Source organism: Meles meles, chromosome 1 (genome assembly GCF_922984935.1).
Source record: "Meles meles chromosome 1, mMelMel3.1 paternal haplotype, whole genome shotgun sequence".
NCBI lineage: Eukaryota > Metazoa > Chordata > Mammalia > Carnivora > Mustelidae > Meles > Meles meles.
The window spans coordinates 46447161-46519249 of NC_060066.1; the positions used below are offsets into that span (position 1 = coordinate 46447161).

At 38.0% G+C, this 72089-nt stretch overlaps 1 protein-coding gene across 2 annotated transcripts; it reads right to left on the bottom strand.

Annotated features, from left to right (window-relative positions):
- Nucleotides 1–19405: 19405 nt before the first annotated feature.
- Nucleotides 19406–45596, bottom strand: OSGIN2 (oxidative stress induced growth inhibitor family member 2). 2 transcript variants are annotated; one of them, XM_046019817.1, is made up of 6 exons: nt 44753–45596; nt 36792–36946; nt 30943–31079; nt 30160–30351; nt 23810–23901; nt 19406–21608 (listed from the first exon to the last, which is right to left on the bottom strand). In XM_046019817.1, the coding sequence occupies exons 2-6, from the start codon at nt 36856–36858 to the stop codon at nt 20576–20578; spliced, it is 1521 nt and encodes a 506-aa protein (XP_045875773.1). In that variant the 5' UTR covers nt 36859–36946; nt 44753–45596; the 3' UTR covers nt 19406–20575. The 2 variants fall into 2 exon arrangements, with proteins under 2 accessions (XP_045875773.1, XP_045875763.1); XM_046019807.1 differs by lacking the exon at nt 44753–45596 and adding an exon at nt 43955–44288.
- Between the last annotated feature and the right edge of the window lie 26493 nt (nt 45597–72089).

Genomic DNA, 72089 nt, shown 5'->3' on the forward strand with positions numbered 1-72089 from the left:
TTAAGCTGAAGTAACCCAAGTGAAATGGATTTCAGAGGTGTAGATGTCACCCACATATTCTAGTACTAGAAAAGACAGTATGGAAGACTTCATCAAGCTTGTGGTTAGATTTTACTAGAATGCAAAGACTTATTTGGTGGTCTTACTGAACTGGGTGTGTATCTCTTGAGCTAGTTCTGGTTTTCCTATCTGAAAAATAGAAATTAAGATTGTCGTCTTTGTTAAAGGAAGATGGTAAGAAAAAAATGTCTTTTTTCAAATTTTGTATGTAGACAACTTGGCTGTACATGAGAATTATAGTAGACTGGTTTTTTTTTGTTTGTTTGTTTATTTGTTTATTTACAGCATAACAGTGTTCATTGTTTTGGCATCACACCCAGTGCTCCATGCAGTACGTGCCCTCCCTATTACCCACCACCTGGTTCCTCAACTTCCCACCGCCCCCCCACCCCTTCAAAACCCTCTGGTTGTTTTTCAGAGTCCATAGTCTCTCATGGTTCATCTCCCCTTCCAGTTTCCCTCAACTCCCTCTCCTCTCCGTCTCCCCATGTCCTCCATGTTATTTGTTATGCTCCACAAATAAGTGAGACCATATGATACTTGACTCTCTCTGCTTGACTTATTTCGCTCAGCATAATTTCTTCCCAGTCCCGTCAATGTTGCTACAAAAGTTGGGTATTCATCCTTTCTGATGGAGGCATAATACTCCATCGTGTATATGTACCACATCTTCCTTATCCATTCATCCGTTGAAGGGCATCTTGGTTCTTTCCACAGTTTGGCGACCGTAGCCATTGCTGCAATAAACATTGGGGTACAGATGGCCCTTCTTTTCACTACATCTGTATCTTTGGGGTAAATACCCAGCAGTGCAATTGCAGGGTCATAGGGAAGCTCTATTCTTAATTTCTTCAGGAATCTTCACACTGTTCTCCAAAGTGGCTGCACTAACTTGCATTCCCACCAACAGTGTAAGAGGGTTCCCCTTTCTCCACATCCTCTCCAACACACGTTGTTTCCTGTCTTGCTAATTTTGGCCATTCTAACTGGTGTCAGGTGGTATCTCAATGAAGTTTTAATTTGAATCTCCCTGATGGCTAGTGATGATGAACATTTTTTCATGTGTCTGATAGCCATTTGTATGTCTTCGTTGGAGAAGTGTCTGTTCATATCTTCTGCGCATTTTTTGATATGATATCTGTTTTGTGTGTGTTGAGTTTGAGAAGTTCTTTATAGATCCTGGATATCAACCTTTTGTCTGTACTGTCATTTGCAAATATCTTCTCCCATTCCGTGGGTTGCCCTTTTGTTTTGTTGACTGTTTCCTTTGCTGTGCAGAAGCTTTTGATCTTGATGAAGTCCCAAAAGTTCATTTTTGCTTTTGTTTCCTTGGCCTTTGGAGACATATCTTGAAAGAAGTTGCTGTGGCTGATGTTGAAGAGGTTACTGCCTATGTTCTCCTCTAGGATTCTGATAGATTCCTGTCTCACGTTGAGGTCTTTTATCCATTTCGAGTTTATCTTTGTGTACGGTGTAAGAGAATGGTCGAGTTTCATTCTTCTACATATCGCTGTCCAGTTTTCCCAGCACCATTTATTGAAGAGACTGTCTTTTTTCCATTGAATATTTTTTCCTGTTTTGTCGAAGATTATTTCACCATAGTTGAGGGTCCATATCTGGGCTCTCCACTCTATTCCACTGGTCTATGTGTCTGTTTTTATGCCAGTACCATGCTGTCTTGGTGATCACAGCTTTGTAGTAAAGCTTGAAATCGGGGTAACGTGATGCCGCCAGTTTTGTTTTTGTTTTTCAACATTTCCTTAGCAATTCGGGGTCTCTTCTGATTCCATACAAATTTTAGGATTATTTGCTCCAGCTCTTTGAAAAATATCGGTGGAATTTTGATCGGAATGGCATTAAAAGTATAGATTGCTCTAGTCAGTATAGACATTTTAACAATGTTTATTCTTCCAATCCAAGAGCATGGAACAGTCTTCCATCTTTTTGTGTCTTCTTCAATTTCTTTCATGAGTGTTCTGTAGTTCCTCGAGTACAGGTCCTTTACCTCTTTGGTTAGGTTTATTCCCAGGTATCTTATGGTTCTTGGTGCTATAGTAAATGGAATCAATTCTCAAATTTCCCTTTCTGTATTTTCATTGTTAGTGTATAAGAAAGCCACTGATTTCTGTACATTGACTTTGTATCCTGCCACGTTACTGAATTGCTGTATGAGTTCTAGTAGTTTGGGGGTGGAGTCTTTGGGGTTTTCCATATAAAGAATCATGTCATCTGCGAAGAGAGAGAGTTTGACTTCTTCCTTGCCTATTTGGATACCTTTTATTTCTCTTTGTTGTCTGATTGCCGTTGCTAGAACATCTAATACTATGTTGAACAAGAGTGGTTAGAGTGGGCATCCTTGTCGTGTTCCTGATCTCAACGGGAAGGCTGCAAGCTTTTTCCCATTGAGGATGATATTTGCTGTGGGTCTTTCATAGATAGATTTTATGAAGTTCAGGAATGTTCCCTCTATCCCTATACTTTGAAGCGTTTTCATCAGGAACGGATGCTGGATTTTGTCAAATGCTTTTTCTGCGTCAATTGAGAGGACCATGTGGTTCTTCTCTCTTCTCTTATTGATTTGTTCTATCACATTGATTTGCGAATGTTGAACCAACCTTGCAACCCAGGGATGAATCCCACCTGGTCATGGTGGATAATCTTTTTAATGTGCTGCTGGATCCTGTTTGCTAGGATCTTGTTGAGAATCTTTGCATCCATATTCATCAGTGATATTGGTCTGAAATTCTCCTTTTTGATAGGGTCTTGGCCTGGTTTGGGGATCAGGGTAATGCTGGCTTCATAAAAAGAGTCTGGAAGTTTTCCTTCTGCTTCAATTTTTTGGAACAGCTTCAGGAGAATTGGTGTTATTTCTTCTTTGAAAGTTTGGTAGAATTCCCCAGGGAATCTGTCAGGTCCTGGGCTCTTGTTTTTTGGGAGGTTTTTGATCACTGCTTCAATCTCGTTACTAGATATCGGTCTATTCAGGTTGTCAGTTTCTTCCTGGTTCAATTTTGGGAGTTTGTATTTTTCCAGGAATGCATCCATTTCATCTAGGTTGCTTAGCTTATTGGCATATAACTGTTGGTAATAATTTCTGATGATTGTTTCTATTTCCTTGGTGTTAGTTGTGATCTCTCCCTTTTCATTCATAATTTTATTAATTTGGGCTTTCTCTCTTTTCCTTTGGATTAGTGTGGCCAATGGTTTATCGATCTTAGTGATTCTTTCAAAAAACCAGCTTCTAGTTTCATTGATACGTTCTACTGTATCTCTCATTTCTACCTCATTGATCTCTGCTCTAATCTTGATTATTTCCCTTCTTGCATGTGGAGTTGGTTTGATTTGTTGTTGATTCTCCAGTTCTTTAAGGTGTAGAGACAGCTGGTGTATTCTGGATTTTTCAATTTTTTTGAGGGAGGCTTGGATGGCTATGTATTTCCCCCTTAGAACCGCCTTTGCTGTATCCCATAGGTTTTGGACCAAAGTGTCTTCATTCTCATTGGTTTCCATGAATTGTTTAAGTTCATCTTTGATCTCCTGGTTGATCCAAGCATTCTTAAGCAAGGTGGTCTTTAGCTTCCAGGTGTTTGAGTTCCTTCTGAACTTTTCCTTGTGATTGAGTTCCAGTTTCAAAGCATTGTGATCTGAGAATATGCAGGGAATAATGTCAGTCTTTTGGTATCGGTTGAGTCCTGCTTTGTGACCCAGTACGTGGTCTATAGTAGACTTTTTATCAACTCTTAAGGACTGATGCATTAAGTTCTGGGAAGTAGAACAAGCTTTTTGTACTCAAATCTATACACGAAATATTCATGGTCTCATGTAGATTCTGCCACCCTAATGAGCTGAGCAGTTTAGGTTGTTAGAGATAGGCTAGCATGAAAAATTATATTGTAATTTAATATTTATTGTTGCTAGATCCTCACAGAAGATTATTGATGTTGAACACCTTTTCACGTGCTTTTGGCCATTTGTATCTTTGGGAAAAAGGTCTCTTCAGCTCCTCTGCCCTTTTTAAAATTAGATTGTTTTATTTTTTTGCTGTTGAATTATAGGAGTTCTTTATATATTTTGAATATTAACCCCTTATCAGATATATTTAATATGCATATATTTTCTCCCAATCCATAGGTTGTCTTTTTGTTTGGTTGATTGCTGCCTTTGATGTATGGAAGCTTTTTAGTTTGATGTAGTTCCACTTGTTTATTTTTTATTTCATTGATTTTGCTTTTGGTACCAAATTAAAAAAAAAAAAATCATTGTCATGACTGATGTCAAGAAGCTTATCTCCTCTGTTTTCTTCTAAGAATTTCATAGTTTTAGGTCTTACATTTAAGTCTTTAATCCATTTTTAGTTGGTTTTTTTGTGTATGGGATAAGATAGTGGTCCGGTTTCATTCTTCTGCATGTGGCTGTTCAGTTTTCCTGCAACCATTTTGAGGAGACTGTCTTTTCCCTGTTGTGTACTCATGTATCCTTTGTCAAAAATTAATTGACCATAAACATGACTTTTTTTCTGGGCTCTTTATCTGTTCAGTTCCTCTATGTGTCTTTTTATGCCAGTACCAAATAGTTTTGATTAATATAGCTGTGTGAAATCAAGAAGTATGATGCCTCCAGCTTTGTTCTTTCTCAACTCTGCTTTGGTCATTCAGAGTTTTCTTAATAGGTCCAGCTTTATTTTTTCCCACATGAATATCTAATTATTCCGGCACATTTCATTGAAGAGACTCCTCCATTGAGTATCCTTGGTAATTACTAGTTGACGATATACACTTGGTTTTATTTTGGGGCTCTCAATTATGTATTTGTCTTGGTGTACTTGTTTTTATGCCAGTACCAGTTTTGTGGACTATAGCTTTTTATTTATTATTTTTTATTTTATTTTTTCAGTGTTCCAAGATTCACTGTTTATGCACCACACCCAGTGTTCCATGCAATACATACCCTCCTTAATACCCATCATCAAGCTCACCCAACCCCCCACCCCTTCCTTCCAAAACCCTCAATTTGTTTCTCAGAGTCTACAGTCAGTCATGTTTCCTCTCCCCCTCCGATTTCCCTCAATTCACTTTTCCTTTCCTTCTTCTAATGTCTTCCATGTTATTCCTTATGCTTCACAAGTAAGTGAAACCATATCATAATTGACTTTCTCTGCTTATTTCACTCAGCATAATCTCCTCCAGTCCCATCCATGTTGATGGAGAAGTTGGATATTCATCCTTTCTTTCTGATAGCACAGTAATACTCCATTCTATATATGGACCGTATCTCCTTTATCCATTCATCTGTTGAAGGGCATTTTGGCTTTTTCCACAGTTCAGCGATTTTGGCCATTGCTGCTATGAACATTGGGGTACCTATGGCCCTTCTGTTCACTATGTCTGTATCTTTGGGGTAAATACTCAGTAGTACAATTGTAGGTAGGGTATAGCTCTATTTTTAAATTTCGTAAGGAATCTCCACACTGTTTTCCAAAGTGGCTGCACCTACTTGCATTCCCACCAACAGTGTAAGAGGGTTCCCCTTTCTCCACATCCTCTCCAACTCTTGTTATTTCTTGTTAATTTTGGCCGTTCTAACTGGTGTAAGGTAGTATCTCAATGTGGTTTTGATTTGAATCTCCCTGATGGCTAATGATGATGAACATTTTTTCATGTGTTTGTTAGCCATTTGTATGTCTTCTTTGGAGAATTGTCTGTTCATGTCTTCTGCCCATTTTTGACGTGATTATCTGTTTTTTGAGTGTTGAGTTTGAGGAGATGCTGGATATCAGCCCTTTGTCTGTAGCGTCATTTGGGAATATCTTCTTCCATTCTGTGGGTTGCCTCTTTGTTTTTTTTGACTATTTGTTTGCTGTGCAGAAGCTTTTGATCTTGATGAAGTCCCAAAAGTTCATTTTGGCTTTTGTTCTTTGCCTTGGAGACATGTCTTGAAAGAAGTTGCTGTGGCTAATGACGAAGAGGTTACTGTCTATGTTCTCCTCTAGGATTTTGATGGATTCCTGTCTTACGTTGAGGTCTTTCATCCATTTAGAGTTTATTTTTGTGTATGGTGTAAGAGAATGGTTGAGCTTCATTCTTCTATACATTGCTGTCCAATTTTCCTAGCACCATTTATTGAAGAGACTATCTTTTTTCCACTGGATATTTTTTCCGGATTTTTGAAGATTATTTGACCGTAGAGTTGAGGGTCCATATTTAGGCTCTCTATTCCATTGGTCTATATTTCTGTTTTTGTGCCAGTACCATGCTGTCTTGGTGACCATAGCTTTATAATAAAGCTTGAGCTTGATCTCAAGCTCAGGCAATGTGATGCCCCAGTTTTGTTTTTCTTTTTCAACATTTCCTTAGCAATTCAGGGTCTTTTCTGGTTCCATACAAATTTTAGGATTGTTTGTTCCAGCACTTTGAAAAATGCTGCTGGTGTTTTGATCAGGATAACATTAAAAGTGTAGATTGCTCTGGGCAGCATAGACACTTTAACAATATTAATTCTTCTGATCCGTGAGTATGAACGTTTTTCCGTCATTTTGTGTCTTCTTCAATTGCTTTCATGAGTGTTCTGTAGTTTCTAGAGTATGGATCCTTTATCTCTTCAATTAGGTTTATCCCAAGTTACCTTATGGCTTTTGGTGCTATTGTAAATGGAATCAATTCTCTAATTTCTCTTTCTACAGTTTCATTGTTAGAATACAAGAAAACTGATTTCTGTGCATTGATTTTTTTATCCTGCCACATTACTGAATTGCCATATGAGTTCTAGTAATTTGGGGGTGGTGGAATCTTTTGGGTTTTCCACATAAAGTATCATGTCATCTGTGGAGAGAGTGAGAATGACTTATTTGCCAATTTGAATATTTTTTGTTGTTGTTGCTGTTTGTCTGATTGCTGTTGCTAGGACTTCTCCTGATGTTGAACAACAGTGGCAAGAGTGGTCATCCTTGTGTTCCTGATCTCAATGGGAAGGCTGTCAGCTTTTCCCCATTGAGAATGCTATTCACTGTGGGTTTTTCATAGATGGATCTTACGAAGTTGAAGAATGTTCCCTCTATTCATATACTTTGAAGAATTTTAATCAGGAAAGGATGCCATATTTTGTCAAATGCTTTTTCTCAATCGAGAGGACCATGCAGTTCTTCTCTCATATTGATTTATTCTGTCACATTGATTGATTTGTGAATGTGGAACCACCCTTGCATCCCAGGGATAATCCCACCTGGTCATGGTGGATAACCTTTTTAATGTGCTGTTGGATCCTATTAGCTAGGATCTTCTTAAGAATCTTGGCATCCATGTTAATCAGGGATCTTGGTCTGAAATTCTCCTTTTTGATGGGGTCTTTGCCTGGTTTGGGGATCAGGGTACTGCTGGCTTCATAAAAAGAGTCTGGAAGTTTTCCTTCTGTTTCTGTTTTTTGAAACAGCTTCAGGAGAAATAGGTATTATTTCTTTGAATGTTTGGTAGAATTCCCAAGGGAATCCGTCTGGTCTGGGCTCTTGTTTTTTGGGAGGTTTTTGATCACTTCTTCAGTCTGGTTACTAGATATTGGTCTATACAGGTTGTCAGTTTCTTCCTGTTTCAGTCTTAGAAGTTTGTAGATTTCCAGGAATGCATCCATTTCTTCTAGGTTGCTTAACGTATTGGCATATAACAGTTGATAATAATTTCTGATGATTATTTCTATTTCCTTGGTGTTAGTAGTGATCTCTCCCCTTTCATTCATACTTTTATTAATTTGGGTCCTCTCTCTTTTCTTTTGGATTAGTTTGGATCTTACTGATTCTTTCAAAGAACCAGCTTCTAGTTTTGTTGATGTGTTCTACTGTATCTCTAGTTTCTAACTCACTGATCTCTGCTGTAATCTTGATTATTTCCCTTCTTGTGCGTGGGGTTGGCTTAATTTGTTGTTGATTTTCCAGTTATTCAAGGTGTAAAGAGAGTTGGTGCATTCAGGATTTTTCAGTTTTTTTGAGTGAGGTTTGAATGGCTATTATTTCCCCCTTATGACCGCCTTTGTAATATTCCATAGGTTTTGGACTGATGTGTTTTCATTCTCATTGGTTTCCATGAATTATTTAAGTTCTTCTTTGATTTCCTGGTTGATCCAGACGTTCTTGAGCAGGATGGTCTTTAGCTTCCAACTGTTTGAATTCCTTCCAGACTTTTCTCGTGTTTGAGTTCCAGTTTCGAAGAATTGTGGTCTGAGAATATACAGGGAATAATCTCAATCTTTTGGTATCGGTTGAGCCCTGATTTGTGACTCAGTATGTGTTCTATTCTGGAGAAGGTTCCATGTGCACTCGAGAAGAATGAGTATTCTGTTGTTTTAGGGTGAAATGTTCTGTATGTATCTGTGAGGTCCATCTGGTCCAGTGTGTCGTTCAAAGCTCTTGTTTCTTTATTGATTTTCTGCTTGGATGAGCTATTACTGAGAGTGGCATGTTAAGTTCCCCTACTATTAATGTATTCATATCAGTATGACTATTTTGATTAACAGTTGGCTTATGTAATTGGCTTCTCCCATATTTGGGGCATAAATATTTACAATTGTTAGATCTTGTTGGATAGACCCTTTAAGAATGATGTAGTGTTGGGGCGCCTGGGTGACTCAGTGGGTTAAAGCCTCTGCCTTCAGCTCAGGTCATGATCTCAGAGTCCTGGGATCGAGCCCCACATCAGGCTCTCTGCTCCGTGGGGAGCCTGCTTTCTCCTCTCTCTCTCTCTGCCTGCCTCTCTGCCTACTTGTGATCTCTGTCTGTCAAATAAATAAATAAAAATCTTTAAAAAAAAAAAAATGATGTCGTGTCCTTCTATTTCTCTGACTACAGTCTTTAGCTTAAAATCTGATTTATCTGATAGGAGAATCACTACCTCAACTTTTCTTTTGGCGCCCGTTGGCATGAAAGATGCTTCTCCCTGCCTTCACTTTCAGTCTGGATGTATCTTTAGGTTCCAGATGTGTCTCCTGTAGACAGCATATGGACGGGTCCTGACGTTTTATCCAGTCTGCAACCCTTTGCCATTTTATGGGAGCATTTAGGCAATTCACATTGAGAGTGATTATTGAAAGGTAAGTTTTTATTGACATCATGTTGCTTATGAAGTCCTTATTTCTATAGATTGTCTCTGCAAATTTCTTTTTTATGTCACTCTTGGGTTCTTTCTTCCATTATAGAACCCCCCTTAATATTTCTTGTAGTGCCAGCTTGGTGGTCAACATACCCTTTTAAACCTTGCCAGTCTTGGAAGCTTTCCATCCATTTTGAATGTCAGCCTTGCTGGATAAAGTATTCTTGGCTGCATTTTCTTCTCATTTAGTACCCTGAATATGTTTTGCCAAACCTTTCTGGCTTGCCATGTGTCTGTGGACAGGTCTGACATTATTCTGATGGTTCTTCCTCTCTACATAAGGAATCCCTTCCCCCTAGCTGCCCTTAGGACCTCCTGTCTGAAATTATGATTCGTGAATTTCACAATTAAGTGTCTGGATGTCTTTCTAGACTCGTTGATCTTGGGGGGTGTCCTTTCTGCCTTTAGGACACGAACACTTGTTCCATTCCCCAGAGTAGAATTTGTTCAACTATCTTCTCTCTTTCTCCACTCCCTCAGGGATCCCAATAATTCTGACATTGGAACGTTTCATTTCCTAATTCTGTTTTTATGGCTTCTAAGCTGTTTGTTCCAGGCCTCTTCCTGATCCTTTTCTATCAGTTTCTCTTCTAGATCACTAATTCTATCTTCTGCCTTGGTTACCCTAGCTGTTAGAGTTTTTAGATTAGATTGGATCTCACTGATAGCATATTTAACTTCTGCCAGATCTGCTCTCACTTCTGCCCTTAGAGACTGTATGTTGTCACTAATGGTCTTCTCTAGCCTGGCCATTGCCTGGATAATTGTAACCCTGAATTCCCTTTCCAACATACTCTATGTTCATATCCAGTAGTTCTGTGGCAGAGGGCACAGTCTCTGAATTTTTCCTCTGGTGTTCTCCTCCTAGTCATTTTGGTAAGAGGTAGTTGAGGGGATGTATAGCTGAAATATCAACCACAACCCAGGCAAGGTGCACCCTCTCCACTGATGTCTTCTGCCCTCGTAGAGATCCAGAAGTGTATATCCTTACATCTCAGGCTGATTTCATAGGTGTTCAGAGTGTTCTGGTAGATATTTAGCTCACTTTAGGGGACCGGTTGAAACAAGGTCTCCTATTTCTCCACCATCTTGCCCCTCTTAGATCCAGACTATAGCTTTATTATTTTGTTTTAAAGATTTTATTTATTTATTCGACAGACAGAGATCACAAGTAGGCAGGAGGCAGGCAGAGAGAAAGAGAGAGGAGGAAACAGGCTCCCCGCTAAGCAGAGAGCCCGATGCGGGGCTCAATCCCAGGACCCTGAGATCATGACCTGAGCCGAAGGCAAAGGCTTAACCTACTGAGCCACCCAGGCGCCCCCCGGACTATAGCTTTATAGTAAAGCTTGAAATAAGGAAATGGGGTTCCTACTGCTTTGTTCTTTCTCAGGATTTTTTGGGCTATTTTAGGTCTTTTTGTGGGTCCATACAAATTTTAGAAATTCTTCATATGTTTCTCTAAAAGGTGTCATTGGAATCTTGATAGGGATTATGTTGAATCTATAGATGCCTTTTGATAGTATTGACATTTTAACAATATTAACTCTTCTAGTCCATAAACAAAGGATACTTTTCTATTTGTATCTTCTATTTCAGTCATTGGTGTTTTGTAGTTTTTGGAGTAGAGATGTTTTACCTCCTTAAATTTGTTCCTAGATATTTTGGTTTTGGTGCCATTTCAAATGGGATCTACTTCTTTATTTTTCAGAAAATTTGGTACTACTGTATAGAAATGCTACTGATTTTTGTAAGTTAATTTTGTTTTGTGTCCTATAGTCTTACCAAAATCATTGATTAGTTGTAACCATTTTTTGGTTGAGTCTTTAGTATTTTTTAATAAAATTATGTTGTCTACAAATAGAGACAATTTTACTTCTTCCTTTCCAATTCTGATTTTTTTTTTTTTAAGATTTTATTTATTTGAGAGAGAGAATATAAGCAAGGGAAGGGGTAGAGGGAGCAGCAGATTTCCCACTGATTAGGGAGCTCAGTGTACAGCTCCCTCCCTGGACTCTGGGATCATGACCTGAGCCATTCATGCACCCGCTGATACCTTTTATTCCTTTTTCTTGCCTGACTGCTTTAGCTAGGACTTCTAATATATTGTATAGGAGTGGTAAGAACGGCACCCTTATCTTGTTCCTGATCTTAGATGGAAAGCTTTCAGCCTGTTACCAGTGAATGGGATATTAGCTGTGGACTTGTAATGAATGGCCTTTATTATGTGGAAGTATGTTCCCTATGTACCTACTTTGTTGAGAGTTTTTATCATGAATGGATGTCAGATTTTGTCAGATGGCTTTTCTGCATCTATTCAGATGACTGTATAATTTTTAACCTTTACTTTCTTAAAGTTGGGTGTCACATTGGGTTATTTGCAAATGTTGAGTCATCCTTTTTTCCCTGGTCATGGTATATGATCTTTTTAATGTATTGTTGAGTTTGGTTTGCTAATATTTTGTTGAGGATTTTTTTTGTGTCTGTGTTTTTCAAGGATTTGGACCTCTAATTTTATTTTTTTATAGCATTGTTTTTTGCTTTTGCTATCAGAATAATGCAGGCCTCATGAAATGAGTGTTTCTTCCACTTCTGTTTTTTGGAAGAGTTTGAGAAGGATTGGTTTTAATTCCTTATTAAATGTTTTGTAGAATTCACCAGTGAAGCCACCTAGTCCTGGGCTTTTCTTTGTTGGGAGATGTTTGATTACTGATTAGATCTGCTTAGTAACACTTGGTCTATTCAGATACTCTGTATCTTCATGATTGTACCTATGTTGATTATATGTTCTTACACATTTACCCACTCTTGCAGAGTTCTACAGTTTTTTTGGCCTGTAATTGTTTATTATAGTCTGTTAAGATCCTTTCTGTTTTGTGGTATCAGTTGTAATGTCTCTTTGATTTCTAATGTTACTTTTTAGAGTCCCTTCTCTCTCTCTCTCTCTCTCTCATGTCTAGCCAAAGTTTGTTAACCTTTTGAGAAAAAAAAAGGCTTAGTTTCATTGATCTTTTCTGTTGTCTTTTTAGTCTCATTTATTTCTGCTCTGATATTTATTATTTGCTCCCTTCTACTAACTTTAGGCTTAGTTCTTTTTTTAGCTCCTTGAGGTGTAAATTTAGGTGTTTTTTTGTTTTGTTTTGTTAATATTTTATTTATCTGACAGAGAGAAATCACAACTAGGCAGAGAGACAGGCAGAGAGAGAGGAGGAGGAAGCAGGCTCCCTGCTGAGCAGAGAGCCGGATGCGGGGCTCGATCCCAGGACCCTGAGACCATGACCTGAGCCGAAGACAGAGGCTTTAACCCACTGAGCCACCCAGACGCCCCTTTGTTTTGTTTTTGATATCTTTCGTGTTTCTTGGTATAGGCAGCTTATTGATAAGAACTTCTTTCTCAGAACTGCTTTTGCTGCATCCCATAAATTTTGGTATACTTTCTTTACATTTTAATTTGTCTCAAAGTACTTTTATTTCTCTTTTAATCTCTTCTTTGTTCCATTGATTGTTCAGTAGTGTGCTGTTTTATCTCTACATATTGCGAGCTTTCCAGTTTTCTTCTGTAATTGAATTTTGGTTTCACATTTTGATTGGAAAAGATGCTTGGAAGGATTTCAGTCTTAAATATTTTGTGCCTTGTTTTGTGGTCTAACATATGATCTGTCCTATAGAATATTTGTGTATGCTTGAGAAGAATATGTATTCTGCTGCTGTTGGATGGAAGGTTCTATAAATATCTGTTAAGTTCATCTGGTCTAATGCATCACTTCAGTCCCATAGTTCCTGATTTTCTCTGATCTATCCATTGCATAAAATGGGGATTTAAGTGTCCCAACTATTACTAGATTGCTGTTCATTTCTTCCTTCAAATCTATTAATATTTATTCTATATATTTAGGTAATTCTGTGTTGGGTAGATAAATATTTACATTTGTTATATCCTACTGTTGGATTGACCCTTAATATTATATAATGACCTTCTTTGTTTCTTATAATACTCTTTGGATAGAAGTCTTTTTTGTTTAAGTATAGCTACTCCTGCTTTCTTTTTGTTTGGACCTGCATGGAATATTTTTTCCCATCCCTTCACATTCAGTCTATGTATGTCCCTAAAGCTGACATGAGACTCTCATAAACAGCATATAGTTAGGTCTTCTTTTTTTGTTTTGTTTTAATCTATTGAGCCACTCTGTCTTTTCATTGGAGGATTTAGACCATTTACATTTAAACTAATTATGGATAGGTGTGAACTTATTATTCTCATTTGGCTAATTGTTATCTGGCTAATTAATTTCTGTAAACTGTTTTGTAATTCCTTTAATCCTTCCTTCTTGCTCTCTTCCTTTGTGACTTGGCAGTTTTATGTAGTGGTATATGTTTCTTTTTTTCTTTTGCATATCTGATGTAGATACTTGCTTTGTATTTACCATGAGGCTTAAATAAAACACCTTACAGTTACACAATCTATTTTAAACCAATAAGAACTTGACTTTGAATGCAAACTAAAGGTCCACATTTTTACTCTTCCCCTGTGCCATATGTTTTTGATGTCACAATTTATGTGACATCAAATTGTCACATAAATTGTGACATCAAAAACATATGGTTACATATGGTAACCTGTGTAACTATTAACAAATTATTGTACTTACTTTTCTGCCTTTGTCTTTTAACCTTCATTCTAGATTTATAAGTGATTTTACCTATCACTGTTACTACATTAGAGTGTTTTCAATTTACATATTTACCTTTACCAGTGAGATTTATAATGTCATGTATTTTCCTGTTACTAGTTACTGTTCTTTTCAGCTTGAAGGCGTCCCTTTAACATTTCTTGTAAAGCTGGTTGAGTGATGATAAACTTGTTTTTCTATCTGGAAAACTCAATCTCTCCATCAGTTCTGAAAGACAGCTTTGCTGGGTAGGCTATTCTTGAATGGCAGGTTTTTTTTCTATTAGCAATTAAAATATATCATTCCACTGTCTTCTGGCCTGCCATACTCCTGCTGAAAAAATCTCATAATCTAGTAGTGGTTCCCTTGTAAGTAACAAATTGCTTTTGTTATTCTGCCTTTAAGATGCTCTAACTTTTGACAATTCATTTAATGTGTTGGTGTGGGTATTTTGGGATTAACTGAAACTTTTTGGTTTTCTGTCAGTTTCATTCCCCAGATTAGGGATATTTTCAGACATTTTTTCTTTGAATATGCTTTCTGCCCCCTTACCTCTTTCTTCATTTAAGATCCCTATAATGCAAATATTGGTCCCATGAGTCCCATAAGCTATTTCCATTCTTTTCCTTCTTGTTTTTTCCTTCTCTGATTAGATTAATTCCATGCTCTACGTTTGAGTTCACTTTCTTCCTTTCTGTTTCATCTGTCAAGTCTGTTTTGAACCCTCTGTTGAATTTTTCAATCAGTTTTGTATTCTTCGGCCTTGTGGTATGTTTGGTTCTTGTTTTCTCTTTGTCAAAATATTCACTTTGTGCATGTTTTATTCCGACCTTGGTTAGGATATTATGACCGTAATTCTTAACTTTTTGATAAATCACTAATCTCCAAGGTCTACTTCTAGATTTTTATCTTGTTATTCTCTGTGGAACAGGTTTCTTTATTTCTTCATTTTCCTTTCATTTTGACTCCCTGTGTTGATGTCTGTGTATTAGATAACATAGTCATAAATAACATAGTTGAAGATGTGCCAAGTTCTTTAAATGTCTTAAAGGAAAGGATCTTAGCATCTAGAGTCAGGCTGACTGGAAGCTGGACCCTCAGGCAGAAAGCAGCTTTCAAAGTATTTAAGTAACCATCTTGCATGGAGCTGTGAGCTGGGTGTTTCTGTCTGCTTCTGTACTGAACCCTGGGGGAGTAGCTACTTAAGAATTATTTCTGTTTAGCTACAGTCCTGTGTGACCCATGAACACAGGTTCCTTCCAGTGATGTAATTAGGATTGGGCTACAGGGAGAATGCAGCCATGGTGTCAGCTGGCTTCCCTGGTCTCTGAAGAGGATGGCAGTCTCTCCCTAGACGTAAGATAAATTAGAAGCCTGACCTTTACACTAAAAACTTTAAAGATACGCAAATAGCTCTTTGTAACGGAAAGACTGGCATAAGGGCATTTTTGCTTACTGATTCTTTATTGAGCCCTGGGCAGATCGCTGGTTAAAAGCTGTTTCTTTGTTAGCCATAATCTTGTTCAACCCACAAACAAAAGCCCTGCTGACCACCAGTGCCAGGCTATCAAGGAATGTGTCCTCAGGGTGGCAGCTACAGGAGCGACTGCACTAGATGTGTGTGTCAGCCCTTAAGGAAAACATGAGTGACTTAGAGCAGAGCAAAAGACAATGCAGAGATGACACCTGCTGGGTTTGGAGAAGATAGCAGTCTTTTTTAAAATTAGCAACCAGACTTTCAGGCTGTGGCTTATAAAATATGCAAATAAGCCTCTTTTAGGGAAAGACTGGGAGGAAATTGGGCATTTTTATCTGCTCCCTCTGGTGGGTTGTCCACAGTAAGTTCAAACCAGTTAAGAATCATTGTTTGTTTGTTTTAGTCTTGTGGTCTTGTGAGCACCAGGTTTGTTGGCTTTCCAACCTAGGTGTTTCAGGGCTCATCCCTCAGATGGAAGTCTTAAAAATTGGGACATTAGATGTTGCATCCACACCCTTCAATCCTCCAGCAGTATATTTAAGTTCCTTCCTGATTGCTGCTGTGCCAGAAGTGGAGTTTATGGCAAGAGTGTATCTAAGCTTCTCCAAACCCTTTGGATATGTGTGGGTGTGTTGTTTGACCATGTCGGAGTTTCTGAGCTAGTTCTGAATTCCTTTCAGAAGGAATTGTTCCATGTGTAGCTGTAGATTAGGTGTATCCGTGGGAGGAGATAAATTCAGGAGCCTCCTGTGTCACAGTCTTCACCAGAACTTCATTTATCTTAAAACTCAGTAATTAGGTGCATATACATTTAAGGCTGGTCATCTTCTGGACTTACTATATCTTTTGTTATGAAATATCCATCTCTAATACTTATCTTGAAGTCACCTCTTTAGTGTTTGCATCCTATGTCTTTGTCTTTCTTTTTTTTTAAACATTTTTTTTTTTAAAGATTTTATTCATTTACTTGACAGACAGAGATCACAAGCAGGCAGAGAGAGAGGAAGGGAAGCAGGCTCCACGTTGAGCAGAGAGCCCGATGCGGGGCTCGATCCCAGGACCCTGAGATCATGACCTGAGCTGAAGGCAGAGGCCTTAACCCACCGAGCCACCCAGGTGCCCCTGTCTTTGTCTTTCTTAATCCTTCTTTAACCTATGGATGTCTTTATATTTTCTTAAGTCTCTTTAAACCCAATATTCTTGAAGCTTCCTTTTCATCCAGTATGATGATACTTGGATTTAAATTGGTGATGCTTAATCTACTTAAATAATTTGTGGTTAAGGTCTGTTACCATGTTTTTCCTCTTTGTCCCATTTGTTTCTTTTTTTCTCCTTTGGATTATTTTTTAATACTTAAGGATATACATTCTTTACTTAATACAGCCAGCCTTAAATAACATACTATTTATACCTACATAATGTGTATGTCATAAATGTGTACTCCTCTTGTCCCTTTATGGTGTAATATTTTACTTCTACATGTTCTAACTCTTAGTTTTTAAAATTTTGCTTTAAATTACTTCAAATACAGTACTATTTTTCTTTCAAAAGTTAATTGGAAATAGAGCCACCCTATGACTTAGCAATGGCACTACCACATATTTACCCCAAAGATACAAATGTAGTGATCCAAAGGGGCACCTGCACCCCAATGTTTATAGCAGCAATGTCCACAGTAGCCAACCTATGGAAAGAGCCCAGATGTCCACTGTCAGATGAATGGATAAAGATATGGGGAGTATGTGTGTATGTGAGAATAGTATATATAAAATGGAATATTACACAGCCATCAAAAAATATCATGCATTTTCAACGACTTGGATGGAACTAGAGGGCACTGTGCTAAACGAAATAACTCAATCAGAGAAAGACAATTATCTTACGATCTCACTGATACGTGGAATTTAAGAAACGAGGCAGAGGATCATACGGGAAGAGAGGAAAAAAATGAAACAAAATGAAACCAGAGAGGTAGAAAAACCGTAAGAGACTCTCAATCATAGGAAACAAATGGGAATACTGGAGGGGAGGAGATTGGAGGGATGGAGTAACTGGGTGAGGGCCATTGGGGAGGGTTATGTGTTGTAATGAACACTAGGTATCATAAGATTGATGGGGTGCCTGGGTGGCTCAGTGGGTTAAGCCTCTGCCTTCAGCTCAGGTCATGAGCTGAGAGTCCTGATAGAGTCCCGTGTCAGGCTCTCTGCTCAGCAGGGAGCCTGCTTCCCCTTCTCTGCCTGCCTCTATGCCTACTTGTGATCTGTCAAATAAATAAAATCTTTAAAAAAAAAATGATTAATCACAGACCTGTACCCCGAAACAAATGTTAATTGAATTTGAAGTTAATTGGATTTTAAATGAAACAAGATGGGATCAGAAGGGAGACAAACCTTAAGACACTCTTAATCTCACAAAACAAACAGGGTTGAGGGGGTCGGGAGAGGGTGGTGGGGTTATGGACATTGGGGAAGGTATGTGCTGTGAAGTGTAAACCTGGCAATTCACGGACCCATACCCCTGGGGCTAATAACACATTATATGTTAATTTTTAAAAAGTTAATTGGATTTTAAGCTAGGCACTAGAAAAAGTTTTTATCATTTCTGGCACTTTCTTCATGAAGATATAGGTTTCATCAGTTATGTACCTTCAATGTGAAGAATTTCCTTATTTTGTGTAGTGCAGGTCTTCTGAAATCAAGTTTTCTCAGCTTTCATTAAAGGATATAAAATTCTATGTATCAGCATTTTAGAGTTTTAGTTTGACAGTATTAAGCACTATGAAAACATTTATCCATTTGTCCATTTCCTCTGGTCATTTGTTTGTTCTTACCATTTATCCTTGTGTGTTTTTTCCTTTTAAAATTTCTCATTTTGTTTTCCAGCAGTTTGATAATAATGTGCATAGGTGTGATTTCCTTTGTATTTATCGTTTGCAATTTGAGTTTCTTGGATCTGTGCATTGCTTATTTTTTAAATCAAATTAGGAAAATTTTCAATTTTTATTTCTCCACATACATTTTTTCTGCCCCAATTTTTCTTCCTCTCCTCTCTCTTCCTGTCCTTCTGGATTCCAGCTGTACATGTTAGATCACTTGATTTTTATCCCATGTTACATCTGTTTGTTTTTTAATCCCTTTAACCTCTCTAATGCTTCAGTTTGGATAGGTTCTAAAGATGAACTAAGTTCACATACTCAAACTGCCTAAAACACTAAGAGGTGTGCCTAAATCTTTTTTTTTCAAACCCCAAAGAGATTCTGCTAACATTTTTTTGAGAGCTAAACTTTTAAAGGCATAAAGGAGCTCCTTGGTATGAATAGTCCTCAATTATTTCATGCTTCCCCCACCCCCTGAATAGCTAGTTGATACTGAATAAAAGATTTAGAATTATGGGACAGATATTGGCTAAGAGTACATCAGAGAAAAGGCTATGTTATCTGTAACCCAGAAGAGGTAGGTTGGAGGGAGAAGTGGGGGTTACTACGGGTGAAATTATTCACTAGGTTTATTTAGGTCCCTACTGAAGTTCCACTGTCCCTAATTTTTTTTTAAATGAATGCTTTCATTACAGAAATGCTATCATTTGGGTAAAAGCAAACTTTGAGACACAAGGGGATTGTAACAGTTCTCAATCTTATAAAAGTCAGTTTTTTCACTTTAGAAGTAACAGTAAGAAAAAATCCAACCCAGCTCATTCAGAGCTCAAAAGGACAAGCAAGAGTATGCTCAATCATATGTAGTAAGAGGATGTTACAACCATTTCAGTAGGTGTGAAATGTGAAAGTTACATTATAGTTAATTAAAACTGGATTACATCATTTCTAGTCCAAACTAAATCAGACATGACACATACCAAGAGTGTAATTCATCAACTTATCTGAAACACCTACTTGTCGAAGTGTTATTATAAACCTTGATGTTTTAAGGTGAATTATGGTCCTATAAGCATGTAACACTGCAACTGGACAGCAAAATATGGACATTATAGTTTTTTTATATTAAGGAAAAAAACATTCAATAAACACATCCCAGATTAAATAAATTTTACCAAAAAAAAAAAAAGGCTGAAAATTCAATTTGCCATGAAGAACTTCAGAAATCAGTTTTTGGCCTAACACTACAAATTCTGGAGACCTCTGTGAAAATACAGACATTAAACACATCTAAATAAATGAAGACGGCATGTAATTCAATAAATAACCATAGGATAAGCTACTATGTCATCTCCAATGAACAGATTTCAAAGTAATCAGCATGGGAATAAAAAAAGCAGATTTAACCTTAAATAATTCTAGCAGTAACCAAACAGTATTATAATATTAGAAGTATTTATGCCCAAATGTTAGTTTTAATGACAGAAAGTTACTCAATATTCACACAGGGATAAGCAGTTTCATTCACAATTTATTGAATTGCAAATTAGATTGTTAGGCTAGTTAGAGAATAAATCTCCAAAAGTATCTTGGCAGGTTTCTGAATGTTTAAGTGTATGCCAACATTATTGGACTGTTTAAATTATTAGAAGCTAAGAATATGAAGTACTTATCAAGGTTTCAACAATAAAAATATTTTCTTAAAATACCATATTTGGTAATAAATTAGATTTATAGAAATTGATAATACAATATAAATTAAACCTGAGTTATAAATGCCTCCTACCCTGTCCACTCCCAGCATATGTAACTTACATCACAATTTCTTTTGGACCAGTGTGCCTCAAACTTTTCAATAAGCATACATATTCCTTGAGGATCTCATTCCTTGAGTTTCTGATTTAATAATTCTATTGTGGGGCCTGAGGGTCCACATTTCTAACAAGCTACAAATGAAGCTAATGCTGGTCTTTAGACCACCCTTGAGCAGCAAGGTGACCTAAAGTATAGTAGAGATGCTCTCTGGCCTAATATACTGTATGTTTTTATCGATTATTCAAGGCTGTTAAGATTTTGGAATCAAACATAACCACAAATGATCACAAAAAGTTAAGTCTTGAAAGAAAAGAATGTTTTAGTTAAGTGAAAGCTTAAACTGTACCAAATTGGCAGTGTTTCTATTTGTCTGACAGTGACACCTTTGATACAATATAAATCAGGACACCAAGTTCTTGTAACTTTAGTTACTATAGCTTGAGGCTCTCTTCCAATTCATTCAAGTCCAGAAAATTCAAGCTAGTACACTGCAAAACCACTATGAAAAATCTTTAATGGTTAACTGTCCATATAAATTACTTATAAACTCACTTTAAGCTATGCCATCTCCTCCTCCTCTTTCAACAAATAAATGCTTTTTTTTCTGTCTCGTAGCTAAACAGCGTGTCACACCCAATGCCCCTCCCTTTAAAAATCGAACAAAATTGTCTCCAACCAAAGGACCCAATGCAAAAAGGTTGGCTTCTTTAACACATTCGTAGGTATAGGCATCTATTTCCACAGGATTATTCTTACATGTGATTGGCTGGCTTGAGTTATGGCCCAGGTAACACCCTTGCTCCTTCAGAAAAGACAGATTGGGATGAGAACCTATCAGTACTACTGCCGCAGAGAGCTTAAATATTTTTTTCAATCCAGAGAGGCTTTGAAGAATGCATTTCATGTCCGACTTAAAGGAAAGCACATGGTGCTCAGGAAAGCTGGTATAATCAGATAAAAGACTGGAGTCTACAGAATATGACTGAGTACACATCATATGATAGACTTTATGGTATTCTGGATAAAGCTTTTTGGGAAGCTGCTTGAAAATTAAGCCTGGATCAGTTACTCGTCTGCGAAATACATGAATCACAGGAATATTATTATTGTAAGCACACAGTACTGCATCAGCTGCAGTAAGCCCAGAACCTACAATTAACACTGGATCTACTTTGCCACGCAACTTTCCTTTGCTTATAGCAGCTCCAAATTCAGGCATTGAATGAAACACAAAAGGAAAATCTTCCCCTTCAATTTCCAGATGGGCAGGAGAATCCAATGTTCCAGTTGCCAGAGCTACATTCTCCGCAAAGAGACAGAAGGGAACATGGGAACCGTCCGCGATTCGCTGATAACCCCTGATTTCCCAATTTCTCTTGATAAATTTAGATTTCTCTATCTGTAAATGCTGTGTTGAAATATTTCTGTCTTGTCCATCATCATCATCTTGATGATCTCTGTAGAGTCTTGATACAGAGGTGATATAAGTATTCTCTCTGAAATTCTTCTGAAGACCCATGACTTTTACATAATGTTTATAGTAGCGAGCTATTTCCTCTGGCATAACTCGATCTCCTTTTATGTTCCTAACAAAAGGAAAAGGAAAAATATCCTATGAGGAGAGTACTGTATTAGTTTTCATGATTATTCCTGCTCCATCTAGTAAGCTATTATAGAGATCTTTTTAATTCGTCTGGACTGTCTTAGCTATAAATTATCCTTTTATAAAGCAAGCAAGCTTTTTTCTTTAGTTAAAAATGTTAGTATATGTGCTGCCGAAGCGAGCACTAGTTAAAAATGTTAAAGAATTAGTTTTATCTCAGACGTCCCATGAGGGTAGAGACTGTATTTTAATGCACCTATTTCCCCAGTGCCTTGCATAGATAGACATAGGATGGTTTTTTTCAGAAGACTGATCTGAATTTTCAGACTTTAGGAAAATAGCAAGTCACAAAAAATCATGTCAAGATCAAGTATATTATCTTTAAGAATTATATATACTAGACATGCAGAATGTGTTATAATCTAATTCAGTCTGTTACAGGATGTAGACTGAATAGTATGTAGACTGAATTCCTTACAGTTGTGAGACAGACTGTAAAGGTCTGTATTTCCACATTTTAATTCATTTATTTATTCATAAAGGTAGCAATCTGACCAGATCCTAAGTACATAAAACATTCTGTTTTCCTGTTCTTAAAGAAACCTATAAATACAGGAATGTACTCTCTTCATAAAGAGCAGATTCTTTGATTTTCCACTTGAACTTTAAAGCAATAGGCATTAGTATCCCTAAACCCTGGGCTCTAATTATAAATAAGTAGCAGTAAAGACATATCAAATAATTTCACATAATTCATTACAAAATATAACTGGAAGAAGTTCATAAAAGTTTTTCTTAAAATTTAAGATTTAAAATGTTAACTCTCACTTTACACAGAAACCCTATGTAGTAGTTACTACCACTGTAATCTCCATTTATAAATGAGGAAATTAACAGCTAGTTTAAGTTACTTGACCATGTTCACAACATTAGAAGTTAGAGAGTCAGGATTCAAGAATCAGTCTCTCAAGATCTAAAAGTCAATACTATGCAAAGGCAGGAAGTGAAGCCAATATTTAATCACAAGATTCTTTTTCACAAATTACTTCAATATACAATGTGCCCAATGTAAAAGGATGAACACTTCTAGCACCAAAAAAAAAAAAAAAAAAAAATCATAAAGCTTCCCCTTTTTTACCCATATCACAAAAGGAAGAATGTTGAGCAATTTTTATTTGCTTGCTTATGAAAATCAAGAACTTGTACAACTTGCCTGATTTTACTACTTTTCATTTTAAACCCATATAAAGTTCATTTTTAAAAAATCCAAAAGGGGGGTGGCCTGGCTGGCTCATTCAGAAAAGCATGTGATTCTTGATCTCAGGGTTATGAATTCAAGTACTATGTCTGGTGTTGGAATTACTTAAATAAAACTTAAAAAAAAATGGAATATTTGAAAGGTTTAATTTCAATGATCATACTGGCCTGAATTTGCTCTCCTTAAATCTTCTCAAAGTAAGGATAATTTCTATGAAGTAATACGGTTTCTAACAGGAAGTCAAGCACTCCTAATAGAACTAAGGTTAACTTCCTGCTTTGCTTTATTGTTTCTGAGCAAATCAGATTCTCTGTATTAGCAATTCCTATCTAATTTAATACTACTATCCTTGAAAATAAGGCTTTTCATATTATTCCTCTTTTTTAAATTTTAGGTATTTTTCCCCAAGTAAATTTGTATTCTTCCAAGTAGAGCTTTCATCTTACTTACTTCTATTTTCACATTTCTTAATAAGTATTTACCTCGATAGTACCCAGTAGGGTAACCAATCACATCACAGATTCTGGCTGAGTCCATCATTCTAAATTATTAATCATATATACTCTTCTACTCTGAAAGGCAAATATTATAGGTATATATACATGAGATATCCATACACAAACTTGTATATCAACTGGTAAGAATAAGTAAATAAGTGTAGAAAGGATTTGTGGGTGAATGAGAAACTAAACAGAATGGTTTAATAGGAAAGTGGGATAAATCCATAATTAACAAAAGCAAAGGAACCCAATCTGTTTTGTAACATCTCTGAATGGAAACTAGCTCACGATCACTGCTACAAAAAGGTTTTATCTGAAAGACACATAAATCTGTATTATTCCTCTAAGACAGAATCACAAATATTTTGAAATTACTCATGGACTTTCCCACTGTACATCAAAGAACTCTAACAGTTTGATCTTTACCTTCGTTTGCTAGATACCCAATCTTTAAATTTAAGTCCAGGTAGCTCCATCCAATTTCCAAAGCTAATTGTCAACATGGAACCTTCCATATTCTATTTGAATAAAAAATGCACAAACACATTAAGCAGTAACATGAATTTTTAAAAAAACAAATCCATCGTCATTCACTATAATTAAGAGTCCGGATAAGGATAGCTGAAAGAAGTTCTAAATGGTTGTGTAAATTACAAATACTTTTATTCTGTAGGATTTTTATTCCTTTCATAAAGTTACATACTTATAAAACAAGATGCCTACACAACGTTAATACCTTCAGCCTACAATAATATAATCCAGACACAGAATATGTTACAGGAACAAGTTAGTATTTTCACTTTTTAAATGAAAGGGAAAAGTTCATTAATTTTTAACACTTTAGATATATATCCATTTTAATATTAACAGATTTTTTTAAAGAAATGCAGAGCAAAACAGCTTTCCCCCCTCCATTAATTACAAAGTCTAAGCTGGTTTGGACAACAGCAACATCTTTTTCTAAAAGTAGGGAAAGAAGCAGTGGTTACCTGATTAAGAACAGACTCACTGCTCAAGCTAATGTTGCCTTTAAGAAAGTGACCCCTTCAAGCTCCCCTGTCCTACTTCTTTCTGCTTTGCTCACTACACAGCAACAAAGAGCCCAAGGGCCAACCTGTCCCGATGACCTCAATGATCTCTTCCAACCAACTCTCTTAGGCTATGGCTTTTTCTTAACTCTTCCTGCCCTGCTTCAGTACAACCCAGTACTGCGAATGGTACTTACTATTATAGTTATTATTAATGACTAACATTTCCAAGCACTCACTATGTGCTGGGCCTTACGGAGCCTAATATTTGTGACAGTGTGTAGACCCCTGGGAGAGAAGGTGGCAAGCTGCTACTTGCTTTGAGGCAAACTGGGTCTGATACTAGGATATGAACCAAGAAGATGGAAAACATCACAAGGGAAACTGTTAAGAATATATTACATACAGAACTTATCTGGAGCCATAACTGTCTCATCTGAAACTCAAAAAAACCTTACGGCACTAATATTCCACTTCAATAATCTAAACGTTATTCCCACAGCACCACTTCTTCCAGTTAGTTGCGAGCCCTAGTCCCTGGATCTCTTCACTTTTCTCCTAGTCTTCCTTGTCATCCTTATGCCATGAGTGCCTGCTGTCAGGGAGACTATAGTATATTAAGGGACACAAACCTGACAGAAGTACTAAGGGCAAACAGAACGAGAAGAATATTTCTTAAAGGACACAAGTGGGCTGTGAGGAGTGCACCATTAGGGAAAATATTCCAGGCAGAATAAAGATGTTATGTGAGTTTTACAAAGAGAAAGAACAGCAGTGTCCTTCAAGAAATTAAAAAGTTCAGCCTTATGCAGAAAAGTATTAACAGGCTTGGGTTGCTTAAACTGTGCATATTACTAAGAAAGGTTTGTCTTTAGGACTGGCTTTTGGCTGCTTCCTAGGAAACAACCCCTGAGCTCTTGAAATATTCTACCCGATGAGTGACTTTTTGTATGCCAGAAGCCTTGGGCCCTGCTGTACCTGCAACTGTACAGGGACTGTAAATTTATCTTAACAATGAGATTTATGGTGAATACCAGTGTTTGCTCTGGGAGGCAGAGGAGTCACACACATGGGCGCTGCTTTTCTACATGACTGCCACCCAGAAAATCCTGGACACCAAGGTGTTGGTAAGCATCCCTGATTGGCAACTCTTTGCACATGCTGTCACAAATCACTGCTGGGAGAATTAAGTGTAACCTCCTGCAACTCCACTAAAAATGACCACTTAGAAACTGAAGCCTGTTTCTCCTGGACTGCGTTTCCTAAACTTTTTCCCTTTAATGATTCTAATCTGTATTCTTTCACTGTATAAACTATAACCAGAAGTACAAAAGGAATCCGGTGAGTCCAAGTGAATCTACAGCCTGCGCGTGAACCTAGAACCCCAGAAAGAATATTCTGGAGCATGGACTGTGAGAAAGTAGTAAAGCAAGAAAGCCAAGTAGGGGCTAGATGACCCAGGCTATGGTAAAATACATTAATAATGAGTGTGCATACTATTCATTAGATGAATTGGAAGCAACTGCAGGGTTTTATGCATGGCTGTAACATTCAAATGTGTTATTACAGAAAGGTAACTCTGGCTTTGGTATAGAGATTGTACTCAAGAAGACAAGACTGGAGTAGGAAACCTTTGCAGTAATTGGGTCAAAGATGATGATGGCCAAGTACAATTATGATGGGGCAAAGTAGGGTGAAAGGACTCACAGTATGTTTATGAGAAAGAATGGAGAAGATAAAATAATTGGTTTGAAATAGGAGTTGAGGCAAGAACAATCAAGGAAGGTTTCTGGCTTAATTAACTACATTCCAGTGCCATTACTCCATGGTAAGGAAAGGAAGAAATCTGAGGATAAAGATGACTGGTTAGGTAGGCATGCTGAGGTTGAGAACACCTATGGGATAATAAAGGGAAGGTATTTAGGTGACTATATAAGAGAAAGCAATGTGGGCCAGGGATCTTGATTTGGGAGTCACTCAACATTCATATGCAAGTCACTGAAGTATATGAGACAAGTCAGGGAAGACTTGTAGAGTATAAAAAGCCAAGACCATGGCTTGGCACAGAGTTTACAGAAGAGTCCACAAGGTAACGAAAAGGAGTGACTAACAGGAAGAAAAGCAGGAGATGAAAGGTTCAGAGAATCTGTCAAATGTTGCAGAGGTCAGGGAAGATAAAGTTTAAGACCATCAAACTGAGCAAAAAAGAAAGTTACCAATTTATAAAAAGCTGAAAAGACAGGCAGTGACAGAAGCTAGAATGAAGTCAGCTAAGGAACAGCAAGCAGGCAAAGGCATAAAAATAATGGACAGGTGGGGCGCCTGGGTGGCTCAGTCGGTTAAATGTCTGCCTTCGGCTCCGGTCATGATCCAAGGGTTCAGGGATCGAGCCCCGCATCGGGCTCCCTGCTTGGTGGGGAGCCTGCTTCTCCCTCTCCTCCCCGGCTTGTGCTATCGCTCTCTGTCTCTCAAATAAATAAATAAATAAATAAAAATCTTAAAAAAAAAAAATAATGGATAGGTAACTATTTCAAGAAGGTGGCTCTTAAGCAAAGAATGCAGATAAGCTAACACATAAAAACTTTTTAGTAACAAAATAATTTTAGTATATTTATATACCGATAAACAGGAGCTGCCAGAGAAACTTAAGATACAAGAAGGGGAAAATCAAATAAGCAATATCCTTAGAGAAGACGGGTCCCGAACACAGCTGGAAGGTTAGTCTTAGATAGAAGTGATACCACATCTACAGCAACAGGGGATAAGAAACAAAGAGGTAGCACAAATGCAAATACATTTGCAGGTTTTAGCATACAATTATGGAAGTTCAATCCTGATAGATACTATTTTCTATGAATCAAGAGTATTTCTAAGTAGGAAAGTGAAAAAAGGGGATAAAGATTTGAGAAGAATATTTAACAAGGAAATAGCAAAGGATTACCAAGTAGAGTTCAGGACCCAAATGAGGCTGAAGAATACTTTTCACAGCTGTACAACTTTGTTTTTTTGTTTTTTTTCTGACAATGTTTAATAGCTTAAGTATGGGAAAAGATAAAGTAGACAGTTACATAAATTGCTTTTTTTGGCCAAGCCCATGTGATAGCAGGACAATGGGTCAAGAGACTACAGAACCTAAGCTGGGTAGGTAAGGAGGTTAAGATCAGAGCCTCAAGCTCTCTGTGCTTGAACACTAGGTACAGTGTAACCGGATGAAGCAGCTGGAAGAATAAACAGTTAAGATTATCAAATAAGGTATTTAAAAATTTCGGTTTCACTGAGCAGTCACAGTGGAGCCACTGGAGTTAGTATCTGAGGAGGAATGGAAGAGGAGATTATTGAGAATAAACACATCAAGAGATGAAAAGTTAAGGTGTTGCTTCTGTATCATACATGTAAAGGTACTCAAGTTGACAAGAAAACTTGGATACAATGGAAAACCATGACTTAGGTGCTACAGGTTCAAAAACTGAGGGGGACAATCTGGAACGGTCGAGGAGCAAGAAGATGACATAACCTGTTCAAAGGAACAGGGACTCTGACAGAAGAGCAATGGGGAATAAAGAGAACCCCAACCTCACTACTCAACCTGACAGGACATGGGGCCATGGGGAAGTGAAGAGACTCTGCTTCAGGGGGCTGCAGCGAGAATATCTTCAGGAAAGCAAGATTTCAAGGAAGGGAGTAAAAGCAGCATATAATAACTGAAATGGTTAAGAGTAAACAAAAGCTTTGTTCATTAGCAAATGGAGTTTTAGGGGCACACTGTTAGAAAGTCTGGAAATAAGGAGAGTGGTGAGAAATTTCACCACAAGAGAAGTAGGAAACTATACAGAAAGGACTATGAAGAGGACAAATGACTTAGGGAACTTATATCCTGAGTAATAACTGAGGTTAACTAGCATGTATGTGAAGCATGGCAGGGGAGAGGGCTGTCTAAACATAGAGCCACAGTCAAGAGCTTCAAGATTAAGGCATGGAATGCAGAGGTGAGAGGGAATAAATAATTATGCCTGGAAAAGTCAGGTAACTGCATAGAAGTGATGCCTGAAAATGGATAATAGGTAAAATATCATTTATTTATATCCCTATTCTAACGGATATCCTATATGATGCATGAAAAAAATTCAGCAAGTTTCAAGTATATTTCAGCTTTACCACTGATTCAAATGTGTTTTTTTTTAATCTTTTTTTTTTTTAAGATTTTTATTTATTTATTTGACAGCGAGAGATCATAAGTAGGCGGAGAGGCAGACAGAGAGAGTGAGAGGGAAGCAGACCCCCTGCTGAGCAGAAAGCCCGATGTGGGACTCGATCCCAGGACCCTGAGATCATGACCTGAGCCGAAGGCAGCAGCTTAAACCACTGAGCCACCCAGGCGCCCCTCAAATGTGTTTTTAGTAATCAGGGCTTATCCATCCTTCACCTTTCCTATACATAAGTGGAAAAAATGAAATACACAGATTATTATCTGTACATTTTTCTAAGCAAGAAAATATAAGTACAAAAAATCATTAGGAATTTAGAGAAGTATTATACATTATGGCTTTTTCAAGAGATACCATTTAACAATGCTACTCGCTAATAGCACAAATATAAACACCAAAAGGCACAGATGTTAGTTGCTATCCCTTACCATTAAGGAAATTAAGAGTAAGAAAGGAGTTGGAAAGTCCCCCAAATACACTGAAACAGTCACTTATTAAATGTAAGTAACTATTTAGACATACAGCATTGAACTAATATAGGAATATTCAACTGAAGTCTGTACCAAAGAGCTGATATTTAATGTTAAAATTCAGATGAAATCCTTATTCATAAAATAGTAAGATACAATAACAAATGAGCACTCATTACACACCAGATGCCACACTAAGGGCTAAGGACAGGAGAAAAGAAAAATTATTAAGTCCCCGACCCCTAACAAAATGCACTGAATTTTTATGTTAATCAATTCTTTGGTTTAACCCTTGCCATGAACTGAATTTGTGTCACCCCCAAAATCCATACGCAGAAGCCCTAACCCCCAGTGTCATGTTATTTGGAGATGAGGCCTCTCAGAGGTAATTAGGTCTACATGAGGTCATGAGGGTGGTGCCCTCATGACAGGATTAGTGGCTTTATTAGAAGAGGGGCAGAAGGGAGGAAGGAGCATGCACCAAGAAAAGTGCTATCTGCAAACCAGGAAAAGAGCCCTCACACAAGCTGAACAGGCTGGCACATTGATCTTGACCTTCCCAGCCTCCACACCATGCACTAAGTCTAGGTTATTTCATTATAGCAGCCCAAGCATATTAAATTCTTCTTTCTTTTACAATCTACTTTTCACTTAATATATAAATAATGGGTACTGGTATGAAATACTGTGTGAGGTTCTTTAAAGTCTGATATGAATTTAAAACTTTTACTATGCAAAACATTGTTGAAATATTTTTTATACAGTTCCTGTAAAATAGTATAGAGAAGCTTATTCTAAGACTATACTAGTAATCAAATTCGGTTTAACTTCTAGTAACTCATATTTTATTGTACACCGTTAAAATTCTCAGATAAAAATTTGGTAAACTTCTATAATGTCTGATAATATAAAATATATTTTATTGAATGGCATTAAAATTCTCAGATAGAAGTGTGGTAAACCTATATAATGTATGATAGCGTTGTACATCATATGTTTCAAAATTCAAATGGTCTTATCAAGATGACATATAACTCACATACACTATAAAATGCGAAGAAAAACATACTCACATGCCAAGCGCCACCAGGTGGACCTTTACCAAGAACTAAGTGAGGGATGTAATGATGTTGTTCTAATTTCCAATGCAAAACGGATGGATAATCATAACCAAAATCAGCATCTGGATGAAGAAGTGTGTCAAAAAGGACTGCAACTGGATTGGAGGATCGGCCCTCAAGGCCCTCAGACAAGTATTCTAAGTCCTGAATGAATTTTTCAAAAAAGGAAAGAAAGAAGGCAGAGTTTGAAGGAAAAAAAGCAAAAAAAAATAAATAAATAAAAACTAAAAACCTCAGCTGTTACAATAGTGAAAGCTATAACTCTAATCCAGCATTTCCCAGATAATGTTCTATAAAACACTGATGTTCCTTGAGAGCTTAATAGATTCTTGGTCAAATGAATATAGGAAAAGACTGGATTTCAACAAAACTAATCAGATCGCTTTTACTGCAACTCCTGAAGATGCATTTAATACATTAATATGCCTTAATAAGTCTACTGAAACGTTCCAGTAACAAAAAGCAGCACTTCCAAAACTTGTCTGAACGCAGAGGCACCCGTTAAAATATCCCACGAGGAAATAATTTGGGAAATTCTGCTCTCATCAATTCAGTAAAATAAACAGAAGTAATTTGACAGAACATATTTGCAAATTGAAAATAAAAATGACAGAGAATGTTATTTAGACGAAAGGATTTCCAACTGAGATATACAATGCTTATATAAATAGAAAACTAACCTTGTTTGAGTACTAAAAAAACAAACAAAACAAAAGATCGACATGTAAGAAATACCTGATCAACAATGGAAATATGTCTTGCTTCTTCTAATTTACTATGTAAGATTGTATTTGGATGTATTGCTTCTGATGATAAATATGGTCTGTAGCCTGATAACATGTAAGAAAGGCAGATTCCTGAGGGTCCATTTCCTATTGAAAAAAAAAAAAAAAAAAAGGTGCATCAAGTGTCAATATTCTTATTCCTTGGCTTTTCTCAAAGATGCATTTTCTCTCTTACCTATTTGTCTTCCTTCTCTAAACTCTTAAAACCAAGTATTCATAAGATACTGACTTTTGTCTTCTCAATTTTCTTTTGGGAGTCTCATCTACTTGAAGCTTTAAGTCTCTATGCTACAGACCCTGAATTACACCTGTACGCTGACCTCTTGCCCAAAAATACATCCCACATTTCCATAAGCCACTTCTTTCCTCCACCTAGTTCAACTACTACTAATTGAATCACAATGTGTTCAACACATATTCATGAGTTCCTTCATTTATTCATTAACAAAATCCTAAATTAATCAGATTCTGATTCTAAATCTATTTAGTCACTATATCCATTCCGTTGTTAGTGTCACTCCTCTACTCTTCAAAAGACGAAAAGTCCCTTGTTTGCCCTAAGATACACCTATTCCAGAATCATTTCACATTTACATTCAGATGAATTTTGATAAAACGAGGTCCTCATCATGCTACTCCCTCCACTTGGAAAACTTTAACTGCTTGCTTCTGACTACCCAGTGCTCACAGTGTTCTGTTCTCAATCATCTTTCCAGACCATCTCCTAATAGTGTCTTCCTATATTTTTATATGCTTAAACTAAAGCCAAACTGGATTTTTTTCTTGAACCCCAGTGAACTAGCTCCATTTCTGTGGTTCCTTTAGTCTAGATTTTCACTTCTCTATTATCTCCATCTACCAAAAATCTAATCCAACTGGGGTAACTGCTAGCCTCAGGAAGAAAATTCTGTTCCATTCTCTAATATTTTGTGCCCCAAATAAAAGCAGCTCGAACATGTAAATATGAAACGTAAAATCCAAAAATATCAGAAAATGGATTACTACTTCTACTTACAATACTGAAGTGGGAAGCCTTTAAAAAGACAGAAAGGAAAGTAAACCATTTCTTCATAAAAATTAAAAACAAATGAGAAATAATGGAAGTTAAGATCTGAGGCAAAGAGTTAATTTCCTTGAATCAAAACAGAGACAAAAATTAAAGAATAAAAATACTATATGATAGTATCAATACAGATAAAAGAAAGAGAAACAGCGTTTAACAAAACCCAACACCTATTTGTGATTTAAAAAAATAAAAAAACCTCAGCAAACTCAAATAGAGGGATACTTCCTCAACTTGGTAAAGAGTATCTACAGTAAACCTACAACTAACAATCATTCTTAAATGGTAAAAAACTAGATGCTTTGTCAAGAACAAGACAAGGATGTCTCTTCCCATCATTTCTTCTCAACACACACCATGACAGAAGTCATAGTTAATGCAATAAGAAAAGGAAATACAGACTTTGGAAAGAACTTCTTTGTTCATAAAAGCCATGATTTCTGATTTTTCATGTAGAAAATCCCAAGAATGGACCAAAAAAATCCTAGAACAACAAGATTGCATGATACAAGGTTAATATACAAAAGCCACTATCTTTTCTATATACCAGCAATGACCAGGCAGCATCTGAAATTAAATATACAATACTGCTTAATGTGTACATGTGCCCACACAAACAACCACACACAGTTGGATATGAATCCAACTGTATATACTTAAGATGATAAATACACATATAAGATATATACAAGGAAAACCACAAAACTCTGATCAAAGAACCCGATGATCTAAATAGATGCTCATGAATAAGAAGATCTGATACTGTTACAATGTCAGCTCTTCTCAATTTGATCTACAGATTCAATGCAATCCAGTAAAAATCCCAGCAAGTTACTCTGTGGACACAAACTAATTCTGAAGTTTGAATGCAAAGGCAAAGGACCCATAATAGCAAACACAATATTGAAGCAGCAAGTCATAACCAACATCACCCAAACTCAAGTCCTACCATAAAACTACAGTCAACGAGACAGTATGGAAATTATTAAAGAGTAGACAAATTAATGGAACAGAAGGGAGCACAAAGATAGATTCTCACAAATACAGTCAACTTATTTTTGACAAAAGAGCAAAGGCAATCCAATGGAGAAAGGACAGTCTTTTCAACAGATGGTACTGGAACAACTGGATATCCACATGCAAATATATGAAGTCTAGATACTAACCTTTTATCTTTTACAAAAAAATAATCCAAAACACATCAGACCTAAATACAAAACACAAAATTCTAAATTTCTAGAAGATAAAAGAGGGGAAAATCTAGGTGACCTGCATCTGATACTAAGTTTTTAGATAGAACCTAAAAGCAGGATCATCTGTGGAAGAAACAGATAAACAGGACTTATTAAAATTTAACATTTCTGCTCTGTAAAGACACTATATAAGAGAGCGAAAAGTCACACTGGGAGGAAATACTTGCAAAACACAACATACACAAAGAACTCTTAAATCTCAGCCATACGTGATTAATTAAAAAGTGCACACAGGGGACGCCTGGGTGGCTCAGTGGGTTAAGCCGCTGCCTTCGGCTCAGGTCATGATCCCAGCGTCCTGGGATCGAGTCCCACATCGGGCTCCGTGCTCGGTGGGGAGCCTGCTTCTCTCTCTGTCTCTGCCTGCCACTCTGTCTGCCTGTGATCCCTCTCTCTCTCTCTGACAAATAAAAAATTAAAAAATCTTTAAAAAAAAAAAAAGTGCACACAGGATCTGATCAGACATTTCAAAGATACAAGATAACAAATAAACATACGAAAGGATACTCATCACGTATGATTATAGCACTGCAAATAAGACAATGAGGTACGACAACACACCCTTCAAAATGGCTAAAATCCAAAACAGAGGCAATACCAAATACTGACAAAGATTTAGAGAAACAGGAACTCTCAGTCATAGTTACTGGGAATGAGAAATGATACAGCCACTTTGGAAGACAGTTTGACAGTTTCTTAAAAAGCTAAACATAATCTTATGATATGACCCAACAATCACACTCCTAGGTATTTACCCAAGTAAGTTGAAAACTCAACGGCTATGCAAAATCCTACACATGCATGTTCATAGCAGCTTTACTTAAAATTGTCAAACACTGTCAGCAACCAAGATGTCCTTCAATAAGTGCAGAGACAAACTCAAATATCCATAAAATGAAATAGTATTCAGTGATTAAAAAGAACTGAGCTACCAAGCCATGAAAAGACCTAGACAAATCTTTAAGGCATACTGTTAAGTGAAAGAAGCCAGTATGAAAAAGTTCCATACTGTGTAATTCCACAAATATGATATTTTACATAAATCAAAACCACAGACAGTAAGAGATCAGTAGTTGCCGGGGGCTGGGGGTTGAGGGACAGGATAAATACACGGAGCACAGAGATTTTTAGGGGGCAGTGAAACTACTGTTCTATAGGATACTATAATTGTGGATATATAACACTTCGGCAAAACGCACAGAACTGTACAACACAAAAGTGAACCCTAATGTAAACTACAGATTTTAGCTAATAAAATGTATAATCAGAGGTTCATCAATTACAACAAATGTACCACACCAATGTGGGAAACTGGAGGTGGCAGGAGAAGGAGAGTATATGAGAACTCTCTGTACTTTCGACTCAATTTTCATGTAGAAGACTGCCCTAAAAAATAAAATCTATTAATTAAACTAGATATTAAATAAATATAAAATAGTGGGACTTAGAATCCAAAGCAAAGAGAAGTTTCTTTTAAATCAAAAAGAAACAACACTCAACAGACACAGGCAAAAAATACAGTTTTTTTTTTTCACAGTTCACAGGCAAATAAACACACAGATGGAATGCTCCCTCACTCCCAAAGACTGTCCCCATCCTAAGCCCAAGCAGCTGAAAGTGTTACCTTATATAACAAAAGATAACTCTGTAGACATGAGTAAATTAAGGACTGTGAGATAGGAAGACTACCTGGATTATAAAGGTGGACACCATCTAATTATACAAATCCTTTAAAAAAAGAGATTTTTTCTCAGCTTTGATGAGGGGAAAGGGAAAAATGAAAGAAAGTTAAGAGAGAACCAACACTGTGGACTCTGAAAATGGAGAAAGGGCCCAGCAGTCAAGAAGGGAGAGTAACCTTCAGAAACTGGAAAAGGCAAGCAAACAAACGTTCTACCCTGGAGACCCCGGAAAGGAATGCAGTCTTGCTGACATCCTGACTTATCCCACCGACACTAGGGTTGAACTTCTGACCTACAGAACAGTGAGATAATAAGTGTACATTGTTTAAAGCCACTATGTTTGTGGAAACTTGTTATGACAGCAAGAAAAAACACATATATCAAGGAAATTAGTTCTCTGCTCTGATGGAGTGCCTTTACCAGCAGTCACAGCCCTACGTGCACTGGGTTAAGCTACTCTTTGGCTAGTTGAAGCAAAACACAGATTGTTTTGGGGGGAATGACGTGGGCAGGTACAGATGATGGTACTTTTTCCTTTTCTGACCCACCCATAGCCAGCTAGAACAGAAGAGGGTTCCCTGACTCATGCCAATACACTCAGGATGAAAAACCAGTGTCGAGCAAAAATGAGAAAATGGAACATGAGGTGTAGTCCCAAGTTACCCTGAATGTGAACTACTACACATACCCTCATCTCTATCATCAACCCTAAAAACAAATCTAGAAACCATGCTTGCCTCCTTTCCTCCCTCCCTCCCTTTACTGGATCCCTCCTGTCAAAAGACAGGACTTTTCTCTCCTTCCTGTTAACTTTGAAAGCAGGCATCAGGAGCGCCTAGGTGGCTCAGTCCGTTAAACGTTCAACTCTTGATTTTGGCTCAGGTCCTGAGATCAAGCCCCACTCTGATCTCCATGCTCAGCGGGTCATTGTTCCCAGACTAAAAGAACGAGTTGCTGGAGATTCTCTCCTTCTGCCCCTCTCCACCTCACACATGCACAGTAATCTCTCAAATAAATAAATCTTTAAAAAAAAAAAAAAAGAGGCTTTCAAAGAAAATAAAGATGCTATATATCAATATTATGCCCCATAATTCTTTCCTGCAGCTTGCTTCACACCATAGTCATTGCCTGACTTAGTAAGTTTGAATATTAGATGCAAGATGTACATAACAGGAAGTTAAAAACATGCAATAAAACAAAATCATAAAAACATCTATAATTCTGAAGTAATTAGGTTTTATTAATAGCTTTATTTTAGTATCTTCTATGCCTGTATGTTGAGGTGGTACAAAGGATACATAATGATAGTATTATGGTTAAGGTCACTGTACACACCACAGCAGAGCACAGTAACATTGATTAAACTGAGAACTGGTTACTAGCTTGCAGAAGTTACTCAACTTCTGAGTTGCCCTGACCGTATTCACTCCAGAACACAGGGCTCTAGGGTTGAAAGGCATAATCCCATAATGTACACAGAATGCTCTGTATGGGCTCTACTAATCCAGGTTATAATCACTGCCATGACACTATCATAATAATAATTAACACAAGTGGCAATATTTTAACACAACAGGGCAATATCAATTCTTCAATGAAAAAAAAATGTTACATTCCAACACAGAATCTAGTATCAAATAAACCAATTACTCTCTCCAAAGATCTGGTTATTGGTTACTTAAGCATACCAAAAAACCCAAGACTACTTCTCAATACAATCCTAAGAACTATGTAACTATGCCATATATAGTAGTAGTAAGCATCGGAATTATAATTTTAAGAGTTAAAATGCAGTACTTACCTATAATTACCACAGGCAAAGTCACTGATGAATCTTCTAGTAAAGAAGTTTCTTCAACTAATGGCATAGCTGTAACTTTCTGCCCCAAATTATCACCAAAATATTGCACTAAGGAATTAAAAATCTCTCCTTCGGTTTCAGTGTCAGTATAGTTTCTTTAAAAAAAGAAGAAAAAATGAAACATGAAACAAAAAGAAGAGATATAGTCAATACAACCTTTATAAGAACCTGTCTTTATTCAGATTTTATTTAGGCCATAAAATATGGAATAGTTCCATAAAATGGGAAGAAGAAATTCTTCTGATTAATGCTTTCAAATTAGTAGCTTAGCTTACCTGTCAACCTGTACCACTTTTAATGGCAGAAATCCTAAAGAGCTAGTTGATGTCTCTGTAATACCATGTAGACAAGTCTACACAAGTTCTAAATAAGAAACTATCTTTAAAGACCAAAGAATAGCACTGTACTGGGGGTTTTTATAATTCTCTGAGATTTCCTAGGAATGGCTAGTTTCTTTCATTTTTTTCTCACTAATAAAAAAAGTAAATGCACTAGAGGTGGTATATTTGGAACAATAAATATAGTCATAATATTTTAAGAATGGTTAATAGTACTTACGTATTACAAACTGTGTATTCTGGTAAAAAGAAATGAGGTTTATACATCTTGTTAGTTCTCAGATATTGAAACTTGGAAATATCTTTATGTTGATTTCCAATCTCCCTTCTTTCCTAGTTGCCTCCCTAGAAACTAGTTTTAGCATTCTGACATGCTCATGAAACAAATGGAGTAGCCTCTGAGCACAGTTAATGTTTGGCATTACACTAGTGATTACTTCAGAACAGAATCCCCAAATTATTTTTCATCTTTATATAGTCAGCAGCAGGCCAATATCTGGAAATATTAAACTGTGTACCAACTATGGGTGAGTATGCTTACTGCTACTCACAAAATGATAAACATGAGATGGATCAGTTATTTCATAGAACTCACAGATCCTGGAGGAGAATGATAAATGGAAAGAACTGGGCAGAGACCAAAATTTCTGCTTCTCTATAACCCCCCAAGATTCCAGTCTACCCTAGGATAGAGCAGAGTTCTCCAGGATATGCTGACAGCTTTCCTGAAGAAGGTATAAACTCCATCCCAAATATCTAGACTCCTCTAACAATACGTGGTCTTTTGGGGCCAGAACTTTTCTAAAGAGTAACTCTACCCCAAATATTTGGACTCCTCTAACAATATGTGGCCTTTTGGGGTCAGATCAGATACCCTCTGGATAGGTCTACTAGGGAAAGCGCCTCCTCACACTGAAGCCTGCTCCTCAAAGAAGCATCTTACGCTCAACGCAGCCTTTCAGATCATTCCAACTACTTCTCTGAGCAGATCCAGGTATTCTAGTTACCCAGCCTGCTTTGCTTCTTGGCAACTGAACTCAAACAAGTGTACTATACTCGGGCCTATTTCTTACATTTCTCCTGAATGTGTGGCAAGGACAGGTCCCCTGGCCTCCTCTGGATGCTTCTGATCAAAGTCCTTTTGCATACCCAGACCTGATTAATATTGTGGTGGCTGTAAAGGCCACAATTCTTTTTCAGAAGATGCACACCTCCTCTTCAGTCTCTTCCAGATATTCCCACCTCTAAGACAGCTGTTCCCATATATATAACCCAGGAAATTAAAAAAAAATTTTTTTTTAATCATCACTTTAACTTTTTGTTCATCAAAGAGATGTTTCCTTCAAAGCTTAACAAACATTTCCTCCTTTTCAAGTGTGCAATTCAGGGTTGTTAGTATAATCACAAGGTTTTGCAAGCACTACTAATTCCAGAAAAATATGATCACCCTAAAAATGGTAAGTTAACAGTAGTAAACTAGTTAGTAGTAAACTATGGTACTCATGAAAACTCATTCGCCATTCTCCCTTCCCCCCAGCTACTGGTGACCACTGATCTACTTTTGGTCTTGTTGGATTTGCCTGTTCTGGAATTGCATATAAATGGAAACTCTCACACATTATGTGGCCTTGTGTATCTGGCTTCGTCCCCTTAGCATGTTTTTCAGCTTTATCCACAGTGTAGAATATATTGGTACTTCATTTCTTTTCATGCCTAAGTAATTTTCCACCGCAGAGATAGAAAACATTTTGTTCATTCACAAACTGATGAACATTTGAGTTGTTCCCACTTTTTGGCTATACAAATAATGCTGTGAACATTCATGCATAAATTTTGTGTGGATAAAAGTTTTTATATCTCTTACGAGTACATGCAATGGCTGGGTCATAAATTCTGTTTAACATCTTAAGGAACTGCCCAACTGTCTTCTAAAGTGGCTGGATCGGGGCACCTGGGTGGCTCAGTCATTAGGCGTCTATCTTTGGCTCAGGTCATGATCCCAGGGTCCTGGGATTGAGCCCCACATTGGGCTCCTTGCTCGGCAGGAAGCCTGCTTCTCCCCCTCTCTTGCTCCCCCTGCTTGTATTTCCTCTCTCAAATAAATAAATAAAATTTTAAAAATAAAAAAATAAAGTAGCTGGATCATTTTCCATTCCCAACATCAATATAAGAGGGTTCCAACTTTTCCACATCCTCACCAACACTCATCTTCTTTTTTAGCTACCCTCAGTGGTGTGACATGACATCTCACTGCAGTTTTGACCTGCATTTCCCTAATGACTAAGAACGTAAGCATCTTTTCATATGCTTTTTAGCCATTTGTATTTTCTTTTTTTTCTTTTCTTTTTTTTTTTTTTTTAAGATTTATTTATTTGACAGATAGAGATTAAAGTAGGCAGAGAGGCAGGCAGAGAGAGAGAGAGGAGGAAACAGGCTCCCAGCTAAGCAGAGAGCCTGATGCGGGGCTCGATCCCAGGACCCTGGGATCATGACCTGAGCTGAAGGCAGAGGCTTTAACCCGCTAAGCCACCCAGGCGCCCCTGTATTTTCTTCTTTGTAGAAATATTCTTCACCCACTTTCAAACTGGGCTTTTTATTAAGCTTTAAAAATTCCTTATATATGTAGAACGCAAGTTCCTTTTCAGATATATGATTTGCAAATATTTTCTTCCATTCCATGGGTGGTCTGTCCCTTTCTTTGTTGTCTTTTGAATCACAGCAGTTTAAATTTTTCAATTTTTGCTGCTGTGCTTTTGGTGTCTAAGAAACCACTCCCTGGGACAGCTGGGTGGCTCAGTCAGTTAAGCCGCTGCCTTCAGCTCAGGTTATGATCCCAGGGTCCTGGGATCAAGTCCTACACTGGGCTCCGTGCTCAGTGGGGAGCCTGCTTCTCTCTCTACCTCTGCCTGACACTCTGCCTGCTTACGCTATCTCTCTGACAAATAAAATCTTTAAAAAAAAAAAAAAAAAGAAAGAAAGAAAAGAAACCACTCCCTAATCCAAGATCACCAAGATGTACTCCTATTTTCTGTAAGTTTTATTGTTCTAGTTTTTAGATTTAAGACTTTCATCCATTTTAATTTTTACACAGGTAAAGTCTGAGGTAAGAGTCCAACTCCACTCTTGTGTTTGTGGATATCCATCTGTCCTGGAATCATCTGTTGTAGAGACTGTTATTTCCCCTTTGTCTCGTGATCCCATGGAAAACCAACTGACCATAAACGCAAGGATTTATTTCTCTCAGTTCTATTCCACTGATCTATGTTAATCTTCATGCAAGCGCCACACTGTCTTGCTTACAGTTTCTTTGTAGTAAACTCTGAAATTAGGAGTGGGAATTCTCCAAATTTGTTCTTTTCAAATTGTCTTGGCTATTCTGGGTCCCTGGCAATTCCATATGAATTTTAGGATCTTGTCATTTCTACAAAATAAAGGCTGCTATGATTTTGGTAAGACGGCACTAAATTTATAGATCAATTTGAAAAATATTGCCATCTTAATTAAGATACTGTTTTTCAATCCATGAACATGGGATTCCTTTTATTTAGGCCTTTAGTTCTTCTCAATGATGTTTTATAGTTTTCTGTGTACAGGTCTTAAGACTTAGGAATAAATATTTCATTTTTCTTGAGGCTAGTGTAAATGGAATTTTGTTAATTTCACTGTCAGACTGTTCATTGTTACTGTGTAGAAATAGGATTGATTTTTTATGTTGATCTTGTATTCTCTCCAATCTTGCTTAATTCATTTAGTCTAGTACGTTTTGTGTGTGGGCCTCCAGCAATTTACCTCTAAGTCTCTTCTAAGACTCTAGTACATTCAGTAGAGCCAAAGTTTTAGCTTATTTAAATTCTCTATACAATGTAAGTAATTAGATCTGATTTTCTACTGGTCATTAGTATAATCTGTACATATACAATATGTATATAATCTATAATAAAACTGGTATGTATACAATGGTATATGACCTAAATATTGGTATAAACTATTTATAATACACTTGCACGGTATTTGGTATAAGTTTCATACAGATTAACACTGATGAAAAACAGAATTGAGAAACAAACAGAAAACAAAAGTATGGTTCACTAGTTTTGCATAAAGCAACAATGAAACAAGGCCTCTTGGTAAGTATTCTTTCTAAATAATTCAGAGCCTAAGTTAAAATTCACATATCACTGCACATGTTTTCTAATACATTCATACTATATCACAGGTCTATGAATAGTTTCAACTTCTACTTGAGACATCCAACTTGATCCAATGTTATATTTAAAACAAGTATTTTGAGTCATAAAAAATCTACTTTTCCTTTATTTGGGATACTAAGTTTAAAAACATTTTATTACATTTCAGAAAATAGTAAACAGCACTTTATACACATGCAAAAATGTTGCTCTATTAGGCATAAAGACTATTTGATATTTAAAAAGATTTTAAAGAACTTCTACCTTTTGTTCCTGAAATATTAGAACCCAGTCTTGAAACAAATTTAAGAGAATGGCACAGGCATAAACTTTGGGTAACAAAAAGACTTTCTCCCATCCAGCAAGACTTCTTTTAATGATGACTCAAACTCAAATGAAATGGTTTAATATCTGAATTTTTATAGTCTTTGGAAGCATGATCCTAAATTGTCAGCAAATTCATACTACTCTATGAAAAAAAGGTTCTAACATCAAAAATGAAGTCAGTCACACTATTCATCTTCCAAAACAGTAGGTATAGAACAGTTAGTGGACAGTTGGAAAGTCAGTGGACAGATATCACAATACCTATTCCTTTCAGGTATTGTACAAGAGTCAAAATATACAGGTTTGTTCCTAATAAAATTGCTCAAAAAAAAAAAAAATACCACAAGTAAATTATAAACACCTTCCTACAGAAGAGGTCTTAAATATTTTATTTTTTAAATCTGAGCTACAACGTAGCTATTTTTTCAACAGAAATAAGGTTTACTAATCAAAATTTTAATCTTTTGGCTAGCAAGGCTTGTTTTTCTTTATCCCTCAAGATCAAAACATACCAACTACTTTGTATTTATTTCCTCCAAATTTCTGTACAAAGTGGTAAACATATGATATCCGTAATAGGGTGAGCTGAATGGATATGAATCCCAACCTGTGTCCTTAAGAGTTCAACTATATCAAAAGCCATCAAAAGGCGTTTAGACAGCAGTTTCTGAAAGGCAAGTTAATTTCTCAAGGGGCTTCAGTTTTAAAAGTTTTCATTGGAGGAATCTGTTTTCTAAAACTCTTCAGTTGATCTGATACTCTCAAACCAGTATCTGTCAAGTAGTCAACAAAGTTGCCTAAAACTTAAAAACCAACAGTTTATTACATAAAACATTTTTTTTAAATATCCAGAACTTAAAATACCCTACAAAATTCAGAGAAGTTGGGTAAGTCTGGACTTTTGCTCTCTATTTAAACAGGAGTTTTGAACCTTCTCTGTGCCTTAAACTCCTTAGTAATTTGGTGAAACCTCTGAACCTCTTACTTGAATAGTATTATTACACACGTAAAAGACACATGGGATTTACCGGGAAACCAATTACATTAAAATAGAGTTATAAAAAGTAAACATATGACAAGTTTACTTACATTTCTCTACTGTGTTAAATAGCAGGTTTGGAGATGTGTAATTACTGTAATTTTGAAGAAATAAACATACAGTATTTCTAGATATGTGCAACTGTGATATGAAAGTGTGAAATTTACTGTTGACAAGGTCACAAATACTATTTGACTTGATGCTTACATTCATAATTGAAGGACATACTCGATTTTCATTAAAAGTTTAGCAAAAATATCAGTTGTACCTTTCTTTACATGCAAGTTCATGGCCACTTAAATTCTATGAATTCCAATTTTAAAACTCTTGATCTGAGTTTCATATTTTGAGAAAAATTTTACACATCATTATTCTAGCACATTCATACAAACGAAGTAAGGTAATTTGTTAGTCTTCACTAAGTTTAACATTTCTCCACCACAGGGTTAAAACCACTTCCGAGTGCCTTTAGCCTTTCTCCCCAGAACTGACTTAAGTGTCTGCCAACTGTACAAGAGAACATATTCTCACTTTTATTTTAAAATGCACTAACCTCATCACACTTAAGAACTTTCCCATAATGTGAATCCTGAATCGCCACCTATTTCAAATTTCTATAATGTACACTTATAATGACAAGCATCTTAGAACATACTTAGCACCTACTTGTAACCAAACCATCACATTTAAAACAGTTCCTACCTCCTTTCAAACGCAGTAACTTAGATTATTACATTTATTTTTTATAAAAAATATATAAAGATCTAAAGGTGGGGTAGGGAGGAGCCTTCGCAACCTTTCACTCAAACTTTGCACTACTTCGAAGTCTCAGGTCGCAGTAACCGACTCGCTCCGGGTCTAGCCGGTTTCGAAGTCCCCGTGACTGGCCCGGTCCAGAAGAGAAAAAGGGGGACAACAGAGGAGAATGTTGTCCACCCCCACCCACCCACCCCGGAGCGAGGTGCCCCCAAGCAGAGGCTGGCCAGGCGGGTACCCAGATCAGGCAGGAACCAGGAGGAGAGGCTGCCGAGGCGGGAGGCCGCTCAGTCCAGGCGCTCGCCCCCCACCCCGGACCGGTCCCGACGCTGGACCCGTCCCGACCCCAACCCCGCCCGGAGTCTGCCCACCTCGGCCCCGGCACCGCCGCGAAGCCGGAAAGCGCTCCACCCTCCTCCTGCTCCCATCCCCTCCGCTCCCCGGCAGAGAAGTCACCTGAAATGACCGGCCAGGGAGCAGCGGCAGCACCACACCGGCATGGAGCGCGGCGCACGGGGCGCCAGAGCGCGACCGCCACGGCCGCCGCCACCGCCTGCCCCGGCTGGGCTGCCCGTTCGGGGCGCCCGCCCACTCGCCCGGGGTCGCGGGGTCCGCGGGGCGCCAGGGCCCCGCGCGTCGCCGTTGCCGCGGCTGCCCGGAAACTGCGGCTAAGCAGCCGGCGGGTCTCTGGCGCCCCGAACTCCGCCTCGGGATAGCGGCTTCCGCTCCTCGCCTGCGGGGGGCCAGACGCCGGCGACGGATGATCTGGGGGCGCCGCGATGGGGGCGGAACGGGGCGGGGACGCTGCGACGGCTGCGGCGGAGGCGCGCGGGCTCCTCCTCGCAGGTGCGGCAGCGGCGGGCGAGGCCGGCGATTGGTGGAGACGCGGCCGGGGTGAGGGGCCGGGCCTGACGGAGCCGCGGCTGCGCGGGCCGGGGGCCGAGGTCCGCGCGCCAACCGGACCGCTGCGGCGGCCACCGGGGCCCTGGCCTCGGCCTGCGCCCCGCGCCCCTTCCGCGTGCACCCCACTCGCGGCCTGGGGGGTAGCAGGGCGGGGCGGATGCGCGTCGAGAGGGCGGATGATGAGAGGAAGAGAAAGCTGCTAACGGGGGTAGCGGAACGGCTCGGGGGGAACCCTGCGTACAGCGCGGCCTCCGCGATCGGGGAGCGACGCGGCGTAACCCGAGTCCGTCCGCGCGGGACTCCCACCAAGGAGGCCGGGGAAAGGCCGAGAGTCCCACCCAGGAAACCCACCTTGGCGCCTTTTCTCGCGCTGGCCTGGGCGCAGACGCTGGGAGCTGCTGCGCGCTTCTCGCTCTCGACCCGGCATCACAATCGCCTGGGGCGTGGTGGGGCGGCGGGGGAACACACCAAACCTCAGGTGCCCGGTCTCCACCCCCAACTGTTTTGATTGTGGAAGTCCCGCTTCCTGAATAGGGGGAACCTCCCTCCCCTAAGTAAGTGGCTTTCACTAGTGTGAGAATCACCTGCGTTGCTGGCTAAAAATACAGGTGCTTAGCCCCGCCCAAGACTTACCGAGCCCGTTTCCGGGCGGGGGAAAGGGCGGGAACTTGCATTGTAAGACCCTCCAGGTGAATGTGATTCAAGTTTAGAAGGGAACCCGTAATGACTGTCCCTATGCGATGTTGTCAAAAATGGAGGCGGGAAGAACTCCTAGAAGTGATTAACTGCATGTACAGTTAGACATAGATGTCTTCCTATCCCCACCTCCAGAAAAGCCCAATTATTTTTGCGGTTAAAATGTAAGCTACATAGCTGTTTTTAAATAGTTTTTAAGTTCTCAAGTTTTCCTGAATATTGCCATTGAACGAATTTTCACGTAGCAGGGATTTTAGATTCTGTAGAGCTTAACAGAAAATTGAAGGATTCAGCCTCCCTCCAGGATTATTAAAAGAAAATCTGTTTTTTCCCATCTTATTGACAGTCTGACACGTTCGTTCCATTTAATGTCTCAAACAGTGAAGCATGAAGTTTCTTTTCTGTTAATAGTTATAACATTATCCTTTTAAAGGACCTAAATTCCTAAAATGTATGCCAATCCAGAGAATTGAAATATTTAAACTGTAAAAATGTTTGTAAGTACTTTCTGTAATTTTTCCTTTATGGCTTTGTTTTTACTTTGAGTTTTCTTGAAGTATTTCAGATCAAATAGTATAGTAAAGTGGGCATATCAAATTTTAGGCTTAATCTGGTTTGTATTTAAGCCTTGTGACCTTACTATCATGATTTACACTATATAATGGTTTATGATTAAATCTGACCACAGTAACTACATAGAGGATTTTTCTTACAGGTAATGGAGCACGTCAGAGTTTTTGTTTTTGTTTTCTTAAGATTTTATTTATTTGTCACAGAGAGAGAGCACGAGCGCAGGAGGAGTAGAGGAAGAAACAGGCTCTGTGCTGAGCAGGGAGCCTGACTCAGGGCTCTATCCCAGGACCCTGGGATCATGACCTGAGCCAAAGGCCCATACTTAACCAACTGAGCCACCCAGGAGTCAACCAGTTTTTGTACTTTTATTTTGAATTGTGAGGTCTTATTTGAATATAAAAATCCAGGTTTTATAATAAAAAATAAATATAAATTGTAGGTGAGGTTGTGGGGCAGCAGACTCAGATACAGGTGGTGAGAATGTAAATTAGTATGTAATCCAATATTCCCTCACCGGCATAGTAGAAAACCTCAGTTGACAATTCAGTGCCCACCCTAGCACATCCAAGTTGCCACTTACCTCACACCAGCAGACTTGCAAGTCCACAGTACTTCTGGGCTCTCAGCGTTACCTGATTATAGAATCCTTACTGAGCAACTCTTCTTACTGGTATATAATGTGTTCGTATGTCCGGTATGTCATACATTTAATTGTAACAAAGTGGCTAAAAGGACTGTCTGTTGGACTCTTTCCTGTGCCAGCTATGTTGATCTTGGACAAGTTACTTTGCATCGCTGGGCTTTGATTCCTCATCTATTAAGAACTTACTTCATTGGTTGTAAGGATTAAATAAGACAATGCTTCCAAAGCACTTATCATAGTGTCTGGCTCATGTTAATCCCTGAAGAAATGTAAGTTTTCATTATTATCAATAATAATATTGTAAAATATTTTTACATTTTCTAAAGCAGAAATCTAGAAAGTATGGGTTGAACTGTGCCCCTTGCCAAATTCTTATGTTGAAGCCCTAACCCCCAGTGTGACTATATGTTGAAATAGGGTCTGTAAAGAAGTAATTAAGGTTATATGAAGTTGTAAGTATGGGACTCTAATCCAGAAGGGCTTGTACCTTATAAGAAGAGGAGCTTATTTTTTCTGCCAGGAGAGGGTGAAAAGCCAGGAAGCGATCCTACCAGGAACCACATTGGCATCCACCTCGATTTCAGACTTCCCAGTCTCCGGAATTGTGAAAAATATCTGATGTTTAAGCTGCTCGGTCTATGGCATCTTACTCTGGCAGCCCAACCTTACTAAGACAGTATGTCTTTGCATTTCCTAGACACAAACAAAAAATTTTAATATAAACTATTCAAAATAAACCACTGCATTTCATAAACTAGGTTATCTACCAATAGATCATCTCACGCAATAGTTTGGTAGTATAATACTCAGTTTTAGAGTGTTCTAGAAAACATTCTAAAAAAATCAGTTTCTCCTTTATGGAAGCTCTGGGAAGCTCAGATATCTTTCAGATTTCTTTTCCTCAAACCTATCAATATTTTTCGGTACAGTGGATACCTCTGTTGTGCTTTTAGTTTGGAATTCTTATCAATTCAGTGATCTATTTTGATGGCATAATATGAATGCTTTCTTGACTACATTGGAAATTGGGGACAGAAGCTGGTGCTAGAGACTTAAGAGTAAGTTTGTTCCTGCAGTTTGAACGTAGGACAGAGAGAAAAATACCAAAGAGGCTGCTTGCTAAAAATGCAATTTATTTTTGTGAATTTTGTACCAGTTAGGTTCTGTTGCAAATTCACTCTAGCTAAATTAAGAATAAAAGGAATTTCTTAAAAGGGTATTAACATGTTGCAGAATCATAGGTAGACTGAAGACCATAGAGGTAGAACCTGAGAAAAAAATACTCATAGTCACAATGAAAGGGCAAATCACCAAGGAAGCTTCTGCCTATCTGTGGCCAAGATACTACCTGCCAAACTGGCTGCTTTGGCTACAGCTACTGATTCCAGAACTGTACCTGACATTGCAATACTTTATTTATTGTCTGTCTCCCTCTATATACAAAGGAACTTAGTTTTCTTTCTTTTTTTTTTAAAGATTTTATTTATTTATTTATTTATTAGAGAGAGAGAGAGAGAGAGAGAGAAAGCATGAGAGGAGAGTGGTCAGCAGGAGAAGCAGACTCGCTGCTGAGCAGAGAGCCGGATGAGGGACTCAGTCCTGGGACTCCAGGATTATGACCTGAGCCTAAGGCAGTCACTTAACCAACTGAGCCACCCAGGTACCCTGAAACTTCGTTTTTCTTGTCATGGTTATATACCACGGCTCTGAGAACAGATCTTGGTTTGTAGTGGGGATAAGCACATAGCATCGTAGGTAGTACTCATCCAGTAAACCAGTTAACCAGTTGGATAAGTAAACTTATCCAACCAGATGTTGGATAAGCCTTTAACTAAATGGAAGGGTCAAACATGAATTACAATTCATTTGTCTGTCTCACTGCCTGTAAGATCAACTTATGAACTCTTTTTGCACTACAAGATAAGAAAAAAGAAGAGTAGAAAATAGAGAGCAGTAGGCAGTGTGACCAAAAAGAGAAGTCATACAGAACTAATCAAGGTTTCCATATTAAAATAGAATATCCAGAAAGTGAGGGCAGAAAAGATGGTTGGAGGAAATTTACAAGAAAAAAAGTGTTCTGAACTAAAGGGAGACATGAGTCTGCAAATGGATAAGACCTACGGAGTCCTATGAAGGAAAAAGAAAAAGTCTGCATGGAGGCATATCCTAAAATGTAAGAATAACAAGAATTAAAAAGATTCTAAAAGCTTTCAGAAAGCAAATATACGCCCTCCATAAAGGAATGAGAATCAGGATGGCAATAGGCTAGCTTCCCATCAACAGGACTGGATTTCAGGAGATATGCAAGCCTGAAAATTCTATGGAAAAAGGATTTGGGGGGCATCTGGGTGGCTCAATTGTTACTCATCTGCCTTCAGCTCAGGTCATGATCCCAGGGTCCTGGGATCAAGCCCTGCATCAGGCTCCCTGCTCAGCGGGAAACCTGCTTTCCCTCTCCTAGTTCCCCTGCTTGTTTTCCCTCTCTGTGTCTCTCTCTGTCAAATAAGTAAAGAAAATCTAAAAAAAAAAAAAAAAGAAAAAGGATCTTGAACTTGGAATTCTAAACCAAGCCAAACTATCAATATAATGTGGGGGCAGAATGAAAAAGAAAAACATGAACTGAGAAAGCTTCCTCTGCCAAATACTCTTTTTTAGGATGTTACTTGAGAATGTGGGCTGGCAAAACAAGGGAATTATCCAAGAAATTGGAGCAGGTTGGTTGTAGGAACAATAGGACCAACTCAGAAAAGCAATGAAGGCAAGTCCCAGGAGGACAATGAAGCAGCAGACCTGAGAGCAGCACCCCCCCCCCCCCACTGGCCAATCCAAATCGAAAGGAGACCTCAGGGCTGCAAAAGAACTGCCCATGGAAAGAGAGTCCTTGCATGTGACAGTACCCTGCAAGTATCAGAAGAACCTATTCTATGATGCCATGAAGGCAGACCATTTAAGTAAAAGTAAAAAGGCAATTAGAAGTCAAGCTGGGCTGGGCATGTGTGACTGAAAGTATACAAAAACGAGTATGGCATAGTCACAGAAAGTAAGTCATGTGGGCAGGAGTTGTTTACTGATTTTGTTTTATTTACTGGAGTAACAAAAACCGGAGCAAACAAAAAGGAATTGTTTACTGATTTTTCAAATTTATACCTCACTGGTAGATGAAGCAAGAATCTCTTACCTATGGTTAACAAAACATATTTTAAATGCTAATCATGATAATGGAAAGAGAAAAAGAGGAAGGTATGGAATACAATATTCTTATTTGACAAGGTGATCGAGACTTATAATACTGCTTATAATTTGAAAAGAAATACCATTTTAAGATTATTATTTAGCATCACAAAGGTGATTAATGGAAAAGCTAACACTAGTGGTACAATTTATTAGGTATTACAGGGAGGGAAAATTTGAGGTGGTTTAATAAATCCTTACTTGTATTGGCAGGAAGTGAGTATGCAAGACCTAACACTGATTATGTCCAGAATTAGCGGCATAGAAATAGGAGGATACCAATGAGCTAAATGTGATTGCCTCTGGGGAGCAAGACTGGGAGGCTTGGGCAAGGATGGGTTGGGGGCTCACTGCTTTGTGTTCAGCCCACTTGAATTGATCCATTCATTTACATGACAAGTATTTGTTGTGTACCAAAAACATGCCAGGCACAGGAATGAAACAGAAGATCTGGGGACACAGAATATTTTCTACCATGACAATGCCGAAATTTGAAATGCCAGAATTTTCAGTCATCTGACACCCATACCCAGTGTTGTTTGTTGGTACTGTGGGGAGCCAGGGGATGAGGCAGCAAAGGAGGAAGGTGCCTGTCCTACCTCTCTCCACCAGTGGGGTGGCTGGGCGAGGTCCAGGATTTCTGTGGAAGTGACTTGTAGTTTTGGAGTTGCAAACTGATGTGAGCTGGAGCAGCAGGCATGATGAGCGTACTGGGACGACTAGCTGGGAGCAGGAGTGAGAAAAGCCTTCTCTTCTCATACAGCAGATTAGTGCTTTTCAAGCATGACTGCATTTTAGAATCACTGAGAACCATTTAGGAAACAATGCCCAGGTATAGCCCCTTCCCTACCACTGATTAAATGAAAAGTCTCTGGTAACAGGGCTTCAGGCACCTGATTCAGATCATTAACACTGAATTCACTAGCAATGTGTGCAAAATTGATCAAACTGGCAAAGCATTAGAGCTTCAAACCACTTTTCATTCTGATATTCATAGGAGTCTGAGAAAGAGCTGCACTCACTTCTTTGACTTTATGATACATACAGTGTAAACAGAAAGCTTGTAGCTTATATTTCATGAGTAAAGTTAATTTATTGGTCAAAAGCCTCCTACATACACATATGAGTTTACAGTTCTCATCTCACCTTTTATCCCTAGTGCCAACCATGCTGTTCTTTCCTAACATAGCAGAGCAATCTCTCCTTAGGATTTTGCATTGGCTGTTCCCTTTGTCTGGAACACTCTTCCCACCATATCCCCATGGCTAACTCCCTCCCCTCCTCAGAGTCACTGACTCAAGTATCACTTTCTCAATGACTCTGATCACCCTGTTTAAAATCCCAGTCTCACCTTACTCTACTTTTCTTCTTATCAAAACACTTATTGCCTTCTAACATATTATGTAATTTGCCTGCTTACATATCCACTGTGCAATGTTTATTTGCTCCCATTAGAATGGAAACCAATAAGATAGGGTTTTTTTCCATTTTGTTCACAAATGAAATTTAAGTGTCTGGAACAGTGCCTAATGCGGAGTTAAAACTCAAATATTTGCTGAACTTCAGTGGCCTCTTAAATATCAGTTAGCTCATTATCTCCATAAAAAGATATGTGTTTAATCATATTACAATAATATATGTTTGGAACATGTTACATAATGTCTTAGTGGAGTTGTAAATCTACCCAAGCAAAAGTTCTGTCTCCCAGTAAAGCATGCTGGAACTCTAAACTGGGAGTCAGAAAACCTGGGCTTTAGTCTTGTCTGTTAAGTAGGTATATAATATTGAGCAAGTAACCTTCACCCCTCTGAGCCTCACTTATATAATCTGTAAAAGGCATTTGTTTTAAATGAATTCCAAGTTCTCTTCCTCTTCTGTCATACAATATTTTATTACTAGAGGTGAGATCAAAATACAACATTAAGTTTGTGTTGCTTTCTATTTTATTATGAAAGCAGTTAAAATATGCACCAACCTCCACATTTCGAATGTTGAATTTAGTATAGTGGTTAAATGTTATCCTCCGTGGAATCAGACTGTCCTTATTTTAATCCTTGCTTAGTTGCTCATTACCTATGTGTTAAACAAGTTATTAAACATCTTTCAGCCTCAGTTCCTTCTTCCATAAAATGAATATCGTTAACAGTACCAACTTCAGAAGTCATTGTTGTATTTACCATGAAATTAGATAATACGTGTAAAACATTTAATACAGTGCATGGTTCATGATAAGAGCTCAGTAACTGTTACTAACTTTTTATGAAATATTCATCTTAGCAATACTTTCTATTTGTGGAAATAAATGAAGACTCATCAGATGAGAAAAGTAAAGGCTATTTCTGTTCTGATCCTGCTGTAGAATGGAGTCAGCCACCATCACTGGCATTTTGGCAGACACTCAAAGGAAAGCAGATGAGTGGGAAAGCTTTTAGTGGGAGGGGAAGTTCTCAGGAAGGCCTTGATTGGAGGCTACTGGCAAAGGGTAGTTGTAGGCAGGCTAAGTAAAAGCCGACATCCCATGTGATTGGTTTGGGGTGCATATCTGTTGGGTACTAAGTCAGGAAAAGGGAGAAAAAATTGGGGGCCTATCAGTTATTTAGCAAATCTTGGACAGTTGGAGCCAATTATTACAGAAGTTGTAGTTTAGCTTTCTGGCTTGTCACTAGAGGTAGCAGTCCAGCTTCCCGTAAGACTGACTGAGCAAGCTGGCTTCCTGGGCTGTTGATTGTAGATAAAGAGGTTGGATTCCTGAGCAGGTTGCTGCAGGTTGTGGGTCAAAGTTTTATTTTTATATATGGTCTGATCATCATCTGTTTGCACATTCAGCCTCTCAGATTCATAAGAAAACAGAATTTAATTTCCTGCACTGAATGTGGCTTTTTAGTATCTCAGAATAATATAAAATCTGGGGACAATTTAATTAACTCAATTCATTAATTTACTTTGATATACTAGTTTTAGATGTTATTTCAAGTAAGAGTCAATTTAGGGGGCATCTGGTGGCTCAGTTGGTTAAGTATCTGATGCTTGATTTCAGCTCAGGTCATGATCTCAGGGTCATGAGATCAAGCCCAGAGTCAGGCTCCACACTCAGTGTACAGTCGACTTGAAATTCTCCCTCTCTCCTTATCCCACCCCCACCCCTACCTCTCATGCTTGCACATTCTCTCTCTCTCTCTCTCTCTCTCAAATAAATAAATCTCTGGGTGGGGGGGAGAGTCAACTTAGTTCGACTGGAGGATTCTATTTTGGATGATGACAGTAGCTAAGCTTTATTAGCAAGAATATTGACTGGAGAAAAAGGGAGATCATTTTAGTTTTTTAATAGATAGCTTATTTATTTGATTTAAATATGATATTTTGTTGATACAAACTGATCCAATCAGCATCTTACAAAGTACATTACCTTCCCTTAATCAGTTTTTTTTTTTAAGATTTTATTTATTTATTTGACAGACAGAGGTCACAAGTTGGCAGAGAGGCAGGCAGAGAGAGGGGGAAGGGGAAGAAGGCTCCCTGCTAAGCAGAGGGCCCAGTGTGGGGCTCGATACCAGGACTCTGGGATCATGACCTGAGCTGAAAGCAGAGGCTTTAACCCACTGAGCCACCCAGGCATCCCCCCAGTCAGTTTTATACATAAAAAAGGCTTAGAACAAATATAATTTGTTTCTAATCTAATCTACAAATATAATTTGTTCCTACCTAATCATCCTCTTCAATAACTCTTTGCTCATTAAATCAGAGAAAATTCTAAAATTCCTGGCAAAGTTATTTCTGGAAAGGGACCCATTTCTGACATTTCCCTCCAGAGGCTTTAGAATTTCAATGTATGCCACCAAATAGGATAATTTCATAAGGACATTGACATTATTTTTTACTTTAAAATAGATTTTTGTTATTTTACTCCCAACTTTATTCTTTTCTATTTTATGAGACTCTTTGGCTTCCTGGGTTAATAAAAGTGTTTCAAGATACAGCAGTTCTTTTGTCTGTATGGATCTCGGAATCTTTCGAGTTGCTTAACACTTAACAGTGACTTATTCGAAGATTCTTATTTGAAGATTCTCACTTATTGAACATCCACTGCTATTTTGCATTTATTTCCTATATATTTGAAAGAAGAACTATAATGTTGAATACATCACAGGTTAGATAACTTGGAAAGAACAGCTGAATTTCCACCATTATATAATTTCTTCTTGATATGTTTTAATGATAAGAGGAATTGCAAACCTGGCATCCTGAGGCATTTAATAATTATAAACTTATTTTAAAATAAGACAACCTCTATTTATATAATAATGATATCATCAGATATGTAGTATTACTAAAATAACTATATATTTGTCCTTGTTTTCAATCTTAGAAGATTATTATAAATCCCAGAAATAATAGCTTTAACCATAAATGTGAACACATAGTTATTTCTAAATTTTATGGTAGAATATGTACCAGTCATGACATAGTTAAATTAATCATTTTATCAGCTGTCTAACTGCCTATTACATTTCTATGACTAGAATCTTTGATAGGGTTGTTCTTTTGGAAGGTAGCCAAGGAATGTGCTTATTTGCGTTTTGTCATTAAGAACAATTATAGAAGGCCATAAAAACTCATGCTAAGTATGCTAGAAATTTAGTGTGGCATCCAGAGCTCAGAACTAGAGTTTGGAATCAATTTCTGTAAAAGCATGTAAAACACATCTAGCTTCTATGAGTGATTCCAGTGAGGGCAGGAGGACCAATTTCCTTCCCTGTTTAAAATCACTACACACGCAAGATTTAATCTCCAGAGTTAACTCACAAAAGACACGGAAACATTACATGAACTAATTAAATCAAGACCTTTGAAATCTCTCCATTCACTCTTTTCTTTCTGAAGAATATATATTTTATTGCAGAAAGATTCTGTTTGGCTTGTTTACAAATCTGTCTGCTCTTATTTAATGTACTGTCTCCTTTCGTTGTGATTTATGTTTTCTCCTTCTTTATAAATATGTCAGAGTATCTATGATGCAGACTCAATTGTATCCTTTTTTCTAGTCCTTGTGCAAATTATTTGTTGTGTCCGCTAATACTCTTTCCGGTGATTGATTTCCTCAAGAAGATGCGATGTCAAGCTTTAAACACATCTCCAGCGGGGGTCAATTCAGTGGGGGCTTATACCGTACACTCGGGATGTAGATATCACAGCCCAGTTTCACATTTGCTTCTGCTTAGAAGACTGGGTGGAGGTCTACCATACCTAGACGAGTTTTAGTGCAAATATCTTGGTTGGGGATCATTTGAGCCAAACAGAATGAAGTTTGACTCGACCGCTCCCCACAGGCTGAGGTGCTAGATTCCTTGGGTGACTTCTTTTCCACCCAGCTTCCTGGCAGTCTCCTAAGCAGGATCAGTAGCTGTAGTTTTCCGTTTCATGGAAAGGCCCGCTCTTTATGACTCCCCGTTACATGCAGGACGTTTACAGGTAGGTCTTTTGGCTATGACATGCTTCATTCATGTTTCTCAGAATCCCAGCACCCTGGTCTCAAGCATAATATCTAGTTTCAACATATCCATTAGCTGGGAGGACCTTATAACTTAGCATCCAAATTGGGACACTTTGAAAATAAGAAGGGGGCGTTGTTTGAGTTATTGAAGCAGCAGGTACAAAGCAAACCAGTCCTTAGCAAACTAGTACGTGTGTGGTAAACCCGTAGTCACTCTGAGGTATAAGCTATTTTGGCTTCTTCTCCTGCTCACTACTCACTGCCCCACATTTTCCATTTCTTTACTTCTACAGTGTGGAGATTTTCCTGTCAATTTCTAACCTGATAGTGCATCCCAAGCTTCCATTGTTAGAGGTGATCTATGTGTCTGTGTTAGGAGCAAGGGGTCCTTCCAATATCAACTTATTCTGAAAATTTATTAATTTCTTTAATATATGCCAGTCTCCCTGCCCCTTGTGAGATCCAGCTGATCTGAGTCTGTTAGCTATTTCCCTATTACCATAATCACATTGACGGGAACCCTGGATACAAAGATGGTAAATAATTTTACCCTTCACCTCCCTTGAAATAATTGACTGAATTTTGTCAAATATTATATGGTTTCTGAATGTTCATCATTCCTAGGGTAAAGTAATATAGTTCTTTTATTTGTTTCAAAAGAATCGAACTAGTACTGAACGTGAATTTACTACTGATACGTGCAATGCTGAATAATACTTTATTGTTATTTGACATCTAATTACAGCCAGTAGAACTACTTTGGCAGTAGAATTCACACCTCATTTCTCATTACTCAGAGTCAGGATTCCATTCTATGGCAGAGGGATGAGCAAAAGCCAAGAAAGTCCTGAATAGACTGAAGTACAGGAAAACTAACAGAAAATGACACCCACACATGCAAACAAAGCAGACCTGTTTTTCAATCTGAATGAAATCAAAATGGGCAGGAGGGTTTTGGCCGGCAATAGGAATCTAGTGACCAGACCTGGGTCCCGAGGTGGAGGAGCTGCACACGTTAGGCAGAGTCCACACGTGTGCTGAGCTTAGACATTCATGACACAGACACAAATGAAGTGAGGCCAAGTGGGTCATAAGCTCTCAGGGAAGAGGCTACTGGAGCGCGTTCATTGTGTTCCACGGCCTCTTCATTCCCCTATTTGTTGTTCATGCCTTCCTTCCAATTGGATCATCTGTTATCCTCTGAAGGCTCTCTAGGCCCAGGCAGAGCACTCAGGACTGACAAGAACAAACCTGTTGCAAAGGCAGCAGTTGGCAATGAGCCTCCATTAATACAGCTTGACTTTTATCACAACTCTGGTAACTGCCTTCTCTACCGAGCTCCCACTTCTTCTGTTCCAGCTTTTCCCTACTATGACCATAATCCATATTCCAGCTTTTCTTCCAGATTTATGTATCTGTCTGGGAGCCCCTACTGTCCACCCATCCTGATGGGTTTTGTTCAACAAAGCTCTTTACTTCCTTACATTGTGGAATGGCCCAAACCCCATGGATTTCATTCATGGATATGTTACTCTTCTCGGCTTCATCTTGTGAACGTATCATTTAGAGCCAAGACCTGAAATAAAACAGTTAAAGCTTTATTTACTCTATTGACAGAAGGAAATATTATCTTATTTTTCCATCTATAGTCTTTTGATTACTTAAAAAAGTATCATATTTCTGGGGCACCTGAGTGGCTCAGTCAGCTAAGTGTCAGCTACTTGGATTTGGCTCAGGTCCTGTTCTCATAGCTCCTGGGATTGAGCCCCAAATTGGTCTCCCCACTCGGCAGAAGTCTTCTTAGATATTCTCTCCTGCTGCTCCTTCCCCTACTCATGCTCTTTCTCTCTTTCAAATAAAGAAAAATGTATTTGCAATTGTGGCAATACAGTTACTGCTTCTCTGAGTTTCATAATACATTAACCGGAACACTGAAAGAGGAACTGTACATCTAAAGCAAACACACAGGAATGACATAGAAACACACTTGTGGATCTCACCTCTCCTACGTATTTCAATCACACACTCTGGAAAACTCCAATGGATGCCATTGTTCTCTTTCCTGTCTTTGATTCCCTACCCTACCTGCACAGGTTAGGATTCCTTGACAATAAGTCAATTCATGCTCTGTTGAACAAATATTTTCTATTTATTTTCTCTCAATACCTGTTTTCCTTCTCCTGTCCAAATCATATTGTAAAAGTCATCCCTTCACCAAAAATATAAATCTTAAGCCTTTGTAGAGCATTCAAGGTACATGGTCTTTTTTAACTGCTGTTTAACATCTTACCCTTAACTTTCTGGTGACCTCCAAATTCTAGTAGTTATAGCAATACACCAAGATATTTCTTGCCTTGAGTCTTTGTACCAGCTTTCTTTTTTCACTGGAATGACCTTTTCTTTAAAAAAATTACTGAGTAGTATTCCATTCTATGGTATTCCATTATGAAAATGACTATAACTATTTGCCAGTTGAGGGACATTGTAGTTATTTCCAGTTTGCAGTTATGATGGATAAAAATTTAAAAATAAAACTATTGTAAACACTTGCAAGCATGTCGATGTGTGTTTTCATTTCATTTGGGAAAGACCTAGGATTGGGATTGCTGAGTCATAGGGTAGTGTATCCTTACCTTTAGAAACAAATTCAGACCTATTTGCCAGCAGTGCATGACAGTTTCAGTTGCTCAATACCCTCGACAATACTTGGTGTTGTCAGGCTTTTTAGTTTTAGATATCCTGGTAGTATACAAAGTAGAACCTCATTTGGGTTGTAATTTGCTTTTCATGAATGATTAATAATATTGAGCATCTTTTCATATGCTCACTTAGATTCTGAATACAAGTTCTTTCCATAGAGGGTCTCTATATAAGGTTCCACTCAACTAATTCCTGTCAGTATTCCCTGGGACAATAAAGACAGGCAATTGCTTGGGAAGTCATGCTATCAAGCCTAGATGGCTTATCTCCACATCTCATGAGAGAGAACAAGTTAAGCCACAGTTACTTTGGATTTCTCTGTCTAGTCGCTGAACTAGATACCAATCCAAATAGACACATCATAGTATCTGGCCTGTTTCTTCTTAACCTCCTAAAGAATTTGGTTAATTAATTTCCTTCTAATAGTTGATATCAAAATCAAAGGAGTTCGACTTGAAACATTAGTGGAGTTCTTGGTGGTGGGGGAAGTGGTTTGCATTAATGTAGGGGAAGAATTACAAGGAAGAAAATTTTGGTTCAGAACAGGGAAACTTTCTAAGAGCAAAATAATTCATGTAGAGGGAAGGAGCTGGGGATTTTAGTTCGGTTGTGGGCTGGCATTTGCTAACTATGTGATCCTAGACAAGTCACCTAAACTCTCATATTCCGTTTCTTAATGTATAAAACGGGGATAGTAATTGTTGATATCTCTCTTCAAAGGACTTTTGTAAAGGTGATAATATGTGAAAGGTCTGTACAACTGCAATAGTATTAGTAATAAGACCCACTGCAGAAGCAGTAGTGATAGAAATTAAAAATAGGTGTAGATGGTAGTATTGGTCAGCATTCCCCGTGCTGTCTCAGGAAGAAGGGTGCTTCCTGCCTCCTGAGGTAATATTCCGGCAGAGGCTGGACAACCAGCCCTTAGCTGGTTCTGTTGGACAGAACTTCAGCCATCTGGTCTTTAATGTTCTTTCCAAGTCTAAGCCTCTGTATCTACGTTATTGTCAATCACTGTATGCTTTTTCTGGTCCTTTGGCAAAGTGCTACAGTCAGTACCAGAGGAAGCAGGGACACGGTATAAAATAAGAGGTAGTGAGATATTTTAAGTACTCTAATTGTGAAAGCTGTTCATTGAATTTCTACCACCTCCTTCGAAACACTATTAGTGAATAGCAAGTAGGATTCAACTTTGGTCACTTTTAGGAACACTGAGCTGAAGTTGATCCTTGTTAAAGATAAAGCACGGATATAATTTGTGGACATGGAGCTCACATTTTGGAGTACTTGGGAGCAACAATTTCCAGGGTCACTGGTATTTTTCATAAAGTTCCTAGACTGATAGGAGCTATATCTGAGTAAATCAGTCAACAAGCAACAAATAAATGCATAAGCTAAATGACTGATAGAAGTTATACAATGAATGAATTTGTTAAAGTATAAATTTACATTATGCCCAAAGATATGGACAAATAATAAGGGGGGGAAATAGAATACTTCAGATACATGAAGTTTAGTAATTTTTTAAAGAACATTGTGGGGTGCCTGGGTGGCTCTGTCAGTAAGCAGCTGCCTTCGGCTCAGGTCATGATTCCAGAATCCTGGGATCAACTCCACATGGAGCCCAGAGGGAAGCCTGCTTCTCCTCCCCACTTCCCCTGCTTGTGTTACCCCTCTTGCTGTCTCTTTCTCAGCCAAATACATAAATAAAATCTTTTTATTTATGTATTATTAATTAAATAAATTAAATAAATAAATTTATTTCTATAAATATATATAATTTAATTATTATTACGATAATATAATTTATATATTTATACATAAATATATAAATTATAAATTAAATAAATAAATTAATTAAATTAACATTTTGGGAATAGATGTTTGGGGGCTTATCTGTAATGTTTTAAAAGCATTTATATTTAAAACATTTTTCAAATATGTTTAAGCTAATAAACTTCTTCCTTTAAAAATATATATTTAAATTTCTACTTTAGATGTAATACCTGGTCATTACATAAAGTTAAGAAAAGAATAAACATTTCTATAAAAAGAAGAAAATGAGAATTATAAGAATCATACCACTAAATGTAAACACTGTTAATATTTTTGGACATTCCCTTCTGCAATATACATACAATATACAGACATGTAAATACATATACCCACATAAATACATAATATATACATACATATATACACTTTTTAAAATGGGGATCTTGCTTTCATTAGATATTTTTTTGAGAATCATACTGTAATAGTTTCCTAATGGTACACTCTATATTTTATATCTAACAGGTTTAACAGTATTCCCTCTCGCTGAATAATTGGTCACAAAACATGGGACTGACTTAATTATCTAAACCAGGAAAGTTCCATTCTGAGTTCTTTTGTGTGTTTTTTTATTCCCCAGTGCAATGTAAGTTTGGGTTGGCTGAGAGCCTTGAGGTCTTTTTGTATCAAATCTAAGTGTTTGCCGACAGCTAGGTCACTGTGGCCCTATCTATCACATTCCTCTTCCTCCTCGCCATATATGGCCAGGGTAGGACAGGGAGTTCTTCCAAAGCAAGAGGAGAAAGCAAACCATGCTGTGTTCTAAAGGATGCCACACACTCACTCCCAGATTGTATTAGGCATCAGGCCGTTCACTCTTTTAAGAAGGACGTTCTTTTAAGGTAAGTAAGATAAGTTCTGGTAAAGGTAATTCTTTACCAGAGGCCTTTATCTGGACTCAAACAATCTTGAAATGAATGAAAGAAGCTGAGGGTGCAATACTGTACTTTCTACAGAAGATATTTTAAGAAAAACGGATTTGATCTGAAAATACAGACTCAGAAACATCAGCTGGATACAACTGTAAAGGAAAAAGCTTAAGGGTCATATGTACCTTACGTTTCAGGAAAACCAACCTCATAAATAAGACAGTACTTAATGGCTAGCTAAACTAGGCCAGCAATATAACAATCTTTTTTTTTTTTAAAGATTTCATTTATTTATTTGACAGAGAGAGATCACAAGTAGACAGAGAGGCAGGCAGAGAGAGAGAGAGGGAAGCAGGCTCCCTGCTGAGCAGAGAGCCCGATGCGGGACTCGATCCCAGGACCCTGAGATCATGACCTGAGCCGAAGGCAGCGGCTTAACCCACTGAGCCACCCAGGCGCCCAACAATCTTTTTTTTTTTAAGATTTTATTTATTTATTTAATGGACAGAGATCACAAGTAGGCAGAGAGGCAGGCAAAGAGGGAGGAGGAAGCAGGCTCCCTGCTGAGCAGAAGAGCCCAATGCGGGGCTCGATCCCAGGACCCTGGGATCATGACCTGAGCCGAAGGCAGAGGCTTTAACCCACTGAGCCACCCAGGCGCCCCACAATATAACAATCTTACTGAAAACTAGAAATGCGGGGCACCTGCAGCGCGCATGGGTGGCTCAGTCATTAAGTGGCTGCCTTTGGCTTGGGTCATGATCCCAGGGTCCTGGGATAGAGCCCCTTATCGGGCTCCCTGCTGCTGGGTAGGAAGCTTGCTTCTCCCTCTCACGCTCCCCCTGCTTGTGTTCCCTCTCTCACTGTGTCTCTCTCTGTCAAAAAAAAAAATAAATAAATAAAATCCTAAAAGAAAGGAAGAAAGAGAAGGAGGGAAGGACGAAGGAAGGAAGAAAAGTTAGCAATGCAGTTGGTAACAGGAACACAGAGGGCTGGGTGGGCTGGGAACGAGGACTGAGGGAAGGCTCATGCCTCCCCTTTCCCACAGCCCACAGCTGTGTTCTTCACTCCTCAGAGGAACTGGACGAGGCCTCTATCGTTAGGATAAAGACTGAGTTCACACCATGAACCTACAGCCACTTCCAAATAGTTCAAATATTCCTCACCTAGGCCCAAACAGTGCAGAGCTGTGATTCTTTCTCAGACTTCTTCCTCAGATGAGACTTTAATGTGAAAATGAGCCACATCTTAGGATGCTGCTACCCCTTAGATATTTCTTGACTTGTTTTTTATTCTATTTTATTTAAATTCAAGTTAGTTAACATGTAGTACATTATTAGTTCAGTGATTCATCAGTTGCATATAACACCCTGTGCTTATGACTTCAGGTACCGACCTTAATGCCCATCACCCAGTGACCCCATCCCCCACCCCCCTCCCCTCCAGCAGGCCTCACTTTGTTCCCTATAGTTAAGGGTCTGTCATGGTTTTTCTCCTTCTCTGATACTATCTTATTTTATTTTTCCTTCCCTTCCCCTATTTTGTTTCTTAAATTCCACATATGAGTGAAAATCATATGATATAATTGTCTTTTGACTTATTTCACTTAGCATAATACACTCTAGTTCCATCCACATCATTGCAAAAAGATTTCATTCTTTTTGATGGCTGAGTAATATGCCATTGTAGATAATATTACATCTGCTTTATCCATTCAGCCATCAGTGGACTTCTGGTGCCGCCCCTTAGATACTACGTTAATTTGGTGAAAACAGTTATAAGCCAGGATGCAGAATGTATGACTGGCATGATTCTATGGGGTCAGCGGGTGAGCATAGGGAAGGGGAGCCCATGATAATTAACACAGAATACTTGTCGGGCACTTCTAAGAGCGTTATACATACTAATGCATTTAACCACATAACAATACCCAGAATTTTTTTTCATTACAAAATAGATTTCATTTCTGATTACATTATACTAAGTCATTTTTGCTCCTCAGTCAGTAGATGGAAGTGAAGCAGAGGAAGACCTAATTCTTGAGTTGCGTCCAGCTGCATCTTGAATTGGGAAGCATGTAAAAGTAGTTTAAGAAGGGCATGTAGGTAACTGCTTAGAGGGGAAGGAGGCCTGAATAGCTCCAAGTTACTAGGCTGCTCACTGACGTTCTGAGCGCGGATGGGTTGTGGCTTGCGACAAGTGAGTGATTACTTTTTTACCCTCTATATGTAGTGCCTTTCTAACACAGCTGCTTCTCCCAGGTTATTCCCCTCCTCTAGAATGTCACTGGCTGCTGGCTGAAAGTTTACCTAAGTGCTATCAATTAGAAGCAAAAATGTTGACTTTTACTTACAAACAAATCAAGAGATTAGAGAATGCTATCGCATGGGAGGCGAATAAAAGCAAATACCAACAGAGCCTTCCAGAATGCTTTACATAGATCAACACATGGAATCCACAGCATAGCCCTGTGAAAATCCCCACACACAGCACAGAGAGGTTAACTATTTTGTCCAAGACCACGCAGCTCAGACGTGTTGAAGTCATGATTCCAACCTTCCAAGTCTGGCTTTCCAACCCACCCCTTTGATCACTGTCCTCTGAGAACATCAGTTCTCTGCTCACCCAGAGGTGAATGCTTGAGCACGGCACTGCATTTCTCAATTTCTCTGTTTTCTTTTCCTTGATTTACCCACCTTAGTAAGTTGTTTGGGAGTGAAAACTGATATAACATGTGGGACTGTGTAAATGACACTACGGGATGTTGTTTCTCATTGTTCTAAGCATAAAGCTCTAGCAGTTGTGCGATTTCCCTTTAAAGCTAACATTATATCGGGATTGCCTTTTACTGGTGGTGGAACCTCAGAGCGGACTCTGCAGCGGGCTTCAGTGTCTGCGTCATGATGACTTGGGGGAGCTGAGCCCTGGGCTGGAGATCGCTCATAGCTCTGATCTACTGAAGGTGCAGCACCAAGTGAGGTGACCCTCGGTGGGGCCAACGACCTCCGGAGTGCGGTTATGCCCTTGCTGGTCGGCTTAGTACTGTTCTATGCTCTCCTTCTCCCGATTCTTTTGATTTTAATTCATTAATTTTTAATGTTTGTTGTAATTGAAGTATAGTTGACATACAATATGAATTTAAGGTGTTCAACATGCTTTGACAAGCATATACAGTACAAAACGCTCACTACCTTACGTGCAGCTACCGTCTGTCAACATACAACGTTATTACAATATTACTGACCATGTTCCCTAGGCTGTACTCTTCATCTCCTGGTTCTTTTTATTTATTTTTTAAAGACTTTATTTATTTATTTATGAGAGTGGGGAAGGAGAGAGGGAGAGAGAGCACACAACAGTGCACAAGCGGGGATGGGGTGGGGGGTTAGTGAAGAGAGGCCGGTGGCATAGACAGAGAGAGGGAGAGGGAGGCAGGATCTCAAGCCGACTGGGCACTCAGCGGAAGCCCTGGGCGGAGATCCTGACCTGAGCCAAATCAAGAGTCAGTCACACGACCCACTGGGTCACCCAGGCGCCCCAGTTTCTGATAGGTGCCTACTACTGCAACTGTCCTGACCCCTCAGACTGCCATGGACTCTGCCTTTGCTCCACTCTGCTGTGGCACACGTGATGAAAAGTTAGAAATGCGGGGAGAGATGGTTCAGTTGTGCGGATGGTGGGGGAGGGGGAAAAGTACATAAAATAAACATATTACATAAGATGTATGCTATCCAGTATACTGGAAATATCTAGAAGCAGCATAGATATAACTTCCGCTCTTGACTGTGGTTTACTCACTTACTCAGTCAAAAGCAAAATCACAGCAGAAAGCATGTGAATCACAGAAAAGTCACTTAAAAATTGTTTAACAATTGGTATAACACAGAAGATAAAAATTAAAGAATACAATGTTTAAACCAGAAGATTAGTTTAGATGGAAAAAGAGCGGAAGCTAATCCTACCCTCTTCCTGGTCACATGCCTTGTCAGTTACTGTAACAGTTCTGAGAGAGGAAGTATATGACCTTAAAATAATGCCCAGACCTCCTGCAAGCCAAAGGAAAAGACAAAACCTTAGATTTGCAGTTTTCATTGTCTTAGAATTTAAAACTTTTGATTAACACTCTGATGATGAGATTATCTACTTTCTAGGTAGTTTCATAAATAAAACTATAACATATACCTTCTTAAGGCCTAGAGTTGCTTTTTGAACATTGGGAAAAAGCATAAACCCAATATTCTGACATAAACAGTTATTCTTTAATTTTTGTTATTTTTAGTGTTATACTTTATTAAGTATGTATATTTTTAAAGATTTTATTTATTTATTTGACAGAGATCACAGGTAGGCAGAGAGAGAGGAAGGGAAAAGGAAGCAGGCTCCCTGTGGAGCAGAGAGCCTGATGTGGGGCTCGATTCCAGGACCCTGGGATCAGGACCTGAGCCAAAGGCAGAGGCTTTAACCAACTGAGCCACCCAGGTGCCCCTTATTAAACAAATTTTAAATGATTTAAACTTCTATGATTCACACGCTTACTGCTGTGATTATTTTTGATGTTCACTATGGTTTTGGTTCCTGTGCCCTGAGATTACATTGGACAATTCAGTCTTTTTTCAGACTGTAAAAATAAAACATTTGCATCAGTCAAATGTGAGGAAGACATACTGTTTCTATTTTGTAGAATTCCTGTAGAATCAGTCCGGTTTCTTTTTTCTAAAAGACAAAATATACTTCATTGTTTACTTATCCATAATCATCCCAATTATACTATTTGGGGCAGGGACTGTGGGGCTCTGGGAGTGTGAGGGATAGGAAATCAGGGCGAGTTTGGGAGGTAACATAAATGGCTCTAATAATATATGCAGGCTTTTAGCATTTGATTCTATTTTGGAAAGAAAACAAGTTTAATTCTAAAGGAAAAAATTCCTCATGTGTTAGCTGAGTTCTATTTAAAGATCCTGGTATTTTTAATTATAAACATAGTTCTCTCTGCTTCTGTGGTCCTCAGCATAGGAATATGTTGTGCAGAGAGAAGACCACCAGATGCAAAGTCAATAATGTAATAAATGGATTAAAAAGACAGAAGGTAAGTGGTCTGCAGCTAAATCAAATAAAGTATATAATACAGGTTCACCATCACTTACATGAAACTCTTGCGTTCATATGTGTTTCAAACTCTTTTTAAAATATATGCCTTTTGGGTGCCTGAGTGGCTCAGTTGGTTAAGCATATGCCTTTAGCTCAGGTCCTGATCCCGAAGTCCTGGGACTGAGTCTCAGATCAGGGTTCCTGCTCAGCAGGGAGTCTTTTTCTCCCTCTGCCTCTGCTTGCCTCTCTTTCTCTCTCTCTGTCAAATGATTAAAAAAATTAAACATATGCCTTTTATCATGCATATTATAACTTTATTAGGGTATGAGAAAGCACCCCATAATCAAACTCATTAATATGTTTACAACTAAATACATAAATATTCACACTATGTGACATAAATAAAGACTATGAATAACCTCACATCATTTCAGGTGGGTTTTGCTGTCTGATGAGTTTATACAAAATTAGAAAAAAGCATTTGGTCTTCAGAATTTTTGTGTTTTGGAATTGAGGAGACAATAGACCTATAAGGATGCCACAAGGCAAAATATTATATTTTTCTCTAGTTATAAGCTATGTGCTGTCCAAAATAAAACACATATTTTAAAAGTTACTGGGGTTTTTTTAGTGCAAAATCATTCCAAGAGGAAAGAAATAAATGTCAAATTTATTTTTTCATCCAATTTCAGATATGCTGAAATATCTTAGAATAAAGAAATGCAAGGATATCTGGTATTTTGTAAATATTGACATTTGAAATAGAGCTGTGATACTGCTTTTTAACAATGTCTAATGAACTCTAAGTAAAATACTAGACTAATATCTGCTGTTACCCACCTTACAAATACACAATTTATTACAAAATAATGTATCTGAGATTTGGCATAAAAATGTTAACAAAAAAAAGAAGAAGTGGGTGTATAAATGAAATAAGATTGGCAAAATATTAGTAATTGTTCAAGCTGGATAATGAAGGTTCGCTAAATCATTCTATTTGGGGATATGTTTGAACCTTAACATAAAAGTTTTGCTGCTGTTGTTGTTTTAGTACAGAAGAACAAGTTCCCCTTTAGCACTCTTAAATATATATATATTTTTAATTTTATTTATTTGTCAGAGAAAGAGAGAGAGCACAAGCAGGGGGAGCAGCAGGCAGAGGGAGAAGCAGGCTCCCCACTGAGCAAGGAGCCTGATGTAGAATTTGATCTCAGGACCCCGGGATCATGACCTGAGCCTATGGCAGACACTTAACCAACTGAGCCACCCAGGCCTCCCAGCACTTCTAGATACTGTGTAATTCTCTTTTCTCTGAATTTGCATTGTGATTCCACAGTTCCTACATACTTTTATCTTAATGTAATTTTTAAGCTTGAAAATCTTGATCATACTATCATACTTCTCTGCAATAATAGTCATAGAAAATGAATTTTGGAAAGTTATTTTCCAAGATCCTAAAGCTCTCAGTACAAATGTCTCCCCAGTTGAGTTTTTAATACAATCATAGTTTGTACATAAAAGAAATATATTACATAAGATGTATGCTATTTTGATAAATAAAAGCTACAATTTTTTGGATCTATACCTTTTTAGGGAGTTGGATCTGCATTTTAATTTTTTTTTAAATTAGTGTATCTCTATGAGACGGATATTAATAATTACTAGAATGAGATAAGGTTCTAGTCTCATCAGTTCTATTCCCATTTTTAGGAATATCGAGTATTTTGAAATATCCCTACTTTTTAATGCTTATATATTTAGTGCTGAGAAACTATTTACATTAGTGAATAGATACAAATGTGAAAAGTTCGTAGTAGCAATGTCATTTTGAAGTCTTTCACATCATATATACATAAAAACTCCAGAATGATCTATTATTAAAATAGACCTATTATTAAAAGTTATTTTAAGATCTACAGCTTACAAGTTAGATTAGGCTTTCCTTCACTTCTGATGAAAGCAAATAATTAGAAAACAGCTCAAAAATGAGCATTACCCAGTCATTCACTTTCTCAGCACTAACTTTAATACTTCTGCTTTTCCCTTTGCTTTGCCACTTTAGAATTGTTCATACCTGAAGCATGATAGACTTTTGTAAAAAAAGGAGATAAGCCATTATCAAGATCTCTTGGGAAAGAATGAAGATAAAGATTTGATGAATAATTCCCTTAAAATAACCACATCGTCTTACCTCACTCTTTTTGACTTAAAATTATTTTTAAATTTAAGAAGTTATAAAAAGTAATATAGGTTAGTTGAGGGAAAAAAATGGTCAAATGAATTAGATGTTTATAATGTTAATGTTTATAATGTTATTTCTCACCCCTGTATGTGAGCTCAAGTTTAAACGCTTGACTGGAAATTGGGGAAAAGGCCTACTCAAAATTAAGAGGCAAACCTACTATGAAATCTGAGATGAGAGGAAGAACAGAGGATCAAAGCTAACCATGGGCAAAAGAAAAGAGTTCTTCACAGTAAAGATTTTTCTTCTTTTAAATTTCTGCTGAATTCCAAGTTTCCATGGTGGGGAGTGAGACTGTTTATTCCAAAAAGCTAGGTTGGAGTAGAAGATGCAAATGTTCATGAATTGACTTTAGCTAAGTACTGTAAATCTGTGCCAAGATAAAAACAACAAATGGGTGAAGAGTTACAGATTAACCAAAATCAAAGAGTTGAAAGTGTGTTATCAAACCGAGGCCACTGAATCAATCATCTGGGGCATAAAGAAGGAGTAGACACAATCTATTTGGGAACAAATAGGGAGGATCAGAATTCCAGTGAGTGGTCTATCTTCTAGAATCTGAGTACTTTCTAAACTCTAGATACCTCACAAATGTTTATTTATATCTTGCTTTCATGAATGGCTTGGGGCACAGCCAAGGGTAATTTGTCCTGGTTTAATGAATTTTTTTTTGGCTTAAAATAACAGGATTTATTATGTCTGTTGATGGTTTCTGTTGATGGTTTAATGAATTTTGACAGAAGCAGAATTCTAATAATTAAGAATTTTAGCACCTTAGATTAAAGCATCTTCAATAGTTTTCTGTTAAAGTGTAAATGTGCCTGGAAGGATGAATCATCAGTCCTTAGCTAGAGTGAAATGAGGAACCTTTTTTAAAAATTGTATTTATTTATTTGTCAGAAAGAAAGCGAGAATGAGCACAAGCAGGGGGAGTGGCAGCAGAGGGAGAAGCAGGTTCCCCACTGAGCAAGGCACCCATGTGGGACTCGATTACAGGACCCTGGAATCAGAGCAGAAGCAGACCGTTAACCGACTGAGCCACCCAGACACCCCTGAAACAAGGAGCCTTAAAACAAAATGTATGATGCTTCCCCTATTCGTCAAAATTTATTGTGTCCTTAAAACTGGCTCAATTTTATGGTATATAAATTGTACCTTAATAATCCAAATGAAAAAAATCAAGCAAACAGAATGTTGCACCTTTAGGTTTTTAGGGTGGGAAGAAAAATTTTCAATTGAGAAACAATTGGACTGAGTGGTTTCCAACTCTGCTTGAGTTTGACCTGCTTGTTGAGATTTTCTCCTCAGTTTCTGCCCATGGAAAACTTCTTGAGGAATGTGCTGCTCTCAGTCCTTAAAATGTTTATCCCTTTGACTTATGACATATTTTCATTTAAAAAGTTGGAAATGATTAAACATGATCGAATCTGACAGAATTTAATGTTTCTTCCACAGCTACTTTTCCCTACAACTTTCTCCCCTTAGATGTAACCATTTTTAACAATTTCAGTTTTTATCCTATTACACCTTTCTTTATGCAAATTCAGATATACATATCTTTTTTTAACCAAATTGTATCATGACTAACATATTATTCTGAAACTTGCTTTTTTATTCAGTGACATATCACGTGTATCTTGCTACTGCTTATACATCTACTTCATTATTTTAAGCCTAAATTTTATTCTAGTGAAAGAATGTGCCACAACTTTTAAAACCAGTCCTCAGCTGATTTACTTTAAATTTGTTTTAATTCTTAACAATTTAAAAAATGCTACTAAGAATAGTCTTGAGCAACTATCCTTGCCCATTTTATATGAATATTTTTTTTTCCAGACTATATGTGTTTATTTTGAGTTAGTGGATACAATGGCATATTAGATACCAGCGCTCCAAGCTACACCTATGTATTTGCCTCTAAACCTTCACACGTCATCAGTTTCCATTCTTCTATCATTCCACCATCGGGTCTCCTATTTCTAGCAAAATCATAGTTCAAATGTTTTTAAAGTAAAATATGGATCACCATATATTGTGCTTCCAGTGCCCCCAGAAGGATACTAATTGTCTCAAATAAGTGTTTATTTTCAGTAAAAGGGGAAAATTGAAAATATGAGTGCTAGTAATGGCACTACTACGAGAGAAAGAATAGAATACAGATTAAAAGAAACATTTTGACTGGATGAGTTAGTTTTCTCCTTAGTAAAAAAATCCACTTAATATCATGGAGATGACTTCAAAGTTAAATTGTTCAATTTGTGGGCCCCACACTTCAGCGTATTGGCTAGTACATTTTTGCACTGAAACAGAAGCAATACAAGCTTTATGTTCTACCATTACACTTCCAGATTTTTCACTTATTAAGATACCTGCCAACCTAATGATTCTTGCATGCATTAGAGTTTGCTTTTGTAAAATTAAGTTTATTTTCCCCATCCCTCCCACTCCCATAAACATTGCAATGTGAACTCTTTGCCCAATTTTATGAGAATGTTGCAAAGGACAGTACTGTACCACCTCAGGACAGGAATTCCCTGTTCCCTCCCCGCTACTGATGAATCAGTAGTATTGATCACATCTCATCTCACATGCAAACAGACACTGCTCCCTTAATTTCCCCATGCCAGAGGCATACGAGTCGGCAGGTATGCATACAAAAATGGAATTAAAAAGAAAAGGAAAAGGAAAGAAAAAAAAAGCTTTCTTATTAAAGCCTATCGTTAGAATGAATCCATTGCTTTGAATTCACTTAAAGCCTGTACAGGCGAAATATATGAGAGATACTAAGAAATGGATTTACTGAGGCAATGGATAAGTGTATTTTTACTTTTTTTTTTTGATAGGTACTATTATTTTACACTCCTAAAAATAGTATATAAGAGTATCCTTTCTCCACTGTAATGTTTTGAATTTTTGCCTGATAAAGAAAAGTAATATCTTACATTTTCATGCCCCCATTCATTAGTAAGGTTAAGTATTTTAAACTATGTTCACTGGCCATTTGTATTTATGTTCCTACACTTGCCTGGTAAAGGAAACCAGAATCTCTCACCCCGAATATGCCACTTTGGCATATTGAATATTTTAAAGTTATAGACACTTAAGGAATAGCAGGTACAAGAAAGACACCCCAACCCTCCTTTTTCTCCCTGAAAGCAGGAGATAAAATTCCCATGTGATAAGTACCCTCCTTATAACAGAAAGAAAGAAAACATTATCAGAGAGGGGGAATTGGGAGCCAATAATCTGTACAAACAAACCTTGTTAAACTAACCCTTATCTTAAGCCTTTAGGCTTAACAAACTGAATCAGCCATGCACCCCTCAAATAAAAAAATTTTATAAATGTTATCATTATTTCTATTTTTAGATGGGTTGGGATTTGTCTCTGCTTCTCAGTATATTGAATTTTTAAATTTTCTTTTTAAAATTTCTTTTTGAATTTTCTAAAAGTATAAACTACTTTTGTTGTTGATTTACTATTATAATGTTTTATTATTTATTTCTTCAAAGATTTTATTTATTTATTTACATAGAGAGAGAGAGCACAAGAGGGGGAGCAGCAGGCAAAGAGAGAGAGGGAGAAGCAGGCTCCCCGCTGAGCAGGGATTCCCCGATGTGGGACTCTATCCCAGGACCCTGAGCCACTTCACAGACTGAGCCACCCAGGCGCCCCATTTTATTATTATTTTATGAAAATCACAAACCCATATTGTATAAAACAATTTGCACTGTTTCGATTTTCCTTGTTATCACACGCTGCAGGCATTTTAGTGATTTAAAAACCCCGTAAATAGGAAACTATTTGTCAGAATGTTTAATATGTCTATTTCCTTCCAAAACCTTCAGCTGACCACAAAGTATCATTTTTTCAGAAACTTAGACTATAACATTTCAGTCTGAAAGCACCACTGCAAATTAATTAGTTCAGCTGCCTTTTCAGTTCCAAGCATTTTTCTGTCTCCTCGGTGATCTCGAAATAGCAAGGCACGTTGTTGCTAACTTATCACCTGCCTGGTCCTGTGACTGCATGAACATTGCAGACTTCTACCAAATAAATCTGCCTTTAACTTTCCTATGACATTTTCATCTGCTCAGTTCCCCTGTTAACATGTTAACAGTTCCCCTGTTAACATGATCACCTTTCCTGTTTGTAATGCTAAGTTATATGTTATCAAAAAACAACCAGGTATTGCAGATAATCCTGGTTTTGAGTCTGTTCTTTTATCCCCATGACTCCACTCCTCTCATTTTGTGCGATGCCAATCCAAAAGTTATTGAAAGGGAAGGAGGTATGAGGTTTGCTTCAAAATCAAGATAGCA

What these genes read in the sequence shown, in the direction of transcription:
- OSGIN2 (XM_046019807.1), bottom strand. Translation starts at nt 43,998, where the DNA reads ATGCCGGTGTGGTGCTGCCGCTGCTCCCTGGCCGGTCATTTCAG. An exon ending in CACCTGGTGGCGCTTGGCAT is followed by an intron (nt 23,902 to 30,159) that starts GTGAGTATGTTT and finishes TTATTCAAATAG; the next exon opens with AATATGGAAGGTTCCATGTT. An exon ending in TGGGTATCTAGCAAACGAAG is followed by an intron (nt 21,609 to 23,809) that starts GTAAAGATCAAA and finishes TCCTTTTGTTAG; the next exon opens with GAACATAAAAGGAGATCGAG.